Here is a 72,089-nt window from a genome sequence, read left to right as displayed (position 1 = left end):
AAATTTTGATTCCATTCGTGAAAATTTTTCTATATCCCGAACAGTCCACTCATTACTACTGCGGCCTACTGGGAACTAACCGAATTCACCATGTTACTCAGATTCGGCTCACCAAATTTTGATAAATCTTTAAAAGTACACATCGTACAAGAGCAGGCTACTGGGAACTAACTGAATTCACAGAGAAACAGTGTTTCAGTTCGTTAAAACGTTGCTCTATCTTGAATAACAAGCTTATTACATGCGAATCCTATTGGGAACCTACTGAATTCACCATGATACTTAGATTCCGTTCCACAAAATGTTGCTCTATATTGAAAAGCAGACTCATACAAGCATGTCCCATTGGGAACTCACTGAATTCGCCTAGAAATTTTGATTCCATTCGTGAAAATTTTTCTATATCCCGAACAGTCCACTCATTACTACTGCGGCCTACTGGGAACTAACCGAATTCACCATGTTACTCAGATTCGGCTCACCAAATTTTGATAAATCTTTAAAAGTACACATCGTACAAGAGCAGGCTACTGGGAACTAACTGAATTCACAGAGAAACAGTGTTTCAGTTCGTTAAAACGTTGCTCTATCTTGAATAACAAGCTTATTACATGCGAATCCTATTGGGAACCTACTGAATTCACCATGATACTTAGATTCCGTTCCACAAAATGTTGCTCTATATTGAAAAGCAGACTCATACAAGCATGTCCCATTGGGAACTCACTGAATTCGCCTAGAAATTTTGATTCCATTCGTGAAAATTTTTCTATATCCCGAACAGTCCACTCATTACTACTGCGGCCTACTGGGAACTAACCGAATTCACCATGTTACTCAGATTCGGCTCACCAAATTTTGATAAATCTTTAAAAGTACACATCGTACAAGAGCAGGCTACTGGGAACTAACTGAATTCACAGAGAAACAGTGTTTCAGTTCGTTAAAACGTTGCTCTATCTTGAATAACAAGCTTATTACATGCGAATCCTATTAGGATCCTACTGAATTCACCATGATACTTAGATTCCGTTCCACAAAATGTTGCTCTATATTGAAAAGCAGACTCATACAAGCATGTCCCATTGGGAACTCACTGAATTCGCCTATAAATTTTGATTCCATTCGTGAAAATTTTTCTATATCCCGAACAGTCCACTCATTACTACTGCGGCCTACTGGGAACTAACCGAATTCACCATGTTACTCAGATTCGGCTCACCAAATTTTGATAAATCTTTAAAAGTACACATCGTACAAGAGCAGGCTACTGGGAACTAACTGAATTCACAGAGAAACAGTGTTTCAGTTCGTTAAAACGTTGCTCTATCTTGAATAACAAGCTTATTACATGCGAATCCTATTGGGAACCTACTGAATTCACCATGATACTTAGATTCCGTTCCACAAAATGTTGCTCTATATTGAAAAGCAGACTCATACAAGCATGTCCCATTGGGAACTCACTGAATTCGCCTAGAAATTTTGATTCCATTCGTGAAAATTTTTCTATATCCCGAACAGTCCACTCATTACTACTGCGGCCTACTGGGAACTAACCGAATTCACCATGTTACTCAGATTCGGCTCACCAAATTTTGATAAATCTTTAAAAGTACACATCATACAAGAGCAGGCTACTGGGAACTAACTGAATTCACAGAGAAACAGTGTTTCAGTTCGTTAAAACGTTGCTCTATCTTGAATAACAAGCTTATTACATGCGAATCCTATTGGGAACCTACTGAATTCACCATGATACTTAGATTCCGTTCCACAAAATGTTGCTCTATATTGAAAAGCAGACTCATACAAGCATGTCCCATTGGGAACTCAGTGAATTCGCCTAGAAATTTTGATTCCATTCGTGAAAATTTTTCTATATCCCGAGCAGTCCACTCATCACTACTGCGGCCTACTGGGAAATAACCGAATTCACCATGTTACTCAGATTCGGCTCACCAAATTTTGATAAATCTTTAAAAGTACACATCGTACAAGAGCAGGCTACTGGGAACTAACTGAATTCACAGAGAAACAGTGTTTCAGTTCGTTAAAACGTTGCTCTATCTTGAATAACAAGCTTATTACATGCGAATCCTATTGGGAACCTACTGAATTCACCATGATACTTAGATTCCGTTCCACAAAATGTTGCTCTATATTGAAAAGCAGACTCATACAAGCATGTCCCATTGGGAACTCACTGAATTCGCCTAGAAATTTTGATTCCATTCGTGAAAATTTTTCTATATCCCGAACAGTCCACTCATTACTACTGCGGCCTACTGGGAACTAACCGAATTCACCATGTTACTCAGATTCGGCTCACCAAATTTTGATAAATCTTTAAAAGTACACATCGTACAAGAGCAGGCTACTGGGAACTAACTGAATTCACAGAGAAACAGTGTTTCAGTTCGTTAAAACGTTGCTCTATCTTGAATAACAAGCTTATTACATGCGAATCCTATTGGGAACCTACTGAATTCACCATGATACTTAGATTCCGTTCCACAAAATGTTGCTCTATATTGAAAAGCAGATTCATACAAGCATGTCCCATTGGGAACTCACTGAATTCGCCAAGAAATTTTGATTCCATTCGTGAAAATTTTTCTATATCCCGAACAGTCCACTCATTACTACTGCGGCCTACTGGGAACTAACCGAATTCACCATGTTACTCAGATTAGGCTCACCAAATTTTGATAAATCTTTAAAAGTACACATCGTACAAGAGCAGGCTACTGGGAACTAACTGAATTCACAGAGAAACAGTGTTTCAGTTCGTTAAAACGTTGCTCTATCTTGAATAACAAGCTTATTACATGCGAATCCTATTGGGAACCTACTGAATTCACCATGATACTTAGATTCCGTTCCACAAAATGTTGCTCTATATTGAAAAGCAGACTCATACAAGCATGTCCCATTGGGAACTCACTGAATTCGCCTAGAAATTTTGATTCCATTCGTGAAAATTTTTCTATATCCCGAACAGTCCACTCATTACTACTGCGGCCTACTGGGAACTAACCGAATTCACCATGTTACTCAGATTCGGCTCACCAAATTTTGATAAATCTTTAAAAGTACACATCGTACAAGAGCAGGCTACTGGGAACTAACTGAATTCACAGAGAAACAGTGTTTCAGTTCGTTAAAACGTTGCTCTATCTTGAATAACAAGCTTATTACATGCGAATCCTATTGGGAACCTACTGAATTCACCATGATACTTAGATTCCGATCCACAAAATGTTGCTCTATATTGAAAAGCAGACTCATACAAGCATGTCCCATTGGGAACTCACTGAATTCGCCTAGAAATTTTGATTCCATTCGTGAAAATTTTTCTATATCCCGAGCAGTCCACTCATTACTACTGCGGCCTACTGGGAACTAACCGAATTCACCATGTTACTCAGATTCGGCTCACCAAATTTTGATAAATCTTTAAAAGTACACATCGTACAAGAGCAGGCTACTGGGAACTAACTGAATTCACAGAGAAACAGTGTTTCAGTTCGTTAAAACGTTGCTCTATCTTGAATAACAAGCTTATTACATGGGAATCCTATTGGGAACCTACTGAATTCACCATGATACTTAGATTCCGTTCCACAAAATGTTGCTCTATATTGAAAAGCAGACTCATACAAGCATGTCCCATTGGGAACTCAGTGAATTCGCCTAGAAATTTTGATTCCATTCGTGAAAATTTTTCTATATCCCGAGCAGTCCACTCATTACTACTGCGGCCTACTGGGAACTAACCGAATTCACCATGTTACTCAGATTCGGCTCACCAAATTTTGATAAATCTTTAAAAGTACACATCGTACAAGAGCAGGCTACTGGGAACTAACTGAATTCACAGAGAAACAGTGTTTCAGTTCGTTAAAACGTTGCTCTATCTTGAATAACAAGCTTATTACATGCGAATCCTATTGGGAACCTACTGAATTCACCATGATACTTAGATTCCGTTCCACAAAATGTTGCTCTATATTGAAAAGCAGACTCATACAAGCATGTCCCATTGGGAACTCACTGAATTCGCCTAGAAATTTTGATTCCATTCGTGAAAATTTTTCTATATCCCGAGCAGTCCACTCATTACTACTGCGGCCTACTGGGAACTAACCGAATTCACCATGTTACTCAGATTCGGCTCACCAAATTTTGATAAATCTTTAAAAGTACACATCGTACAAGAGCAGGCTACTGGGAACTAACTGAATTCACAGAGACAGTGTTTCAGTTCGTTAAAACGTTGCTCTATCTTGAATAACAAGCTTATTACATGCGAATCCTATTGGGAACCTACTGAATTCACCATGATACTTAGATTCCGTTCCACAAAATGTTGCTCTATATTGAAAAGCAGACTCATACAAGCATGTCCCATTGGGAACTCACTGAATTCGCCTAGAAATTTTGATTCCATTCGTGAAAATTTTTCTATATCCCGAGCAGTCCACTCATTACTACTGCGGCCTACTGGGAACTAACCGAATTCACCATGTTACTCAGATTCGGCTCACCAAATTTTGATAAATCTTTAAAAGTACACATCGTACAAGAGCAGGCTACTGGGAACTAACTGAATTCACAGAGAAACAGTGTTTCAGTTCGTTAAAACGTTGCTCTATCTTGAATAACAAGCTTATTACATGCGAATCCTATTGGGAACCTACTGAATTCACCATGATACTTAGATTCCGTTCCACAAAATGTTGCTCTATATTGAAAAGCAGACTCATACAAGCATGTCCCATTGGGAACTCACTGAATTCGCCTAGAAATTTTGATTCCATTCGTGAAAATTTTTCTATATCCCGAACAGTCCACTCATTACTACTGCGGCCTACTGGGAACTAACCGAATTCACCATGTTACTCAGATTCGGCTCACCAAATTTTGATAAATCTTTAAAAGTACACATCGTACAAGAGCAGGCTACTGGGAACTAACTGAATTCACAGAGAAACAGTGTTTCAGTTCGTTAAAACGTTGCTCTATCTTGAATAACAAGCTTATTACATGCGAATCCTATTGGGAACCTACTGAATTCACCATGATACTTAGATTCCGTTCCACAAAATGTTGCTCTATATTGAAAAGCAGACTCATACAAGCATGTCCCATTGGGAACTCACTGAATTCGCCTAGAAATTTTGATTCCATTCGTGAAAATTTTTCTATATCCCGAACAGTCCACTCATTACTACTGCGGCCTACTGGGAACTAACCGAATTCACCATGTTACTCAGATTCGGCTCACCAAATTTTGATAAATCTTTAAAAGTACACATCGTACAAGAGCAGGCTACTGGGAACTAACTGAATTCACAGAGAAACAGTGTTTCAGTTCGTTAAAACGTTGCTCTATCTTGAATAACAAGCTTATTACATGCGAATCCTATTGGGAACCTACTGAATTCACCATGATACTTAGATTCCGTTCCACAAAATGTTGCTCTATATTGAAAAGCAGACTCATACAAGCATGTCCCATTGGGAACTCACTGAATTCGCCTAGAAATTTTGATTCCATTCGTGAAAATTTTTCTATATCCCGAGCAGTCCACTCATTACTACTGCGGCCTACTGGGAACTAACCGAATTCACCATGTTACTCAGATTCGGCTCACCAAATTTTGATAAATCTTTAAAAGTACACATCGTACAAGAGCAGGCTACTGGGAACTAACTGAATTCACAGAGAAACAGTGTTTCAGTTCGTTAAAACGTTGCTCTATCTTGAATAACAAGCTTATTACATGGGAATCCTATTGGGAACCTACTGAATTCACCATGATACTTAGATTCCGTTCCACAAAATGTTGCTCTATATTGAAAAGCAGACTCATACAAGCATGTCCCATTGGGAACTCAGTGAATTCGCCTAGAAATTTTGATTCCATTCGTGAAAATTTTTCTATATCCCGAGCAGTCCACTCATTACTACTGCGGCCTACTGGGAACTAACCGAATTCACCATGTTACTCAGATTCGGCTCACCAAATTTTGATAAATCTTTAAAAGTACACATCGTACAAGAGCAGGCTACTGGGAACTAACTGAATTCACAGAGAAACAGTGTTTCAGTTCGTTAAAACGTTGCTCTATCTTGAATAACAAGCTTATTACATGCGAATCCTATTGGGAACCTACTGAATTCACCATGATACTTAGATTCCGTTCCACAAAATGTTGCTCTATATTGAAAAGCAGACTCATACAAGCATGTCCCATTGGGAACTCACTGAATTCGCCTAGAAATTTTGATTCCATTCGTGAAAATTTTTCTATATCCCGAGCAGTCCACTCATTACTACTGCGGCCTACTGGGAACTAACCGAATTCACCATGTTACTCAGATTCGGCTCACCAAATTTTGATAAATCTTTAAAAGTACACATCGTACAAGAGCAGGCTACTGGGAACTAACTGAATTCATAGAGAAACAGTGTTTCAGTTCGTTAAAACGTTGCTCTATCTTGAATAACAAGCTTATTACATGCGAATCCTATTGGGAACCTACTGAATTCACCATGATACTTAGATTCCGTTCCACAAAATGTTGCTCTATATTGAAAAGCAGACTCATACAAGCATGTCCCATTGGGAACTCAGTGAATTCGCCTAGAAATTTTGATTCCATTCGTGAAAATTTTTCTATATCCCGAGCAGTCCACTCATTACTACTGCGGCCTACTGGGAACTAACCGAATTCACCATGTTACTCAGATTCGGCTCACCAAATTTTGATAAATCTTTAAAAGTACACATCGTACAAGAGCAGGCTACTGGGAACTAACTGAATTCACAGAGAAACAGTGTTTCAGTTCGTTAAAACGTTGCTCTATCTTGAATAACAAGCTTATTACATGCGAATCCTATTGGGAACCTACTGAATTCACCATGATACTTAGATTCCGTTCCACAAAATTTTGCTCTATATTGAAAAGCAGACTCATACAAGCATGTCCCATTGGGAACTCACTGAATTCGCCTAGAAATTTTGATTCCATTCGTGAAAATTTTTCTATATCCCGAACAGTCCACTCATTACTACTGCGGCCTACTGGGAACTAACCGAATTCACCATTTTACTCAGATTCGGCTCACCAAATTTTGATAAATCTTTAAAAGTACACATCGTACAAGAGCAGGCTACTGGGAACTAACTGAATTCACAGAGAAACAGTGTTTCAGTTCGTTAAAACGTTGCTCTATCTTGAATAACAAGCTTATTACATGCGAATCCTATTGGGAACCTACTGAATTCACCATGATACTTAGATTCCGTTCCACAAAATGTTGCTCTATATTGAAAAGCAGACTCATACAAGCATGTCCCATTGGGAACTCACTGAATTCGCCTAGAAATTTTGATTCCATTCGTGAAAATTTTTCTATATCCCGAGCAGTCCACTCATTACTACTGCGGCCTACTGGGAAATAACCGAATTCACCATGTTACTCAGATTCGGCTCACCAAATTTTGATAAATCTTTAAAAGTACACATCGTACAAGAGCAGGCTACTGGGAACTAACTGAATTCACAGAGAAACGGTGTTTCAGTTCGTTAAAACGTTGCTCTATCTTGAATAACAAGCTTATTACATGCGAATCCTATTGGGAACCTACTGAATTCACCATGATACTTAGATTCCGTTCCACAAAATGTTGCTCTATATTGAAAAGCAGACTCATACAAGCATGTCCCATTGGGAACTCACTGAATTCGCCTAGAAATTTTGATTCCATTCGTGAAAATTTTTCTATATCCCGAGCAGTCCACTCATTACTACTGCGGCCTACTGGGAACTAACCGAATTCACCATGTTACTCAGATTCGGCTCACCAAATTTTGATAAATCTTTAAAAGTACACATCGTACAAGAGCAGGCTACTGGGAACTAACTGAATTCACAGAGAAACAGTGTTTCAGTTCGTTAAAACGTTGCTCTATCTTGAATAACAAGCTTATTACATGGGAATCCTATTGGGAACCTACTGAATTCACCATGATACTTAGATTCCGTTCCACAAAATGTTGCTCTATATTGAAAAGCAGACTCATACAAGCATGTCCCATTGGGAACTCAGTGAATTCGCCTAGAAATTTTGATTCCATTCGTGAAAATTTTTCTATATCCCGAGCAGTCCACTCATTACTACTGCGGCCTACTGGGAACTAACCGAATTCACCATGTTACTCAGATTCGGCTCACCAAATTTTGATAAATCTTTAAAAGTACACATCGTACAAGAGCAGGCTACTGGGAACTAACTGAATTCACAGAGAAACAGTGTTTCAGTTCGTTAAAACGTTGCTCTATCTTGAATAACAAGCTTATTACATGCGAATCCTATTGGGAACCTACTGAATTCACCATGATACTTAGATTCCGTTCCACAAAATGTTGCTCTATATTGAAAAGCAGACTCATACAAGCATGTCCCATTGGGAACTCACTGAATTCGCCTAGAAATTTTGATTCCATTCGTGAAAATTTTTCTATATCCCGAGCAGTCCACTCATTACTACTGCGGCCTACTGGGAACTAACCGAATTCACCATGTTACTCAGATTCGGCTCACCAAATTTTGATAAATCTTTAAAAGTACACATCGTACAAGAGCAGGCTACTGGGAACTAACTGAATTCATAGAGAAACAGTGTTTCAGTTCGTTAAAACGTTGCTCTATCTTGAATAACAAGCTTATTACATGCGAATCCTATTGGGAACCTACTGAATTCACCATGATACTTAGATTCCGTTCCACAAAATGTTGCTCTATATTGAAAAGCAGACTCATACAAGCATGTCCCATTGGGAACTCAGTGAATTCGCCTAGAAATTTTGATTCCATTCGTGAAAATTTTTCTATATCCCGAGCAGTCCACTCATTACTACTGCGGCCTACTGGGAACTAACCGAATTCACCATGTTACTCAGATTCGGCTCACCAAATTTTGATAAATCTTTAAAAGTACACATCGTACAAGAGCAGGCTACTGGGAACTAACTGAATTCACAGAGAAACAGTGTTTCAGTTCGTTAAAACGTTGCTCTATCTTGAATAACAAGCTTATTACATGCGAATCCTATTGGGAACCTACTGAATTCACCATGATACTTAGATTCCGTTCCACAAAATTTTGCTCTATATTGAAAAGCAGACTCATACAAGCATGTCCCATTGGGAACTCACTGAATTCGCCTAGAAATTTTGATTCCATTCGTGAAAATTTTTCTATATCCCGAACAGTCCACTCATTACTACTGCGGCCTACTGGGAACTAACCGAATTCACCATTTTACTCAGATTCGGCTCACCAAATTTTGATAAATCTTTAAAAGTACACATCGTACAAGAGCAGGCTACTGGGAACTAACTGAATTCACAGAGAAACAGTGTTTCAGTTCGTTAAAACGTTGCTCTATCTTGAATAACAAGCTTATTACATGCGAATCCTATTGGGAACCTACTGAATTCACCATGATACTTAGATTCCGTTCCACAAAATGTTGCTCTATATTGAAAAGCAGACTCATACAAGCATGTCCCATTGGGAACTCACTGAATTCGCCTAGAAATTTTGATTCCATTCGTGAAAATTTTTCTATATCCCGAGCAGTCCACTCATTACTACTGCGGCCTACTGGGAAATAACCGAATTCACCATGTTACTCAGATTCGGCTCACCAAATTTTGATAAATCTTTAAAAGTACACATCGTACAAGAGCAGGCTACTGGGAACTAACTGAATTCACAGAGAAACGGTGTTTCAGTTCGTTAAAACGTTGCTCTATCTTGAATAACAAGCTTATTACATGCGAATCCTATTGGGAACCTACTGAATTCACCATGATACTTAGATTCCGTTCCACAAAATGTTGCTCTATATTGAAAAGCAGACTCATACAAGCATGTCCCATTGGGAACTCACTGAATTCGCCTAGAAATTTTGATTCCATTCGTGAAAATTTTTCTATATCCCGAGCAGTCCACTCATTACTACTGCGGCCTACTGGGAAATAACCGAATTCACCATGTTACTCAGATTCGGCTCACCAAATTTTGATAAATCTTTAAAAGTACACATCGTACAAGAGCAGGCTACTGGGAACTAACTGAATTCACAGAGAAATAGTGTTTCAGTTCGTTAAAACGTTGCTCTATCTTGAATAACAAGCTTATTACATGCGAATCCTATTGGGAACCTACTGAATTCACCATGATACTTAGATTCCGTTCCACAAAATGTTGCTCTATATTGAAAAGCAGACTCATACAAGCATGTCCCATTGGGAACTCACTGAATTCGCCTAGAAATTTTGATTCCATTCGTGAAAATTTTTCTATATCCCGAGCAGTCCACTCATTACTACTGCGGCCTACTGGGAACTAACCGAATTCACCATGTTACTCAGATTCGGCTCACCAAATTTTGATAAATCTTTAAAAGTACACATCGTACAAGAGCAGGCTACTGGGAACTAACTGAATTCACAGAGAAACAGTGTTTCAGTTCGTTAAAACGTTGCTCTATCTTGAATAACAAGCTTATTACATGCGAATCCTATTGGGAACCTACTGAATTCACCATGATACTTAGATTCCGTTCCACAAAATGTTGCTCTATATTGAAAAGCAGACTCATACAAGCATGTCCCATTGGGAACTCACTGAATTCGCCTAGAAATTTTGATTCCATTCGTGAAAATTTTTCTATATCCCGAACAGTCCACTCATTACTACTGCGGCCTACTGGGAAATAACCGAATTCACCATGTTACTCAGATTCGGCTCACCAAATTTTGATAAATCTTTAAAAGTACACATCGTACAAGAGCAGGCTACTGGGAGCTAACTGAATTCACAGAGAAACAGTGTTTCAGTTCGTTAAAACGTTGCTCTATCTTGAATAACAAGCTTATTACATGCGAATCCTATTGGGAACCTACTGAATTCACCATGATACTTAGATTCCGTTCCACAAAATGTTGCTCTATATTGAAAAGCAGACTCATACAAGCATGTCCCATTGGGAACTCACTGAATTCGCCTAGAAATTTTGATTCCATTCGTGAAAATTTTTCTATATCCCGAGCAGTCCACTCATTACTACTGCGGCCTACTGGGAACTAACCGAATTCACCATGTTACTCAGATTCGGCTCACCAAATTTTGATAAATCTTTAAAAGTACACATCGTACAAGAGCAGGCTACTGGGAACTAACTGAATTCACAGAGAAACAGTGTTTCAGTTCGTTAAAACGTTGCTCTATCTTGAATAACAAGCTTATTACATGCGAATCCTATTGGGAACCTACTGAATTCACCATGATACTTAGATTCCGATCCACAAAATGTTGCTCTATATTGAAAAGCAGACTCATACAAGCATGTCCCATTGGGAACTCACTGAATTCGCCTAGAAATTTTGATTCCATTCGTGAAAATTTTTCTATATCCCGAGCAGTCCACTCATTACTACTGCGGCCTACTGGGAACTAACCGAATTCACCATGTTACTCAGATTCGGCTCACCAAATTTTGATAAATCTTTAAAAGTACACATCGTACAAGAGCAGGCTACTGGGAACTAACTGAATTCACAGAGAAACAGTGTTTCAGTTCGTTAAAACGTTGCTCTATCTTGAATAACAAGCTTATTACATGGGAATCCTATTGGGAACCTACTGAATTCACCATGATACTTAGATTCCGTTCCACAAAATGTTGCTCTATATTGAAAAGCAGACTCATACAAGCATGTCCCATTGGGAACTCAGTGAATTCGCCTAGAAATTTTGATTCCATTCGTGAAAATTTTTCTATATCCCGAGCAGTCCACTCATTACTACTGCGGCCTACTGGGAACTAACCGAATTCACCATGTTACTCAGATTCGGCTCACCAAATTTTGATAAATCTTTAAAAGTACACATCGTACAAGAGCAGGCTACTGGGAACTAACTGAATTCACAGAGAAACAGTGTTTCAGTTCGTTAAAACGTTGCTCTATCTTGAATAACAAGCTTATTACATGCGAATCCTATTGGGAACCTACTGAATTCACCATGATACTTAGATTCCGTTCCACAAAATGTTGCTCTATATTGAAAAGCAGACTCATACAAGCATGTCCCATTGGGAACTCACTGAATTCGCCTAGAAATTTTGATTCCATTCGTGAAAATTTTTCTATATCCCGAGCAGTCCACTCATTACTACTGCGGCCTACTGGGAACTAACCGAATTCACCATGTTACTCAGATTCGGCTCACCAAATTTTGATAAATCTTTAAAAGTACACATCGTACAAGAGCAGGCTACTGGGAACTAACTGAATTCACAGAGAAACAGTGTTTCAGTTCGTTAAAACGTTGCTCTATCTTGAATAACAAGCTTATTACATGCGAATCCTATTGGGAACCTACTGAATTCACCATGATACTTAGATTCCGTTCCACAAAATTTTGCTCTATATTGAAAAGCAGACTCATACAAGCATGTCCCATTGGGAACTCACTGAATTCGCCTAGAAATTTTGATTCCATTCGTGAAAATTTTTCTATATCCCGAGCAGTCCACTCATTACTACTGCGGCCTACTGGGAACTAACCGAATTCACCATGTTACTCAGATTCGGCTCACCAAATTTTGATAAATCTTTAAAAGTACACATCGTACAAGAGCAGGCTACTGGGAACTAACTGAATTCACAGAGAAACAGTGTTTCAGTTCGTTAAAACGTTGCTCTATCTTGAATAACAAGCTTATTACATGCGAATCCTATTGGGAACCTACTGAATTCACCATGATACTTAGATTCCGTTCCACAAAATTTTGCTCTATATTGAAAAGCAGACTCATACAAGCATGTCCCATTGGGAACTCACTGAATTCGCCTAGAAATTTTGATTCCATTCGTGAAAATTTTTCTATATCCCGAACAGTCCACTCATTACTACTGCGGCCTACTGGGAACTAACCGAATTCACCATGTTACTCAGATTCGGCTCACCAAATTTTGATAAATCTTTAAAAGTACACATCGTACAAGAGCAGGCTACTGGGAACTAACTGAATTCACAGAGAAACAGTGTTTCAGTTCGTTAAAACGTTGCTCTATCTTGAATAACAAGCTTATTACATGCGAATCCTATTGGGAACCTACTGAATTCACCATGATACTTAGATTCCGTTCCACAAAATGTTGCTCTATATTGAAAAGCAGACTCATACAAGCATGTCCCATTGGGAACTCACTGAATTCGCCTAGAAATTTTGATTCCATTCGTGAAAATTTTTCTATATCCCGAACAGTCCACTCATTACTACTGCGGCCTACTGGGAACTAACCGAATTCACCATGTTACTCAGATTCGGCTCACCAAATTTTGATAAATCTTTAAAAGTACACATCGTACAAGAGCAGGCTACTGGGAACTAACTGAATTCACAGAGAAACAGTGTTTCAGTTCGTTAAAACGTTGCTCTATCTTGAATAACAAGCTTATTACATGCGAATCCTATTGGGAACCTACTGAATTCACCATGATACTTAGATTCCGTTCCACAAAATGTTGCTCTATATTGAAAAGCAGACTCATACAAGCATGTCCCATTGGGAACTCACTGAATTCGCCTAGAAATTTTGATTCCATTCGTGAAAATTTTTCTATATCCCGAGCAGTCCACTCATTACTACTGCGGCCTACTGGGAACTAACCGAATTCACCATGTTACTCAGATTCGGCTCACCAAATTTTGATAAATCTTTAAAAGTACACATCGTACAAGAGCAGGCTACTGGGAACTAACTGAATTCACAGAGAAACAGTGTTTCAGTTCGTTAAAATGTTGCTCTATCTTGAATAACAAGCTTATTACATGGGAATCCTATTGGGAACCTACTGAATTCACCATGATACTTAGATTCCGTTCCACAAAATGTTGCTCTATATTGAAAAGCAGACTCATACAAGCATGTCCCATTGGGAACTCAGTGAATTCGCCTAGAAATTTTGATTCCATTCGTGAAAATTTTTCTATATCCCGAGCAGTCCACTCATTACTACTGCGGCCTACTGGGAACTAACCGAATTCACCATGTTACTCAGATTCGGCTCACCAAATTTTGATAAATCTTTAAAAGTACACATCGTACAAGAGCAGGCTACTGGGAACTAACTGAATTCACAGAGAAACAGTGTTTCAGTTCGTTAAAACGTTGCTCTATCTTGAATAACAAGCTTATTACATGCGAATCCTATTGGGAACCTACTGAATTCACCATGATACTTAGATTCCGTTCCACAAAATGTTGCTCTATATTGAAAAGCAGACTCATACAAGCATGTCCCATTGGGAACTCACTGAATTCGCCTAGAAATTTTGATTCCATTCGTGAAAATTTTTCTATATCCCGAGCAGTCCACTCATTACTACTGCGGCCTACTGGGAACTAACCGAATTCACCATGTTACTCAGATTCGGCTCACCAAATTTTGATAAATCTTTAAAAGTACACATCGTACAAGAGCAGGCTACTGGGAACTAACTGAATTCACAGAGAAACAGTGTTTCAGTTCGTTAAAACGTTGCTCTATCTTGAATAACAAGCTTATTACATGCGAATCCTATTGGGAACCTACTGAATTCACCATGATACTTAGATTCCGTTCCACAAAATGTTGCTCTATATTGAAAAGCAGACTCATACAAGCATGTCCCATTGGGAACTCAGTGAATTCGCCTAGAAATTTTGATTCCATTCGTGAAAATTTTTCTATATCCCGAGCAGTCCACTCATTACTACTGCGGCCTACTGGGAACTAACCGAATTCACCATGTTACTCAGATTCGGCTCACCAAATTTTGATAAATCTTTAAAAGTACACATCGTACAAGAGCAGGCTACTGGGAACTAACTGAATTCACAGAGAAACAGTGTTTCAGTTCGTTAAAACGTTGCTCTATCTTGAATAACAAGCTTATTACATGCGAATCCTATTGGGAACCTACTGAATTCACCATGATACTTAGATTCCGTTCCACAAAATTTTGCTCTATATTGAAAAGCAGACTCATACAAGCATGTCCCATTGGGAACTCACTGAATTCGCCTAGAAATTTTGATTCCATTCGTGAAAATTTTTCTATATCCCGAACAGTCCACTCATTACTACTGCGGCCTACTGGGAACTAACCGAATTCACCATGTTACTCAGATTCGGCTCACCAAATTTTGATAAATCTTTAAAAGTACACATCGTACAAGAGCAGGCTACTGGGAACTAACTGAATTCACAGAGAAACAGTGTTTCAGTTCGTTAAAACGTTGCTCTATCTTGAATAACAAGCTTATTACATGCGAATCCTATTGGGAACCTACTGAATTCACCATGATACTTAGATTCCGTTCCACAAAATGTTGCTCTATATTGAAAAGCAGACTCATACAAGCATGTCCCATTGGGAACTCACTGAATTCGCCTAGAAATTTTGATTCCATTCGTGAAAATTTTTCTATATCCCGAGCAGTCCACTCATTACTACTGCGGCCTACTGGGAAATAACCGAATTCACCATGTTACTCAGATTCGGCTCACCAAATTTTGATAAATCTTTAAAAGTACACATCGTACAAGAGCAGGCTACTGGGAACTAACTGAATTCACAGAGAAACGGTGTTTCAGTTCGTTAAAACGTTGCTCTATCTTGAATAACAAGCTTATTACATGCGAATCCTATTGGGAACCTACTGAATTCACCATGATACTTAGATTCCGTTCCACAAAATGTTGCTCTATATTGAAAAGCAGACTCATACAAGCATGTCCCATTGGGAACTCACTGAATTCGCCTAGAAATTTTGATTCCATTCGTGAAAATTTTTCTATATCCCGAGCAGTCCACTCATTACTACTGCGGCCTACTGGGAAATAACCGAATTCACCATGTTACTCAGATTCGGCTCACCAAATTTTGATAAATCTTTAAAAGTACACATCGTACAAGAGCAGGCTACTGGGAACTAACTGAATTCACAGAGAAATAGTGTTTCAGTTCGTTAAAACGTTGCTCTATCTTGAATAACAAGCTTATTACATGCGAATCCTATTGGGAACCTACTGAATTCACCATGATACTTAGATTCCGTTCCACAAAATGTTGCTCTATATTGAAAAGCAGACTCATACAAGCATGTCCCATTGGGAACTCACTGAATTCGCCTAGAAATTTTGATTCCATTCGTGAAAATTTTTCTATATCCCGAGCAGTCCACTCATTACTACTGCGGCCTACTGGGAACTAACCGAATTCACCATGTTACTCAGATTCGGCTCACCAAATTTTGATAAATCTTTAAAAGTACACATCGTACAAGAGCAGGCTACTGGGAACTAACTGAATTCACAGAGAAACAGTGTTTCAGTTCGTTAAAACGTTGCTCTATCTTGAATAACAAGCTTATTACATGCGAATCCTATTGGGAACCTACTGAATTCACCATGATACTTAGATTCCGATCCACAAAATGTTGCTCTATATTGAAAAGCAGACTCATACAAGCATGTCCCATTGGGAACTCACTGAATTCGCCTAGAAATTTTGATTCCATTCGTGAAAATTTTTCTATATCCCGAACAGTCCACTCATTACTACTGCGGCCTACTGGGAACTAACCGAATTCACCATGTTACTCAGATTCGGCTCACCAAATTTTGATAAATCTTTAAAAGTACACATCGTACAAGAGCAGGCTACTGGGAGCTAACTGAATTCACAGAGAAACAGTGTTTCAGTTCGTTAAAACGTTGCTCTATCTTGAATAACAAGCTTATTACATGCGAATCCTATTGGGAACCTACTGAATTCACCATGATACTTAGATTCCGTTCCACAAAATGTTGCTCTATATTGAAAAGCAGACTCATACAAGCATGTCCCATTGGGAACTCACTGAATTCGCCTAGAAATTTTGATTCCATTCGTGAAAATTTTTCTATATCCCGAGCAGTCCACTCATTACTACTGCGGCCTACTGGGAACTAACCGAATTCACCATGTTACTCAGATTCGGCTCACCAAATTTTGATAAATCTTTAAAAGTACACATCGTACAAGAGCAGGCTACTGGGAACTAACTGAATTCACAGAGAAACAGTGTTTCAGTTCCTTAAAACGTTGCTCTATCTTGAATAACAAGCTTATTACATGCGAATCCTATTGGGAACCTACTGAATTCACCATGATACTTAGATTACGTTCCACAAAATGTTGCTCTATATTGAAAAGCAGACTCATACAAGCATGTCCCATTGGGAACTCACTGAATTCGCCTAGAAATTTTGATTCCATTCGTGAAAATTTTTCTATATCCCGAGCAGTCCACTCATTACTACTGCGGCCTACTGGGAACTAACCGAATTCACCATGTTACTCAGATTCGGCTCACCAAATTTTGATAAATCTTTAAAAGTACACATCGTACAAGAGCAGGCTACTGGGAACTAACTGAATTCACAGAGAAACAGTGTTTCAGTTCGTTAAAACGTTGCTCTATCTTGAATAACAAGCTTATTACATGCGAATCCTATTGGGAACCTACTGAATTCACCATGATACTTAGATTCCGTTCCACAAAATGTTGCTCTATATTGAAAAGCAGACTCATACAAGCATGTCCCATTGGGAACTCACTGAATTCGCCTAGAAATTTTGATTCCATTCGTGAAAATTTTTCTATATCCCGAACAGTCCACTCATTACTACTGCGGCCTACTGGGAACTAACCGAATTCACCATGTTACTCAGATTCGGCTCACCAAATTTTGATAAATCTTTAAAAGTACACATCGTACAAGAGCAGGCTACTGGGAACTAACTGAATTCACAGAGAAACAGTGTTTCAGTTCGTTAAAACGTTGCTCTATCTTGAATAACAAGCTTATTACATGGGAATCCTATTGGGAACCTACTGAATTCACCATGATACTTAGATTCCGTTCCACAAAATGTTGCTCTATATTGAAAAGCAGACTCATACAAGCATGTCCCATTGGGAACTCACTGAATTCGCCTAGAAATTTTGATTCCATTCGTGAAAATTTTTCTATATCCCGAACAGTCCACTCATTACTTCTGCGGCCTACTGGGAACTAACCGAATTCACCATGTTACTCAGATTCGGCTCACCAAATTTTGATAAATCTTTAAAAGTACACATCGTACAAGAGCAGGCTACTGGGAACTAACTGAATTCACAGAGAAACAGTGTTTCAGTTCGTTAAGACGTTGCTCTATCTTGAATAACAAGCTTATTACATGCGAATCCTATTGGGAACCTACTGAATTCACCATGATACTTAGATTCCGTTCCACACAATGTTGCTCTATATTGAAAAGCAGACTCATACAAGCATGTCCCATTGGGAACTCACTGAATTCGCCTAGAAATTTTGATTCCATTCGTGAAAATTTTTCTCTATCCCGAACAGTCCACTCATTACTACTGCGGCCTACTGGGAACTAACCGAATTCACCATGTTACTCAGATTCGGCTCACCAAATTTTGATAAATCTTTAAAAGTACACATCGTACAAGAGCAGGCTACTGGGAGCTAACTGAATTCACAGAGAAACAGTGTTTCAGTTCGTTAAAACGTTGCTCTATCTTGAATAACAAGCTTATTACATGCGAATCCTATTGGGAACCTACTGAATTCACCATGATACTTAGATTCCGTTCCACAAAATGTTGCTCTATATTGAAAAGCAGACTCATACAAGCATGTCCCATTGGGAACTCACTGAATTCGCCTAGAAATTTTGATTCCATTCGTGAAAATTTTTCTATATCCCGAACAGTCCACTCATTACTACTGCGGCCTACTGGGAACTAACCGAATTCACCATGTTACTCAGATTCGGCTCACCAAATTTTGATAAATCTTTAAAAGTACACATCGTACAAGAGCAGGCTACTGGGAGCTAACTGAATTCACAGAGAAACAGTGTTTCAGTTCGTTAAAACGTTGCTCTATCTTGAATAACAAGCTTATTACATGCGAATCCTATTGGGAACCTACTGAATTCACCATGATACTTAGATTCCGTTCCACAAAATGTTGCTCTATATTGAAAAGCAGACTCATACAAGCATGTCCCATTGGGAACTCACTGAATTCGCCTAGAAATTTTGATTCCATTCGTGAAAATTTTTCTATATCCCGAACAGTCCACTCATTACCACTGCGGCCTACTGGGAACAAACCGAATTCACCATGTTACTCAGATTCGGCTCACCAAATTTTGATAAATCTTTAAAAGTACACATCGTACAAGAGCAGGCTACTGGGAACTAACTGAATTCACAGAGAAACAATGTTTCAGTTCGTTAAAACGTTGCTCTATCTTGAATAACAAGCTTATTACATGCGAATCCTATTGGGAACCTACTGAATTCACCATGATACTTAGATTCCGTTCCACAAAATGTTGCTCTATATTGAAAAGCAGACTCATACAAGCATGTCCCATTGGGAACTCACTGAATTCGCCTAGAAATTTTGATTCCATTCGTGAAAATTTTTCTATATCCCGAACAGTCCACTCATTACTACTGCGGCCTACTGGGAACAAACCGAATTCACCATGTTACTCAGATTCGGCTCACCAAATTTTGATAAATCTTTAAAAGTACACATCGTACAAGAGCAGGCTACTTGGAACTAACTGAATACACAGAGAAACAGTGTTTCAGTTCGTTAAAAGGTTGCTCTATCTTGAATAACAAGCTTATTACATGCGAATCCTATTGGGAACCTACTGAATTCACCATGATACTTAGATTCCGTTCCACAAAATGTTGCTCTATATTGAAAAGCAGACTCATACAAGCATGTCCCATTGGGAACTCACTGAATTCGCCTAGAAATTTTGATTCCATTCGTGAAAATTTTTCTATATCCCGAACAGTCCACTCATTACTACTGCGGCCTACTGGGAACTAACCGAATTCACCATGTTACTCAGATTCGGCTCACCAAATTTTGATAAATCTTTAAAAGTACACATCGTACAAGAGCAGGCTACTGGGAACTAACTGAATTCACAGAGAAACAGTGTTTCAGTTCGTTAAAACGTTGCTCTATCTTGAATAACAAGCTTATTACATGCGAATCCTATTGGGAACCTACTGAATTCACCATGATACTTAGATTCCGTTCCACAAAATGTTGCTCTATATTGAAAAGCAGACTCATACAAGCATGTCCCATTGGGAACTCACTGAATTCGCCTAGAAATTTTGATTCCATTCGTGAAAATTTTTCTATATCCCGAACAGTCCACTCATTACTACTGCGGCCTACTGGGAACTAACCGAATTCACCATGTTACTCAGATTCGGCTCACCAAATTTTGATAAATCTTTAAAAGTACACATCGTACAAGAGCAGGCTACTGGGAACTAACTGAATTCACAGAGAAACAGTGTTTCAGTTCGTTAAGACGTTGCTCTATCTTGAATAACAAGCTTATTACATGCGAATCCTCTTGGGAACCTACTGAATTCACCATGATACTTAGATTCCGTTCCACAAAATGTTGCTCTATATTGAAAAGCAGACTCATACAAGCATGTCCCATTGGGAACTCACTGAATTCGCCTAGAAATTTTGATTCCATTCGTGAAAATTTTTCTATATCCCGAACAGTCCACTCATTACTACTGCGGCCTACTGGGAACTAACCGAATTCACCATGTTACTCAGATTCGGCTCACCAAATTTTGATAAATCTTTAAAAGTACACATCGTACAAGAGCAGGCTACTGGGAGCTAACTGAATTCACAGAGAAACAGTGTTTCAGTTCGTTAAAACGTTGCTCTATCTTGAATAACAAGCTTATTACATGCGAATCCTATTGGGAACCTACTGAATTCACCATGATACTTAGATTCCGTTCCACAAAATGTTGCTCTATATTGAAAAGCAGACTCATACAAGCATGTCCCATTGGGAACTCACTGAATTCACCTAGAAATTTTGATTTCATTCGTGAAAATTTTTCTATATCCCGAACAGTCCACTCATTACTACTGCGGCCTACTGGGAACTAACCGAATTCACCATGTTACTCAGATTCGGCTCACCAAATTTTGATAAATCTTTAAAAGTACACATCGTACAAGAGCAGGCTACTGGGAACTAACTGAATTCACAGAGAAACAGTGTTTCAGTTCGTTAAAACGTTGCTCTATCTTGAATAACAAGCTTATTACATGCGAATCCTATTGGGAACCTACTGAATTCACCATGATACTTAGATTCCGTTCCACAAAATGTTGCTCTATATTGAAAAGCAGACTCATACAAGCATGTCCCATTGGGAACTCATTGAATTCGCCTAGAAATTTTGATTCCATTCGTGAAAATTTTTCTATATCCCGAACAGTCCACTCATTACTACTGCGGCCTACTGGGAACTAACCGAATTCACCATGTTACTCAGATTCGGCTCACCAAATTTTGATAAATCTTTAAAAGTACACATCGTACAAGAGCAAGCTACTGGGAGCTAACTGAATTCACAGAGAAACAGTGTTTCAGTTCGTTAAAACGTTGCTCTATCTTGAATAACAAGCTTATTACATGCGAATCCTATTGGGAACCTACTGAATTCACCATGATACTTAGATTCCGTTCCACAAAATGTTGCTCTATATTGAAAAGCAGACTCATACAAGCATGTCCCATTGGGAACTCACTGAATTCGCCTAGAAATTTTGATTCCATTCGTGAAAATTTTTCTATATCCCGAACAGTCCACTCATTACTACTGCGGCCTACTGGGAACAAACCGAATTCACCATGTTACTCAGATTCGGCTCACCAAATTTTGATAAATCTTTAAAAGTACACATCGTACAAGAGCAGGCTACTTGGAACTAACTGAATTCACAGAGAAACAGTGTTTCAGTTCGTTAAAACGTTGCTCTATCTTGAATAACAAGCTTATTACATGCGAATCCTATTGGGAACCTACTGAATTCACCATGATACTTAGATTCCGTTCCACAAAATGTTGCTCTATATTGAAAAGCAGACTCATACAAGCATGTCCCATTGGGAACTCACTGAATTCGCCTAGAAATTTTGATTCCATTCGTGAAAATTTTTCTATATCCCGAACAGTCCACTCATTACTACTGCGGCCTACTGGGAACTAACCGAATTCACCATGTTACTCAGATTCGGCTCACCAAATTTTGATAAATCTTTAAAAGTACACATCGTACAAGAGCAGGCTACTGGGAACTAACTTAATTCACAGAGAAACAGTGTTTCAGTTCGTTAAAACGTTGCTCTATCTTGAATAATAAGCTTATTACATGCGAATCCTATTGGGAACCTACTGAATTCACCATGATACTTAGATTCCGTTCCACAAAATGTTGCTCTATATTGAAAAGCAGACTCATACAAGCATGTCCCATTGGGAACTCACTGAATTCGCCTAGAAATTTTGATTCCATTCGTGAAAATTTTTCTATATCCCGAACAGTCCACTCATTACTACTGCGGCCTACTGGGAACTAACCGAATTCACCATGTTACTCAGATTCGGCTCACCAAATTTTGATAAATCTTTAAAAGTACACATCGTACAAGAGCAAGCTACTGGGAGCTAACTGAATTCACAGAGAAACAGTGTTTCTGTTCGTTAAACGTTGCTCTATCTTGAATAACAAGCTTATTACATGCGAATCCTATTGGGAACCTACTGAATTCACCATGATACTTAGATTCCGTTCCACAAAATGTTGCTCTATATTGAAAAGCAGACTCATACAAGCATGTCCCATTGGGAACTCACTGAATTCGCCTAGAAATTTTGATTCCATTCGTGAAAATTTTTCTATATCCCGAACAGTCCACTCATTACTACTGCGGCCTACTGGGAACAAACCGAATTCACCATGTTACTCAGATTCGGCTCACCAAATTTTGATAAATCTTTAAAAGTACACATCGTACAAGAGCAGGCTACTTGGAACTAACTGAATTCACAGAGAAACAGTGTTTCAGTTCGTTAAAACGTTGCTCTATCTTGAATAACAAGCTTATTACATGCGAATCCTATTGGGAACCTACTGAATTCACCATGATACTTAGATTCCGTTCCACAAAATGTTGCTCTATATTGAAAAGCAGACTCATACAAGCATGTCCCATTGGGAACTCACTGAATTCGCCTAGAAATTTTGATTCCATTCGTGAAAATTTTTCTATATCCCGAACAGTCCACTCATTACTACTGCGGCCTACTGGGAACTAACCGAATTCACCATGTTACTCAGATTCGGCTCACCAAATTTTGATAAATCTTTAAAAGTACACATCGTACAAGAGCAGGCTACTGGGAACTAACTTAATTCACAGAGAAACAGTGTTTCAGTTCGTTAAAACGTTGCTCTATCTTGAATAATAAGCTTATTACATGCGAATCCTATTGTGAACCTACTGAATTCACCATGATACTTAGATTCCGTTCCACAAAATGTTGCTCTATATTGAAAAGCAGACTCATACAAGCATGTCCCATAGGGAACTCACTGAATTCGCCTAGAAATTTTGATTCCATTCGTGAAAATTTTTCTATATCCCGAACAGTCCACTCATTACTACTGCGGCCTACTGGGAACTAACCGAATTCACCATGTTACTCAGATTCGGCTCACCAAATTTTGATAAATCTTTAAAAGTACACATCGTACAAGAGCAAGCTACTGGGAGCTAACTGAATTCACAGAGAAACAGTGTTTCAGTTCGTTAAAACGTTGCTCTATCTTGAATAACAAGCTTATTACATGCGAATCCTATTGGGAACCTACTGAATTCACCATGATACTTAGATTCCGTTCCACAAAATGTTGCTCTATATTGAAAAGCAGACTCATACAAGCATGTCCCATTGGGAACTCACTGAATTCGCCTAGAAATTTTGATTCCATTCGTGAAAATTTTTCTATATCCCGAACAGTCCACTCATTACTACTGCGGCCTACTGGGAACAAACCGAATTCACCATGTTACTCAGATTCGGCTCACCAAATTTTGATAAATCTTTAAAAGTACACATCGTACAAGAGCAGGCTACTTGGAACTAACTGAATTCACAGAGAAACAGTGTTTCAGTTCGTTAAACCGTTGCTCTATCTTGAATAACAAGCTTATTACATTCGAATCCTATTGGGAACCTACTGAATTCACCATGATACTTAGATTCCGTTCCACATAATGTTGCTCTATATTGAAAAGCAGACTCATACAAGCATGTCCCATTGGGAACTCACTGAATTCGCCTAGAAATTTTGATTCCATTCGTGAAAATTTTTCTATATCCCGAACAGTCCACTCATTACTTCTGCGGCCTACTGGGAACTAACCGAATTCACCATGTTACTCAGATTCGGCTCACCAAATTTTGATAAATCTTTAAAAGTACACATCGTACAAGAGCAGGCTACTGGGAGCTAACTGAATTCACAGAGAAACAGTGTTTCAGTTCGTTAAAACGTTGCTCTATCTTGAATAACTGGCTTATTACATGCGAATCCTATTGGGAACCTACTGAATTCACCATGATACTTAGATTCCGTACCACAAAATGTTGCTCTATATTGAAAAGCAGACTCATACAAGCATGTCCCATTGGGAACTCACTGAATTCGCCTAGAAATTTTGATTCCATTCGTGAAAATTTTTCTATATCCCGAACAGTCCACTCATTACTACTGCGGCCTACTGGGAACAAACCGAATTCACCATGTTACTCAGATTCGGCTCACCAAATTTTGATAAATCTTTAAAAGTACACATCGTACAAGAGCAGGCTACTTGGAACTAACTGAATTCACAGAGAAACAGTGTTTCAGTTCGTTAAAACGTTGCTCTATCTTGAATAACAAGCTTATTACATCGAATCCTATTGGGAACCTACTGAATTCACCATGATACTTAGATTCCGTTCCACAAAATGTTGCTCTATATTGAAAAGCAGACTCATACAAGCATGTCCCATTGGGAACTCACTGAATTCGCCTAGAAATTTTGATTCCATTCGTGAAAATTTTTCTATATCCCGAACAGTCCACTCATTACTACTGCGGCCTACTGGGAACTAACCGAATTCACCATGTTACTCAGATTCGGCTCACCAAATTTTGATAAATCTTTAAAAGTACACATCGTACAAGAGCAGGCTACTGGGAACTAACTTAATTCACAGAGAAACAGTGTTTCAGTTCGTTAAAACGTTGCTCTATCTTGAATAACAAGCTTATTACATGCGAATCCTATTGTGAACCTACTGAATTCACCATGATACTTAGATTCCGTTCCACAAAATGTTGCTCTATATTGAATAGCAGACTCATACAAGCATGTCCCATTGGGAACTCACTGAATTCGCCTAGAAATTTTGATTCCATGCGTGAAAATTTTTCTATATCCCGAACAGTCCACTCATTACTTCTGCGGCCTACTGGGAACTAACCGAATTCACCATGTTACTCAGATTCGGCTCACCAAATTTTGATAAATCTTTAAAAGTACACATCGTACAAGAGCAGGCTACTGGGAGCTAACTGAATTCACAGAGAAACAGTGTTTCAGTTCGTTAAAACGTTGCTCTATCTTGAATAACAAGCTTATTACATGCGAATCCTATTGGGAACCTACTGAATTCACCATGATACTTAGATTCCGTTCCACAAAATGTTGCTCTATATTGAAAAGCAGACTCATACAAGCATGTCCCATTGGGAACTCACTGAATTCGCCTAGAAATTTTGATTCCATTCGTGAAAATTTTTCTATATCCCGAACAGTCCACTCATTACTACTGCGGCCTCCTGGGAACTAACCGAATTCACCATGTTACTCAGATTCGGCTCACCAAATTTTGATAAATCTTTAAAAGTACACATCGTACAAGAGCAGGCTACAGGGAGCTAACTGAATTCACAGAGAAACAGTGTTTCAGTTCGTTAAAACGTTGCTCTATCTTGAATAACAAGCTTATTACATGCGAATCCTATTGGGAACCTACTGAATTCACCATGATACTTAGAATCCGTTCCACAAAATGTTGCTCTATATTGAAAAGCAGACTCATACAAGCATGTCCCATTGGGAACTCACTGAATTCGCCTAGAAATTTTGATTCCATTCGTGAAAATTTTTCTATATCCCGAACAGTCCACTCATTACTACTGCGGCCTCCTGGGAACTAACCGAATTCACCATGTTACTCAGATTCGGCTCACCAAATTTTGATAAATCTTTAAAAGTACACATCGTACAAGAGCAGGCTACTGGGAGCTAACTGAATTCACAGAGAAACAGTGTTTCAGTTCGTTAAAACGTTGCTCTATCTTGAATAACAAGCTTATTACATGCGAATCCTATTGGGAACCTACTGAATTCACCATGATACTTAGATTCCGTTCCACAAAATGTTGCTCTATATTGAAAAGCAGACTCATACAAGCATGTCCCATTGGGAACTCACTGAATTCGCCTAGAAATTTTGATTCCATTCGTGAAAATTTTTCTATATCCCGAACAGTCCACTCATTACTACTGCGGCCTACTGGGAACTAACCGAATTCACCATGTTACTCAGATTAGGCTCACCAAATTTTGATAAATCGTTAAAAGTACACATCGTACAAGAGCAGGCTACTGGGAGCTAACTGAATTCACAGAGAAACAGTGTTTCAGTTCGTTAAAACGTTGCTCTATCTTGAATAACAAGCTTATTACATGCGAATCCTATTGGGAACCTACTGAATTCACCATGATACTTAGATTCCGTTCCACAAAATGTTGCTCCATATTGAAAAGCAGACTCATACAAGCATGTACCATTGGGAACTCACTGAATTCGCCTAGAAATTTTGATTCCATTCGTGAAAAATTTTCTATATCCCGAACAGTCCACTCATTACTTCTGCGGCCTACTGGGAACTAACCGAATTCACCTTGTTACTCAGATTAGGCTCACCAAATTTTGATAAATCTTTAAAAGTACACATCGTACAAGAGCAGGCTACTGGGAGCTAACTGAATTCACAGAGAAACAGTGTTTCAGTTCGTTAAAACGTTGCTCTATCTTGAATAACAAGCTTATTACATGCGAATCCTATTGGGAACCTACTGAATTCACCATGATACTTAGATTCCGTTCCACAAAATGTTGCTCTATATTGAAAAGCAGACTCATACAAGCATGTCCCATTGGGAACTCACTGAATTCGCCTAGAAATTTTGATTCCATTCGTGAAAATTTTTCTATATCCCGAACAGTCCACTCATTACTACTGCGGCCTACTGGGAACTAACCGAATTCACCATGTTACTCAGATTCGGCTCACCAAATTTTGATAAATCTTTAAAAGTACACATCGTACAAGAGCAGGCTACTGGGAACTAACTTAATTCACAGAGAAACAGTGTTTCAGTTCGTTAAAACGTTGCTCTATCTTGAATAACAAGCTTATTACATGCGAATCCTATTGGGAACCTACTGAATTCACCATGATACTTAGATTCCGTTCCACAAAATGTTGCTCTATGTTGAAAAGCAGACTCATACAAGCATGTCCCATTGGGAACTCACTGAATTCGCCTAGAAATTTTGATTCCATTCGTGAAAATTTTTCTATATCCCGAACAGTCCACTCATTACTACTGCGGCCTACTGGGAACTAACCGAATTCACCATGTTACTCAGATTCGGCTCACCAAATTTTGATAAATCTTTAAAAGTACACATCGTACAAGAGCAGGCTACTGGGAGCTAACTGAATTCACAGAGAAACAGTGTTTCAGTTCGTTAAAACGTTGCTCTATCTTGAATAACTGGCTTATTACATGCGAATCCTATTGGGAACCTACTGAATTCACCATGATACTTAGATTCCGTTCCACAAAATGTTGCTCTATATTGAAAAGCAGACTCATACAAGCATGTCCCATTGGGAACTCACTGAATTCGCCTAGAAATTTTGAATCCATTCGTGAAAATTTTTCTATATCCCGAACAGTCCACTCATTACTACTGCGGCCTACTGGGAACAAACCGAATTCACCATGTTACTCAGATTCGGCTCACCAAATTTTGATAAATCTTTAAAAGTACACATCGTACAAGAGCAGGCTACTTGGAACTAACTGAATTCACAGAGAAACAGTGTTTCAGTTCGTTAAAACGTTGCTCTATCTTGAATAACAAGCTTATTACATGCGAATCCTATTGGGAACCTACTGAATTCACCATGATACTTAGATTCCGTTCCACAAAATGTTGCTCTATATTGAAAAGCAGACTCATACAAGCATGTCCCATTGGGAAGTCACTGAATTCGCCTAGAAATTTTGATTCCATTCGTGAAAATTTTTCTATATCCCGAACAGTCCACTCATTACTACTGCGGCCTACTGGGAACTAACCGAATTCACCATGTTACTCAGATTCGGCTCACCAAATTTTGATAAATCTTTAAAAGTACACATCGTACAAGAGCAGGCTACTGGGAACTAACTTAATTCACAGAGAAACAGTGTTTCAGTTCGTTAAAACGTTGCTCTATCTTGAATAACAAGCTTATTACATGCGAATCCTATTGTGAACTTACTGAATTCACCATGATACTTAGATTCCGTTCCACAAAATGTTGCTCTATATTGAAAAGCAGACTCATACAAGCATGTCCCATTGGGAACTCACTGAATTCGCCTAGAAATTTTGATTCCATTCGTGAAAATTTTTCTATATCCCGAACAGTCCACTCATTACTTCTGCGGCCTACTGGGAACTAACCGAATTCACCATGTTACTCAGATTCGGCTCACCAAATTTTGATAAATCTTTAAAAGTACACATCGTACAAGAGCAGGCTACTGGGAGCTAACTGAATTCACAGAGAAACAGTGTTTCAGTTCGTTAAAACGTTGCTCTATCTTGAATAACAAGCTTATTACATGCGAATCCTATTGGGAACCTACTGAATTCACCATGATACTTAGATTCCGTTCCACAAAATGTTGCTCTATATTGAAAAGCAGACTCATACAAGCATGTCCCATTGGGAACTCACTGAATTCGCCTAGAAATTTTGATTCCATTCGTGAAAATTTTTCTATATCCCGAACAGTCCACTCATTACTACTGCGGCCTCCTGGGAACTAACCGAATTCACCATGTTACTCAGATTCGGCTCACCAAATTTTGATAAATCTTTAAAAGTACACATCGTACAAGAGCAGGCTACTGGGAGCTAACTGAATTCACAGAGAAACAGTGTTTCAGTTCGTTAAAACGTTGCTCTATCTTGAATAACAAGCTTATTACATGCGAATCCTATTGGGAACCTACTGAATTCACCATGATACTTAGATTCCGTTCCACAAAATGTTGCTCTATATTGAAATGCAGACTCATACAAGCATGTCCCATTGGGAACTCACTGAATTCGCCTAGAAATTTTGATTCCATTCGTGAAAATTTTTCTATATCCCGAACAGTCCACTCATTACTACTGCGGCCTACTGGGAACTAACCGAATTCACCATGTTACTCAGATTAGGCTCACCAAATTTTGATAAATCTTTAAAAGTACACATCGTACAAGAGCAGGCTACTGGGAACTAACTGAATTCACAGAGAAACAGTGTTTCAGTTCGTTAAGACGTTGCTCTATCTTGAATAACAAGCTTATTACATGCGAATCCTATTGGGAACCTACTGAATTCACCATGATACTTAGATTCCGTTCCACAAAATGTTGCTCTATATTGAAAAGCAGACTCATACAAGCATGTCCCATTGGGAACTCACTGAATTCGCCTAGAAATTTTGATTCCATTCGTGAAAATTTTTCTATATCCCGAACAGTCCACTCATTACTACTGCGGCCTACTGGGAACAAACCGAATTCACCATGTTACTCAGATTCGGCTCACCAAATTTTGATAAATCTTTAAAAGTACACATCGTACAAGAGCAGGCTACTGGGAGCTAACTGAATTCACAGAGAAACAGTGTTTCAGTTCGTTAAAACGTTGCTCTATCTTGAATAACAAGCTTATTACATGCGAATCCTATTGGGAACCTACTGAATTCACCATGATACTTAGATTCCGTTCCACAAAATGTTGCTCTATATTGAAAAGCAGACTCATACAAGCATGTCCCATTGGGAACTCACTGAATTCGCCTAGAAATTTTGATTCCATTCGTGAAAATTTTTCTATATCCCGAACAGTCCACTCATTACTACTGCGGCCTACTGGGAACTAACCGAATTCACCATGTTACTCAGATTCGGCTCACCAAATTTTGATAAATCTTTAAAAGTACACATCGTACAAGAGCAGGCTACTGGGAGCTAACTGAATTCACAGAGAAACAGTGTTTCAGTTCGTTAAAACGTTGCTCTATCTTGAATAACAAGCTTATTACATGCGAATCCTATTGGGAACCTACTGACTTCACCATGATACTTAGATTCCGTTCCACAAAATGTTGCTCTATATTGAAAAGCAGACTCATACAAGCATGTCCCATTGGGAACTCACTGAATTCGCCTAGAAATTTTGATTCCATTCGTGAAAATTTTTCTATATCCCGAACAGTCCACTCATTACTACTGCGGCCTACTGGGAACTAACCGAATTCACCATGTTACTCAGATTCGGCTCACCAAATTTTGATAAATCTTTAAAAGTACACATCGTACAAGAGCAGGCTACTGGGAGCTAACTGAATTCACAGAGAAACAGTGTTTCAGTTCGTTAAAACGTTGCTCTATCTTGAATAACAAGCTTATTACATGCGAATCCTATTGGGAACCTACTGAATTCACCATGATACTTAGATTCCGTTCCACAAAATGTTGCTCTATATTGAAAAGCAGACTCATACAAGCATGTCCCATTGGGAACTCACTGAATTCGCCTAGAAATTTTGATTCCATTCGTGAAAATTTTTCTATATCCCGAACAGTCCACTCATTACTACTGCGGCCTACTGGGAACTAACCGAATTCACCATGTTACTCAGATTCGGCTCACCAAATTTTGATAAATCTTTAAAAGTACACATCGTACAAGAGCAGGCTACTGGGAACTAACTGAATTCACAGAGAAACAGTGTTTCAGTTCGTTAAAACGTTGCTCTATCTTGAATAACAAGCTTATTACATGCGAATCCTATTGGGAACCTACTGAATTCACCATGATACTTAGATTCCGTTCCACAAAATGTTGCTCTATATTGAAAAGCAGACTCATACAAGCATGTCCCATTGGGAACTCACTGAATTCGCCTAGAAATTTTGATTCCATTCGTGAAAATTTTTCTATATCCCGAACAGTCCACTCATTACTACTGCGGCCTACTGGGAACTAACCGAATTCACCATGTTACTCAGATTCGGCTCACCAAATTTTGATAAATCTTTAAAAGTACACATCGTACAAGAGCAGGCTACTGGGAACTAACTGAATTCACAGAGAAACAGTGTTTCAGTTCGTTAAAACGTTGCTCTATCTTGAATAACAAGCTTATTACATGCGAATCCTATTGGGAACCTACTGAATTCACCATGATACTTAGATTCCGTTCCATAAAATGTTGCTGTATATTGAAAAGCAGACTCATACAAGCATGTCCCATTGGGAACTCACTGAATTCGCCTAGAAATTTTGATTCCATTCGTGAAAATTTTTCTATATCCCGAACAGTCCACTCATTACCACTGCGGCCTACTGGGAACTAACCGAATTCACAATGTTACTCAGATTCGGCTCACCAAATTTTGATAAATCTTTAAAAGTACACATCGTACAAGAGCAGGCTACTGGGAACTAACTGAATTCACAGAGAAACAGTGTTTCAGTTCGTTAAAACGTTGCTCTATCTAGAATAACAAGCTTATTACATGCGAATCCTATTGGGAACCTACTGAATTCACCATGATACTTAGATTCCGTTCCACAAAATGTTGCTCTATATTGAAAAGCAGACTCATACAAGCATGTCCCACTGGGAACTCACTGAATTCGCCTAGAAATTTTGATTCCATTCGTGAAAATTTTTCTATATCCCGAACAGTACACTCATTACTACTGCGGCCTACTGGGAACTAACCGAATTCACCATGTTACTCAGATTCGGCTCACCAAATATTGATAAATCTTTAAAAGTTCACATAGTACAAGAGCAGGATACAGGGAACTAACTGAATTCACAGAGAAACAGTGTTTCAGTTCGTTAAAACGTTGCTCTATCTTGAATAACAAGCTTATTACATGCGAATCCTATTGGGAACCTACTGAATTCACCATGATACTTAGATTCCGTTCCACAAAATGTTGTTCTATATTGAAAAGCAGACTCATACAAGCATGTCCCATTGGGAACTCACTGAATTCGCCTAGAAATTTTGATTCCATTCGTGAAAATTTTTCTATATCCCGAACAGTCCACTCATTACTACTGCGGCCTACTGGGAACTAACCGAATTCACCATGTTACTCAGATTCGGCTCAACAAATTTTGATAAATCTTTAAAAGTACACATCGTACAAGAGCAGGCTACTGGGAGCTAACTGAATTCACGGAGAAACAGTGTTTCAGTTCGTTAAAACGTTGCTCTATCTTGAATAACAAGCTTATTACATGCGAATCCTATTGGGAACCTACTGAATTCACCATGATACTTAGATTCCGTTCCACAAAATGTTGCTCTATATTGAAAAGCAGACTCATACAAACATGTCCCATTGGGAACTCACTGAATTCGCCTAGAAATTTTGATTCCATTCGTGAAAATTTTTCTATATCCCGAACAGTCCACTCATTACTACTGCGGCCTACTGGGAACAAACCGAATTCACCATGTTACTCAGATTCGGCTCACCAAATTTTGATAAATCTTTAAAAGTACACATCGTACAAGAGCAGGCTACTTGGAACTAACTGAATTCACAGAGAAACAGTGTTTCAGTTCGTTAAAACGTTGCTTTATCTTGAATAACAAGCTTATTACATGCGAATCCTATTGGGACCCTACTGAATTCACCATGATACTTAGATTCCGTTCCACAAAATGTTGCTCTATATTGAAAAGCAGACTCATACAAGCATGTCCCATTGGGAACTCACTGAATTCGCCTAGAAATTTTGATTCCATTCGTGAAAATTTTTCTATATCCCGAACAGTCCACTTATTACTACTGCGGCCTACTGGGAACTAACCGAATTCACCATGTTACTCAGATTCGGCTCACCAAATTTTGATAAATCTTTAAAAGTACACATCGTACAAGAGCACGCTACTGGGAACTAACTGAATTCACAGAGAAACAGTGTTTCAGTTCGTTAAAATGTTGCTCTATCTTGAATAACTGGCTTATTACATGCGAATCCTATTGGGAACCTACTGAATTCACCATGATACTTAGATTCCGTTCCACAAAATGTTGCTCTATATTGAAAAGCAGACTCATACAAGCATGTCCCATTGGGAACTCACTGAATTCGCCTAGAAATTTTGATTCCATTCGTGAAAATTTTTCTATATCCCGAACAGTCCACTCATTACTACTGCGGCCTACTGGGAACAAACCGAATTCACCATGTTACTCAGATTCGGCTCACCAAATTTTGATAAATCTTTAAAAGTACACATCGTACAAGAGCAGGCTACTTGGAACTAACTGAATTCACAGAGAAACAGTGTTTCAGTTCGTTAAAACGTTGCTCTATCTTGTATAACTGGCTTATTACATGCGAATCCTATTGGCAACCTACTGAATTCACCATGATACTTAGATTCCGTTCCACAAAATGTTGCTCTATATTGAAAAGCAGACTCATACAAGCGTGTCCCATTGGGAACTCACTGAATTCGCCTAGAAATTTTGATTCCATTCGTGAAAATTTTTCTATATCCCGAACAGTCCACTCATTACTACTGCGGCCTACTGGGAACTAACCGAATTCACCATGTTACTCAGATTCGGCTCACCAAATTTTGATAAATCTTTAAAAGTACACATCGTACAAGAGCAGGCTACTGGGAACTAACTGAATTCACAGAGAAACAGTGTTTCAGTTCGTTAAAACGTTGCTCTATCTTGAATAACAAGCTTATTACATGCGAATCCTATTGGGAACCTACTGAATTCACCATGATACTTAGATTCCGTTCCACAAAATGTTGCTCTATATTGAAAAGCAGACTCATACAAACATGTCCCATTGGGAACTCACTGAATTCGCCTAGAAATTTTGATTCCATTCGTGAAAATTTTTCTATATCCCGAACAGTCCACTCATTACTACTGCGGCCTACTGGGAACAAACCGAATTCACCATGTTACTCAGATTCGGCTCACCAAATTTTGATAAATCTTTAAAAGTACACATCGTACAAGAGCAGGCTACTTGGAACTAACTGAATTCACAGAGAAACAGTGTTTCAGTTCGTTAAAACGTTGCTTTATCTTGAATAACAAGCTTATTACATGCGAATCCTATTGGGACCCTACTGAATTCACCATGATACTTAGATTCCGTTCCACAAAATGTTGCTCTATATTGAAAAGCAGACTCATACAAGCATGTCCCATTGGGAACTCACTGAATTCGCCTAGAAATTTTGATTCCATTCGTGAAAATTTTTCTATATCCCGAACAGTCCACTTATTACTACTGCGGCCTACTGGGAACTAACCGAATTCACCATGTTACTCAGATTCGGCTCACCAAATTTTGATAAATCTTTAAAAGTACACATCGTACAAGAGCAGGCTACTTGGAACTAACTGAATTCACAGAGAAACAGTGTTTCAGTTCGTTAAAACGTTGCTCTATCTTGAATAACTGGCTTATTACATGCGAATCCTATTGGCAACCTACTGAATTCACCATGATACTTAGATTCCGTTCCACAAAATGTTGCTCTATATTGAAAAGCAGACTCATACAAGCGTGTCCCATTGGGAACTCACTGAATTCGCCTAGAAATTTTGATTCCATTCGTGAAAATTTTTCTATATCCCGAACAGTCCACTCATTACTACTGCGGCCTACTGGGAACTAACCGAATTCACCATGTTACTCAGATTCGGCTCACCAAATTTTGATAAATCTTTAAAAGTACACATCGTACAAGAGCAGGCTACTGGGAACTAACTGAATTCACAGAGAAACAGTGTTTCAGTTCGTTAAAACGTTGCTCTATCTTGAATAACAAGCTTATTACATGCGAATCCTATTGGGAACCTACTGAATTCACCATGATACTTAGATTCCGTTCCACAAAATGTTGCTCTATATTGAAAAGCAGACTCATACAAACATGTCCCATTGGGAACTCACTGAATTCGCCTAGAAATTTTGATTCCATTCGTGAAAATTTTTCTATATCCCGAACAGTCCACTCATTACTACTGCGGCCTACTGGGAACAAACCGAATTCACCATGTTACTCAGATTCGGCTCACCAAATTTTGATAAATCTTTAAAAGTACACATCGTACAAGAGCAGGCTACTTGGAACTAACTGAATTCACAGAGAAACAGTGTTTCAGTTCGTTAAAACGTTGCTTTATCTTGAATAACAAGCTTATTACATGCGAATCCTATTGGGACCCTACTGAATTCACCATGATACTTAGATTCCGTTCCACAAAATGTTGCTCTATATTGAAAAGCAGACTCATACAAGCATGTCCCATTGGGAACTCACTGAATTCGCCTAGAAATTTTGATTCCATTCGTGAAAATTTTTCTATATCCCGAACAGTCCACTTATTACTACTGCGGCCTACTGGGAACTAACCGAATTCACCATGTTACTCAGATTCGGCTCACCAAATTTTGATAAATCTTTAAAAGTACACATCGTACAAGAGCACGCTACTGGGAACTAACTGAATTCACAGAGAAACAGTGTTTCAGTTCGTTAAAATGTTGCTCTATCTTGAATAACTGGCTTATTACATGCGAATCCTATTGGGAACCTACTGAATTCACCATGATACTTAGATTCCGTTCCACAAAATGTTGCTCTATATTGAAAAGCAGACTCATACAAGCATGTCCCATTGGGAACTCACTGAATTCGCCTAGAAATTTTGATTCCATTCGTGAAAATTTTTCTATATCCCGAACAGTCCACTCATTACTACTGCGGCCTACTGGGAACAAACCGAATTCACCATGTTACTCAGATTCGGCTCACCAAATTTTGATAAATCTTTAAAAGTACACATCGTACAAGAGCAGGCTACTTGGAACTAACTGAATTCACAGAGAAACAGTGTTTCAGTTCGTTAAAACGTTGCTCTATCTTGAATAACTGGCTTATTACATGCGAATCCTATTGGCAACCTACTGAATTCACCATGATACTTAGATTCCGTTCCACAAAATGTTGCTCTATATTGAAAAGCAGACTCATACAAGCGTGTCCCATTGGGAACTCACTGAATTCGCCTAGAAATTTTGATTCCATTCGTGAAAATTTTTCTATATCCCGAACAGTCCACTCATTACTACTGCGGCCTACTGGGAACTAACCGAATTCACCATGTTACTCAGATTCGGCTCACCAAATTTTGATAAATCTTTAAAAGTACACATCGTACAAGAGCAGGCTACTGGGAACTAACTGAATTCACAGAGAAACAGTGTTTCAGTTCGTTAAAACGTTGCTCTATCTTGAATAACAAGCTTATTACATGCGAATCCTATTGGGAACCTACTGAATTCACCATGATACTTAGATTCCGTTCCACAAAATGTTGCTCTATATTGAAAAGCAGACTCATACAAGCATGTCCCATTGGGAACTCACTGAATTCGCCTAGAAATTTTGATTCCATTCGTGAAAATTTTTCTATATCCCGAACAGTCCACTCATTACTACTGCGGCCTACTGGGAACAAACCGAATTCACCATGTTACTCAGATTCGGCTCACCAAATTTTGATAAATCTTTAAAAGTACACATCGTACAAGAGCAGGCTACTTGGAACTAACTGAATTCACAGAGAAACAGTGTTTCAGTTCGTTAAAACGTTGCTCTATCTTGAATAACTGGCTTATTACATGCGAATCCTATTGGCAACCTACTGAATTCACCATGATACTTAGATTCCGTTCCACAAAATGTTGCTCTATATTGAAAAGCAGACTCATACAAGCGTGTCCCATTGGGAACTCACTGAATTCGCCTAGAAATTTTGATTCCATTCGTGAAAATTTTTCTATATCCCGAACAGTCCACTCATTACTACTGCGGCCTACTGGGAACTAACCGAATTCACCATGTTACTCAGATTCGGCTCACCAAATTTTGATAAATCTTTAAAAGTACACATCGTACAAGAGCAGGCTACTGGGAACTAACTGAATTCACAGAGAAACAGTGTTTCAGTTCGTTAAAACGTTGCTCTATCTTGAATAACAAGCTTATTACATGCGAATCCTATTGGGAACCTACTGAATTCACCATGATACTTAGATTCCGTTCCACAAAATGTTGCTCTATATTGAAAAGCAGACTCATACAAACATGTCCCATTGGGAACTCACTGAATTCGCCTAGAAATTTTGATTCCATTCGTGAAAATTTTTCTATATCCCGAACAGTCCACTCATTACTACTGCGGCCTACTGGGAACAAACCGAATTCACCATGTTACTCAGATTCGGCTCACCAAATTTTGATAAATCTTTAAAAGTACACATCGTACAAGAGCAGGCTACTTGGAACTAACTGAATTCACAGAGAAACAGTGTTTCAGTTCGTTAAAACGTTGCTTTATCTTGAATAACAAGCTTATTACATGCGAATCCTATTGGGACCCTACTGAATTCACCATGATACTTAGATTCCGTTCCACAAAATGTTGCTCTATATTGAAAAGCAGACTCATACAAGCATGTCCCATTGGGAACTCACTGAATTCGCCTAGAAATTTTGATTCCATTCGTGAAAATTTTTCTATATCCCGAACAGTCCACTTATTACTACTGCGGCCTACTGGGAACTAACCGAATTCACCATGTTACTCAGATTCGGCTCACCAAATTTTGATAAATCTTTAAAAGTACACATCGTACAAGAGCAGGCTACTTGGAACTAACTGAATTCACAGAGAAACAGTGTTTCAGTTCGTTAAAACGTTGCTCTATCTTGAATAACTGGCTTATTACATGCGAATCCTATTGGCAACCTACTGAATTCACCATGATACTTAGATTCCGTTCCACAAAATGTTGCTCTATATTGAAAAGCAGACTCATACAAGCGTGTCCCATTGGGAACTCACTGAATTCGCCTAGAAATTTTGATTCCATTCGTGAAAATTTTTCTATATCCCGAACAGTCCACTCATTACTACTGCGGCCTACTGGGAACTAACCGAATTCACCATGTTACTCAGATTCGGCTCACCAAATTTTGATAAATCTTTAAAAGTACACATCGTACAAGAGCAGGCTACTGGGAACTAACTGAATTCACAGAGAAACAGTGTTTCAGTTCGTTAAAACGTTGCTCTATCTTGAATAACAAGCTTATTACATGCGAATCCTATTGGGAACCTACTGAATTCACCATGATACTTAGATTCCGTTCCACAAAATGTTGCTCTATATTGAAAAGCAGACTCATACAAACATGTCCCATTGGGAACTCACTGAATTCGCCTAGAAATTTTGATTCCATTCGTGAAAATTTTTCTATATCCCGAACAGTCCACTCATTACTACTGCGGCCTACTGGGAACAAACCGAATTCACCATGTTACTCAGATTCGGCTCACCAAATTTTGATAAATCTTTAAAAGTACACATCGTACAAGAGCAGGCTACTTGGAACTAACTGAATTCACAGAGAAACAGTGTTTCAGTTCGTTAAAACGTTGCTTTATCTTGAATAACAAGCTTATTACATGCGAATCCTATTGGGACCCTACTGAATTCACCATGATACTTAGATTCCGTTCCACAAAATGTTGCTCTATATTGAAAAGCAGACTCATACAAGCATGTCCCATTGGGAACTCACTGAATTCGCCTAGAAATTTTGATTCCATTCGTGAAAATTTTTCTATATCCCGAACAGTCCACTTATTACTACTGCGGCCTACTGGGAACTAACCGAATTCACCATGTTACTCAGATTCGGCTCACCAAATTTTGATAAATCTTTAAAAGTACACATCGTACAAGAGCACGCTACTGGGAACTAACTGAATTCACAGAGAAACAGTGTTTCAGTTCGTTAAAATGTTGCTCTATCTTGAATAACTGGCTTATTACATGCGAATCCTATTGGGAACCTACTGAATTCACCATGATACTTAGATTCCGTTCCACAAAATGTTGCTCTATATTGAAAAGCAGACTCATACAAGCATGTCCCATTGGGAACTCACTGAATTCGCCTAGAAATTTTGATTCCATTCGTGAAAATTTTTCTATATCCCGAACAGTCCACTCATTACTACTGCGGCCTACTGGGAACAAACCGAATTCACCATGTTACTCAGATTCGGCTCACCAAATTTTGATAAATCTTTAAAAGTACACATCGTACAAGAGCAGGCTACTTGGAACTAACTGAATTCACAGAGAAACAGTGTTTCAGTTCGTTAAAACGTTGCTCTATCTTGAATAACTGGCTTATTACATGCGAATCCTATTGGCAACCTACTGAATTCACCATGATACTTAGATTCCGTTCCACAAAATGTTGCTCTATATTGAAAAGCAGACTCATACAAGCGTGTCCCATTGGGAACTCACTGAATTCGCCTAGAAATTTTGATTCCATTCGTGAAAATTTTTCTATATCCCGAACAGTCCACTCATTACTACTGCGGCCTACTGGGAACTAACCGAATTCACCATGTTACTCAGATTCGGCTCACCAAATTTTGATAAATCTTTAAAAGTACACATCGTACAAGAGCAGGCTACTGGGAACTAACTGAATTCACAGAGAAACAGTGTTTCAGTTCGTTAAAACGTTGCTCTATCTTGAATAACAAGCTTATTACATGCGAATCCTATTGGGAACCTACTGAATTCACCATGATACTTAGATTCCGTTCCACAAAATGTTGCTCTATATTGAAAAGCAGACTCATACAAGCATGTCCCATTGGGAACTCACTGAATTCGCCTAGAAATTTTGATTCCATTCGTGAAAATTTTTCTATATCCCGAACAGTCCACTCATTACTACTGCGGCCTACTGGGAACTAACCGAATTCACCATGTTACTCAGATTCGGCTCACCAAATTTTGATAAATCTTTAAAAGTACACATCGTACAAGAGCAGGCTACTGGGAGCTAACTGAATTCACAGAGAAACAGTGTTTCAGTTCGTTAAAACGTTGCTCTATCTTGAATAACAAGCTTATTACATGCGAATCCTATTGGGAACCTACAGAATTCACCATGATACTTAGATTCCGTTCCACAAAATGTTGCTCTATATTGAAAAGCAGACTCATACAAGCATGTCCTATGGGGAACTCACTGAATTCGCCTAGAAATTTTGATTCCATTCGTGAAAATTTTTCTATATCCCGAACAGTCCACTCATTACTACTGCGGCCTACTGGGAACAAACCGAATTCACCATGTTACTTAGATTCGGCTCACCAAATTTTGATAAATCTTTAAAAGTACACATTGTACAAGAGCAGGCTACTTGGAACTAACTGAATTCACAGAGAAACAGTGTTTCAGTTCGTTAAAACGTTGCTCTATCTTGAATAACTGGCTTATTACATGCGAATCCTATTGGGAACCTACTGAATTCACCATGATACTTAGATTCCGTTCCACAAAATGTTGCTCTATATTGAAAAGCAGACTCATACAAGCGTGTCCCATTGGGAACTCACTGAATTCGCCTAGAAATTTTGATTCCATTCGTGAAAATTTTTCTATATCCCGAACAGTCCACTCATTACTACTGCGGCCTACTGGGAACTAACCGAATTCACCATGTTACTCAGATTCGGCTCACCAAATTTTGATAAATCTTTAAAAGTACACATCGTACAAGAGCAGGCTACTGGGAACTAACTGAATTCACAGAGAAACAGTGTTTCAGTTCGTTAAAACGTTGCTCTATCTTGAATAACAAGCTTATTACATGCGAATCCTATTGGGACCCTATTGAATTCACCATGATACTTAGATTCCGTTCCACAAAATGTTGCTCTATATTGAAAAGCAGACTCATACAAGCATGTCCCATTGGGAACTCACTGAATTCGCCTAGAAATTTTGATTCCATTCGTGAAAATTTTTCTATATCCCGAACTGTCCACTCATTACTACTGCGGCCTACTGGGAACTAACCGAATTCACCATGTTACTCAGATTCGGCTCACCAAATTTTGATAAATCTTTAAAAGTACACATCGTACAAGAGCAGGCTACTGGGAACTAACTGAATTCACAGAGAAACAGTGTTTCAGTTCGTTAAGACGTTGCTCTATCTTGAATAACAAGCTTATTACATGCGAATCCTATTGGGAACCTACTGAATTAACCATGATACTTAGATTCCGTTCCACAAAATGTTGCTCTATATTGAAAAGCAGACTCATACAAGCATGTCCCATTGGGAACTCACTGAATTCGCCTAGAAATTTTGATTCCATTCGTGAAAATTTTTCTATATCCCGAACAGTCCACTCATTACTACTGCGGCCTACTGGGAACTAACCGAATTCACCATGTTACTCAGATTCGGCTCACCAAATTTTGATAAATCTTTAAAAGTACACATCGTACAAGAGCAGGCTACTGGGAACTAACTGAATTCACAGAGAAACAGTGTTTCAGTTCGTTAAAACGTTGCTCTATCTTGAATAACAAGCTTATTACATGCGAATCCTATTGGGAACCTACTGAATTCACCATGATACTTAGATTCCGTTCCACAAAATGTTGCTCTATATTGAAAAGCAGACTCATACAAACATGTCCCATTGGGAACTCACTGAATTCGCCTAGAAATTTTGATTCCATTCGTGAAAATTTTTCTATATCCCGAACAGTCCACTCATTACTACTGCGGCCTACTGGGAACAAACCGAATTCACCATGTTACTCAGATTCGGCTCACCAAATTTTGATAAATCTTTAAAAGTACACATCGTACAAGAGCAGGCTACTTGGAACTAACTGAATTCACAGAGAAACAGTGTTTCAGTTCGTTAAAACGTTGCTTTATCTTGAATAACAAGCTTATTACATGCGAATCCTATTGGGACCCTACTGAATTCACCATGATACTTAGATTCCGTTCCACAAAATGTTGCTCTATATTGAAAAGCAGACTCATACAAGCATGTCCCATTGGGAACTCACTGAATTCGCCTAGAAATTTTGATTCCATTCGTGAAAATTTTTCTATATCCCGAACAGTCCACTTATTACTACTGCGGCCTACTGGGAACTAACCGAATTCACCATGTTACTCAGATTCGGCTCACCAAATTTTGATAAATCTTTAAAAGTACACATCGTACAAGAGCACGCTACTGGGAACTAACTGAATTCACAGAGAAACAGTGTTTCAGTTCGTTAAAATGTTGCTCTATCTTGAATAACTGGCTTATTACATGCGAATCCTATTGGGAACCTACTGAATTCACCATGATACTTAGATTCCGTTCCACAAAATGTTGCTCTATATTGAAAAGCAGACTCATACAAGCATGTCCCATTGGGAACTCACTGAATTCGCCTAGAAATTTTGATTCCATTCGTGAAAATTTTTCTATATCCCGAACAGTCCACTCATTACTACTGCGGCCTACTGGGAACAAACCGAATTCACCATGTTACTCAGATTCGGCTCACCAAATTTTGATAAATCTTTAAAAGTACACATCGTACAAGAGCAGGCTACTTGGAACTAACTGAATTCACAGAGAAACAGTGTTTCAGTTCGTTAAAACGTTGCTCTATCTTGAATAACTGGCTTATTACATGCGAATCCTATTGGCAACCTACTGAATTCACCATGATACTTAGATTCCGTTCCACAAAATGTTGCTCTATATTGAAAAGCAGACTCATACAAGCGTGTCCCATTGGGAACTCACTGAATTCGCCTAGAAATTTTGATTCCATTCGTGAAAATTTTTCTATATCCCGAACAGTCCACTCATTACTACTGCGGCCTACTGGGAACTAACCGAATTCACCATGTTACTCAGATTCGGCTCACCAAATTTTGATAAATCTTTAAAAGTACACATCGTACAAGAGCAGGCTACTGGGAACTAACTGAATTCACAGAGAAACAGTGTTTCAGTTCGTTAAAACGTTGCTCTATCTTGAATAACAAGCTTATTACATGCGAATCCTATTGGGAACCTACTGAATTCACCATGATACTTAGATTCCGTTCCACAAAATGTTGCTCTATATTGAAAAGCAGACTCATACAAGCATGTCCCATTGGGAACTCACTGAATTCGCCTAGAAATTTTGATTCCATTCGTGAAAATTTTTCTATATCCCGAACAGTCCACTCATTACTACTGCGGCCTACTGGGAACTAACCGAATTCACCATGTTACTCAGATTCGGCTCACCAAATTTTGATAAATCTTTAAAAGTACACATCGTACAAGAGCAGGCTACTGGGAGCTAACTGAATTCACAGAGAAACAGTGTTTCAGTTCGTTAAAACGTTGCTCTATCTTGAATAACAAGCTTATTACATGCGAATCCTATTGGGAACCTACAGAATTCACCATGATACTTAGATTCCGTTCCACAAAATGTTGCTCTATATTGAAAAGCAGACTCATACAAGCATGTCCTATGGGGAACTCACTGAATTCGCCTAGAAATTTTGATTCCATTCGTGAAAATTTTTCTATATCCCGAACAGTCCACTCATTACTACTGCGGCCTACTGGGAACAAACCGAATTCACCATGTTACTTAGATTCGGCTCACCAAATTTTGATAAATCTTTAAAAGTACACATTGTACAAGAGCAGGCTACTTGGAACTAACTGAATTCACAGAGAAACAGTGTTTCAGTTCGTTAAAACGTTGCTCTATCTTGAATAACTGGCTTATTACATGCGAATCCTATTGGGAACCTACTGAATTCACCATGATACTTAGATTCCGTTCCACAAAATGTTGCTCTATATTGAAAAGCAGACTCATACAAGCGTGTCCCATTGGGAACTCACTGAATTCGCCTAGAAATTTTGATTCCATTCGTGAAAATTTTTCTATATCCCGAACAGTCCACTCATTACTACTGCGGCCTACTGGGAACTAACCGAATTCACCATGTTACTCAGATTCGGCTCACCAAATTTTGATAAATCTTTAAAAGTACACATCGTACAAGAGCAGGCTACTGGGAACTAACTGAATTCACAGAGAAACAGTGTTTCAGTTCGTTAAAACGTTGCTCTATCTTGAATAACAAGCTTATTACATGCGAATCCTATTGGGACCCTATTGAATTCACCATGATACTTAGATTCCGTTCCACAAAATGTTGCTCTATATTGAAAAGCAGACTCATACAAGCATGTCCCATTGGGAACTCACTGAATTCGCCTAGAAATTTTGATTCCATTCGTGAAAATTTTTCTATATCCCGAACTGTCCACTCATTACTACTGCGGCCTACTGGGAACTAACCGAATTCACCATGTTACTCAGATTCGGCTCACCAAATTTTGATAAATCTTTAAAAGTACACATCGTACAAGAGCAGGCTACTGGGAACTAACTGAATTCACAGAGAAACAGTGTTTCAGTTCGTTAAGACGTTGCTCTATCTTGAATAACAAGCTTATTACATGCGAATCCTATTGGGAACCTACTGAATTAACCATGATACTTAGATTCCGTTCCACAAAATGTTGCTCTATATTGAAAAGCAGACTCATACAAGCATGTCCCATTGGGAACTCACTGAATTCGCCTAGAAATTTTGATTCCATTCGTGAAAATTTTTCTATATCCCGAACAGTCCACTCATTACTACTGCGGCCTACTGGGAACTAACCGAATTCACCATGTTACTCAGATTCGGCTCACCAAATTTTGATAAATCTTTAAAAGTACACATCGTACAAGAGCAGGCTACTGGGAGCTAACTGAATTCACAGAGAAACAGTGTTTCAGTTCGTTAAAACGTTGCTCTATCTTGAATAACAAGCTTATTACATGCGAATCCTATTGGGAACCTACTGAATTCACCATGATACTTAGATTCCGTTCCACAAAATGTTGCTCTATATTGAAAAGCAGACTCATACAAGCATGTCCCATTGGGAACTCACTGAATTCGCCTAGAAATTTTGATTCCATTCGTGAAAATTTTTCTATATCCCGAACAGTCCACTCATTACTACTGCGGCCTACTGGGAACAAACCGAATTCACCATGTTACTCAGATTCGGCTCACCAAATTTTGATAAATCTTTAAAAGTATACATCGTACAAGAGCAGGCTACTGGGAGCTAACTGAATTCACAGAGAAACAGTGTTTCAGTTCGTTAAAACGTTGCTCTATCTTGAATAACAAGCTTATTACATGCGAATCCTATTGGGAACCTACTGAATTCACCATGATACTTAGATTCCGTTCCACAAAATGTTGCTCTATATTGAAAAGCAGACTCATACAAGCATGTCCCATTGGGAACTCACTGAATTCGCCTAGAAATTTTGATTCCATTCGTGAAAATTTTTCTATATCCCGAACAGTCCACTCATTACTACTGCGGCCTACTGGGAACTAACCGAATTCACCATGTTACTCAGATTCGGCTCACCAAATTTTGATAAATCTTTAAAAGTACACATCGTACAAGAGCAGGCTACTGGGAGCTAACTGAATTCACAGAGAAACAGTGTTTCAGTTCGTTAAAACGTTGCTCTATCTTGAATAACAAGCTTATTACATGCGAATCCTATTGGGAACCTACTGAATTCACCATGATACTTAGATTCCGTTCCACAAAATGTTGCTCTATATTGAAAAGCAGACTCATACAAGCATGTCCCATTGGGAACTCACTGAATTCGCCTAGAAATTTTGATTCCATTCGTGAAAATTTTTCTATATCCCGAACAGTCCACTCATTACTACTGCGGCCTACTGGGAACTAACCGAATTCACCATGTTACTCAGATTCGGCTCACCAAATTTTGATAAATCTTTAAAAGTACACATCGTACAAGAGCAGGCTACTGGGAGCTAACTGAATTCACAGAGAAACAGTGTTTCAGTTCGTTAAAACGTTGCTCTATCTTGAATAACAAGCTTATTACATGCGAATCCTATTGGGAACCTACTGAATTCACCATGATACTTAGATTCCGTTCCACAAAATGTTGCTCTATATTGAAAAGCAGACTCATACAAGCATGTCCCATTGGGAACTCACTGAATTCGCCTAGAAATTTTGATTCCATTCGTGAAAATTTTTCTATATCCCGAACAGTCCACTCATTACTACTGCGGCCTACTGGGAACTAACCGAATTCACCATGTTACTCAGATTCGGCTCACCAAATTTTGATAAATCTTTAAAAGTACACATCGTACAAGAGCAGGCTACTGGGAGCTAACTGAATTCACAGAGAAACAGTGTTTCAGTTCGTTAAAACGTTGCTCTATCTTGAATAACAAGCTTATTACATGCGAATCCTATTGGGAACCTACTGAATTCACCATGATACTTAGATTCCGTTCCACAAAATGTTGCTCTATATTGAAAAGCAGACTCATACAAACATGTCCCATTGGGAACTCACTGAATTCGCCTAGAAATTTTGATTCCATTCGTGAAAATTTTTCTATATCCCGAACAGTCCACTCATTACTACTGCGGCCTACTGGGAACAAACCGAATTCACCATGTTACTCAGATTCGGCTCACCAAATTTTGATAAATCTTTAAAAGAACACATCGTACAAGAGCAGGCTACTTGGAACTAACTGAATTCACAGAGAAACAGTGTTTCAGTTCGTTAAAACGTTGCTTTATCTTGAATAACAAGCTTATTACATGCGAATCCTATTGGGAACCTACTGAATTCACCATGATACTTAGATTCCGTTCCACAAAATGTTGCTCTATATTGAAAAGCAGACTCATACAAGCATGTCCCATTGGGAACTCACTGAATTCGCCTAGAAATTTTGATTCCATTCGTGAAAATTTTTCTATATCCCGAACAGTCCACTTATTACTACTGCGGCCTACTGGGAACTAACCGAATTCACCATGTTACTCAGATTCGGCTCACCAAATTTTGATAAATCTTTAAAAGTACACATCGTACAAGAGCAGGCTACTGGGAACTAACTGAATTCACAGAGAAACAGTGTTTCAGTTCGTTAAAATGTTGCTCTATCTTGAATAACTGGCTTATTACATGCGAATGCTATTGGGAACCTACTGAATTCACCATGATACTTAGATTCCGTTCCACAAAATGTTGCTCTATATTGAAAAGCAGACTCATACAAGCATGTCCCATTGGGAACTCACTGAATTCGCCTAGAAATTTTGATTCCATTCGTGAAAATTTTTCTATATCCCGAACAGTCCACTCATTACTACTGCGGCCTACTGGGAACAAACCGAATTCACCATGTTACTCAGATTCGGCTCAACAAATTTTGATAAATCTTTAAAAGTACACATCGTACAAGAGCAGGCTACTTGGAACTAACTGAATTCACAGAGAAACAGTGTTTCAGTTCGTTAAAACGTTGCTCTATCTTGAATAACTGGCTTATTACATGCGAATCCTATTGGGAACCTACTGAATTCACCATGATACTTAGATTCCGTTCCACAAAATGTTGCTCTATATTGAAAAGCAGACTCATACAAGCGTGTCCCATTGGGAACTCACTGAATTCGCCTAGAAATTTTGATTCCATTCGTGAAAATTTTTCTATATCCCGAACAGTCCACTCATTACTACTGCGGCCTACTGGGAACTAACCGAATTCACCATGTTACTCAGATTCGGCTCACCAAATTTTGATAAATCTTTAAAAGTACACATCGTACAAGAGCAGGCTACTGGGAACTAACTGAATTCACAGAGAAACAGTGTTTCAGTTCGTTAAAACGTTGCTCTATCTTGAATAACAAGCTTATTACATGCGAATCCTATTGGGAACCTACTGAATTCACCATGATACTTAGATTCCGTTCCACAAAATGTTGCTCTATATTGAAAAGCAGACTCATACAAGCATGTCCCATTGGGAACTCACTGAATTCGCCTAGAAATTTTGATTCCATTCGTGAAAATTTTTCTATATCCCGAACAGTCCACTCATTACTACTGCGGCCTACTGGGAACTAACCGAATTCACCATGTTACTCAGATTCGGCTCACCAAATTTTGATAAATCTTTAAAAGTACACATCGTACAAGAGCAGGCTACTGGGAGCTAACTGAATTCACAGAGAAACAGTGTTTCAGTTCGTTAAAACGTTGCTCTATCTTGAATAACAAGCTTATTACATGCGAATCCTATTGGGAACCTACAGAATTCACCATGATACTTAGATTCCGTTCCACAAAATGTTGCTCTATATTGAAAAGCAGACTCATACAAGCATGTCCCATGGGGAACTCACTGAATTCGCCTAGAAATTTTGATTCCATTCGTGAAAATTTTTCTATATCCCGAACAGTCCACTCATTACTACTGCGGCCTACTGGGAACAAACCGAATTCACCATGTTACTCAGATTCGGCTCACCAAATTTTGATAAATCTTTAAAAGTACACATTGTACAAGAGCAGGCTACTTGGAACTAACTGAATTCACAGAGAAACAGTGTTTCAGTTCGTTAAAACGTTGCTCTATCTTGAATAACTGGCTTATTACATGCGAATCCTATTGGGAACCTACTGAATTCACCATGATACTTAGATTCCGTTCCACAAAATGTTGCTCTATATTGAAAAGCAGACTCATACAAGCGTGTCCCATTGGGAACTCACTGAATTCGCCTAGAAATTTTGATTCCATTCGTGAAAATTTTTCTATATCCCGAACAGTCCACTCATTACTACTGCGGCCTACTGGGAACTAACCGAATTCACCATGTTACTCAGATTCGGCTCACCAAATTTTGATAAATCTTTAAAAGTACACATCGTACAAGAGCAGGCTACTGGGAACTAACTGAATTCACAGAGAAACAGTGTTTCAGTTCGTTAAAACGTTGCTCTATCTTGAATAACAAGCTTATTACATGCGAATCCTATTGGGACCCTATTGAATTCACCATGATACTTAGATTCCGTTCCACAAAATGTTGCTCTATATTGAAAAGCAGACTCATACAAGCATGTCCCATTGGGAACTCACTGAATTCGCCTAGAAATTTTGATTCCATTCGTGAAAATTTTTCTATATCCCGAACTGTCCACTCATTACTACTGCGGCCTACTGGGAACTAACCGAATTCACCATGTTACTCAGATTCGGCTCAACAAATTTTGATAAATCTTTAAAAGTACACATCGTACAAGAGCAGGCTACTGGGAACTAACTGAATTCACAGAGAAACAGTGTTTCAGTTCGTTAAAATGTTGCTCTATCTTGAATAACTGGCTTATTATATGCGAATCCTATTGGGAACCTACTGAATTCACCATGATACTTAGATTCCGTTCCACAAAATGTTGCTCTATATTGAAAAGCAGACTCATACAAGCATGTCCCATTGGGAACTCACTGAATTCGCCTAGAAATTTTGATTCCATTCGTGAAAATTTTTCTATATCCCGAACAGTCCACTCATTACTACTGCGGCCTACTGGGAACTAACCGAATTCACCATGTTACTCAGATTCGGCTCACCAAATTTTGATAAATCTTTAAAAGTACACATCGTACAAGAGCAGGCTACTTGGAGCTAACTGAATTCACAGAGAAACAGTGTTTCAGTTCGTTAAAACGTTGCTCTATCTTGAATAACTGGCTTATTACATGCGAATCCTATTGGGAACCTACTGAATTCACCATGATACTTAGATTCCGTTCCACAAAATGTTGCTCTATATTGAAAAGCAGACTCATACAAGCGTGTCCCATTGGGAACTCACTGAATTCGCCTAGAAATTTTGATTCCATTCGTGAAAATTTTTCTATATCCCGAACAGTCCACTCATTACTACTGCGGCCTACTGGGAACTAACCGAATTCACCATGTTACTCAGATTCGGCTCACCAAATTTTGATAAATCTTTAAAAGTACACATCGTACAAGAGCAGGCTACTGGGAACTAACTGAATTCACAGAGAAACAGTGTTTCAGTTCGTTAAAACGTTGCTCTATCTTGAATAACAAGCTTATTAATGCGAATCCTATTGGGAACCTACTGAATTCACCATGATACTTAGATTCCGTTCCACAAAATGTTGCTCTATATTGAAAAGCAGACTCATACAAGCATGTCCCATTGGGAACTCACTGAATTCGCCTAGAAATTTTGATTCCATTCGTGAAAATTTTTCTATATCCCGAACAGTCCACTCATTACTACTGCGGCCTACTGGGAACTAACCGAATTCACCATGTTACTCAGATTCGGCTCACCAAATTTTGATAAATCTTTAAAAGTACACATCGTACAAGAGCAGGCTACTGGGAGCTAACTGAATTCACAGAGAAACAGTGTTTCAGTTCGTTAAAACGTTGCTCTATCTTGAATAACAAGCTTATTACATGCGAATCCTATTGGGAACCTACAGAATTCACCATGATACTTAGATTCCGTTCCACAAAATGTTGCTCTATATTGAAAAGCAGACTCATACAAGCATGTCCCATGGGGAACTCACTGAATTCGCCTAGAAATTTTGATTCCATTCGTGAAAATTTTTCTATATCCCGAACAGTCCACTCATTACTACTGCGGCCTACTGGGAACAAACCGAATTCACCATGTTACTCAGATTCGGCTCACCAAATTTTGATAAATCTTTAAAAGTACACATTGTACAAGAGCAGGCTACTTGGAACTAACTGAATTCACAGAGAAACAGTGTTTCAGTTCGTTAAAACGTTGCTCTATCTTGAATAACTGGCTTATTACATGCGAATCCTATTGGGAACCTACTGAATTCACCATGATACTTAGATTCCGTTCCACAAAATGTTGCTCTATATTGAAAAGCAGACTCATACAAGCGTGTCCCATTGGGAACTCACTGAATTCGCCTAGAAATTTTGATTCCATTCGTGAAAATTTTTCTATATCCCGAACAGTCCACTCATTACTACTGCGGCCTACTGGGAACTAACCGAATTCACCATGTTACTCAGATTCGGCTCAGCAAATTTGGATAAATCTTTAAAAGTACACATCGTACAAGAGCAGGCTACTGGGAACTAACTGAATTCACAGAGAAACAGTGTTTCAGTTCGTTAAAACGTTGCTCTATCTTGAATAACAAGCTTATTACATGCGAATCCTATTGGGACCCTATTGAATTCACCATGATACTTAGATTCCGTTCCACAAAATGTTGCTCTATATTGAAAAGCAGACTCATACAAGCATGTCCCATTGGGAACTCACTGAATTCGCCTAGAAATTTTGATTCCATTCGTGAAAATTTTTCTATATCCCGAACTGTCCACTCATTACTACTGCGGCCTACTGGGAACTAACCGAATTCACCATGTTACTCAGATTCGGCTCACCAAATTTTGATAAATCTTTAAAAGTACACATCGTACAAGAGCAGGCTACTGGGAACTAACTGAATTCACAGAGAAACAGTGTTTCAGTTCGTTAAGACGTTGCTCTATCTTGAATAACAAGCTTATTACATGCGAATCCTATTGGGAACCTACTGAATTAACCATGATACTTAGATTCCGTTCCACAAAATGTTTCTCTATATTGAAAAGCAGACTCATACAAGCATGTCCCATTGGGAACTCACTGAAATCGCCTAGAAATTTTGATTCCATTCGTGAAAATTTTTCTATATCCCGAACAGTCCACTCATTACTACTGCGGCCTACTGGGAACTAACCGAATTCACCATGTTACTCAGATTCGGCTCACCAAATTTTGATAAATCTTTAAAAGTACACATCGTACAAGAGCAGGCTACTGGGAGCTAACTGAATTCACAGAGAAACAGTGTTTCAGTTCGTTAAAACGTTGCTCTATCTTGAATAACAAGCTTATTACATGCGAATCCTATTGGGAACCTACTGAATTCACCATGATACTTAGATTCCGTTCCACAAAATGTTGCTCTATATTGAAAAGCAGACTCATACAAGCATGTCCCATTGGGAACTCACTGAATTCGCCTAGAAATTTTGATTCCATTCGTGAAAATTTTTCTATATCCCGAACAGTCCACTCATTACTACTGCGGCCTAGTGGGAACAAACCGAATTCACCATGTTACTCAGATTCGGCTCACCAAATTTTGATAAATCTTTAAAAGTACACATCGTACAAGAGCAGGCTACTGGGAGCTAACTGAATTCACAGAGAAACAGTGTTTCAGTTCGTTAAAACGTTGCTCTATCTTGAATAACAAGCTTATTACATGCGAATCCTATTGGGAACCTACTGAATTCACCATGATACTTAGATTCCGTTCCACAAAATGTTGCTCTATATTGAAAAGCAGACTCATACAAGCATGTCCCATTGGGAACTCACTGAATTCGCCTAGAAATTTTGATTCCATTCGTGAAAATTTTTCTATATCCCGAACAGTCCACTCATTACTACTGCGGCCTACTGGGAACTAACCGAATTCACCATGTTACTCAGATTCGGCTCACCAAATTTTGATAAATCTTTAAAAGTACACATCGTACAAGAGCAGGCTACTGGGAGCTAACTGAATTCACAGAGAAACAGTGTTTCAGTTCGTTAAAACGTTGCTCTATCTTGAATAACAAGCTTATTACATGCGAATCCTATTGGGAACCTACTGAATTCACCATGATACTTAGATTCCGTTCCACAAAATGTTGCTCTATATTGAAAAGCAGACTCATACAAGCATGTCCCATTGGGAACTCACTGAATTCGCCTAGAAATTTTGATTCCATTCGTGAAAATTTTTCTATATCCCGAACAGTCCACTCATTACTACTGCGGCCTACTGGGAACTAACCGAATTCACCATGTTACTCAGATTCGGCTCACCAAATTTTGATAAATCTTTAAAAGTACACATCGTACAAGAGCAGGCTACTGGGAGCTAACTGAATTCACAGAGAAACAGTGTTTCAGTTCGTTAAAACGTTGCTCTATCTTGAATAACAAGCTTATTACATGCGAATCCTATTGGGAACCTACTGAATTCACCATGATACTTAGATTCCGTTCCACAAAATGTTGCTCTATATTGAAAAGCAGACTCATACAAGCATGTCCCATTGGGAACTCACTGAATTCGCCTAGAAATTTTGATTCCATTCGTGAAAATTTTTCTATATCCCGAACAGTCCACTCATTACTACTGCGGCCTACTGGGAACTAACCGAATTCACCATGTTACTCAGATTCGGCTCACCAAATTTTGATAAATCTTTAAAAGTACACATCGTACAAGAGCAGGCTACTGGGAACTAACTGAATTCACAGAGAAACAGTGTTTCAGTTCGTTAAAACGTTGCTCTATCTTGAATAACAAGCTTATTACATGCGAATCCTATTGGGAACCTACTGAATTCACCATGATACTTAGATTCCGTTCCACAAAATGTTGCTCTATATTGAAAAGCAGACTCATACAAGCATGTCCCATTGGGAACTCACTGAATTCGCCTAGAAATTTTGATTCCATTCGTGAAAATTTTTCTATATCCCGAACAGTCCACTCATTACTACTGCGGCCTACTGGGAACTAACCGAATTCACCATGTTACTCAGATTCGGCTCACCAAATTTTGATAAATCTTTAAAAGTACACATCGTACAAGAGCAGGCTACTGGGAACTAACTGAATTCACAGAGAAACAGTGTTTCAGTTCGTTAAAACGTTGCTCTATCTTGAATAACAAGCTTATTACATGCGAATCCTATTGGGAACCTACTGAATTCACCATGATACTTAGATTCCGTTCCACAAAATGTTGCTCTATATTGAAAAGCAGACTCATACAAGCATGTCCCATTGGGAACTCACTGAATTCGCCTAGAAATTTTGATTCCATTCGTGAAAATTTTTCTATATCCCGAACAGTCCACTCATTACTACTGCGGCCTACTGGGAACTAACCGAATTCACAATGTTACTCAGATTCGGCTCACCAAATTTTGATAAATCTTTAAAAGTACACATCGTACAAGAGCAGGCTACTGGGAACTAACTGAATTCACAGAGAAACAGTGTTTCAGTTCGTTAAAACGTTGCTCTATCTAGAATAACAAGCTTATTACATGCGAATCCTATTGGGAACCTACTGAATTCACCATGATACTTAGATTCCGTTCCACAAAATGTTGCTCTATATTGAAAAGCAGACTCATACAAGCATGTCCCATTGGGAACTCACTGAATTCGCCTAGAAATTTTGATTCCATTCGTGAAAATTTTTCTATATCCCGAACAGTACACTCATTACTACTGCGGCCTACTGGGAACTAACCGAATTCACCATGTTACTCAGATTCGGCTCACCAAATATTGATAAATCTTTAAAAGTTCACATAGTACAAGAGCAGGATACAGGGAACTAACTGAATTCACAGAGAAACAGTGTTTCAGTTCGTTAAAACGTTGCTCTATCTTGAATAACAAGCTTATTACATGCGAATCCTATTGGGAACCTACTGAATTCACCATGATACTTAGATTCCGTTCCACAAAATGTTGTTCTATATTGAAAAGCAGACTCATACAAGCATGTCCCATTGGGAACTCACTGAATTCGCCTAGAAATTTTGATTCCATTCGTGAAAATTTTTCTATATCCCGAACAGTCCACTCATTACTACTGCGGCCTACTGGGAACTAACCGAATTCACCATGTTACTCAGATTCGGCTCAACAAATTTTGATAAATCTTTAAAAGTACACATCGTACAAGAGCAGGCTACTGGGAGCTAACTGAATTCACGGAGAAACAGTGTTTCAGTTCGTTAAAACGTTGCTCTATCTTGAATAACAAGCTTATTACATGCGAATCCTATTGGGAACCTACTGAATTCACCATGATACTTAGATTCCGTTCCACAAAATGTTGCTCTATATTGAAAAGCAGACTCATACAAACATGTCCCATTGGGAACTCACTGAATTCGCCTAGAAATTTTGATTCCATTCGTGAAAATTTTTCTATATCCCGAACAGTCCACTCATTACTACTGCGGCCTACTGGGAACTAACCGAATTCACCATGTTACTCAGATTCGGCTCACCAAATTTTGATAAATCTTTAAAAGTACACATCGTACAAGAGCAGGCTACTGGGAGCTAACTGAATTCACAGAGAAACAGTGTTTCAGTTCGTTAAAACGTTGCTCTATCTTGAATAACAAGCTTATTACATGCGAATCCTATTGGGAACCTACAGAATTCACCATGATACTTAGATTCCGTTCCACAAAATGTTGCTCTATATTGAAAAGCAGACTCATACAAGCATGTCCCATGGGGAACTCACTGAATTCGCCTAGAAATTTTGATTCCATTCGTGAAAATTTTTCTATATCCCGAACAGTCCACTCATTACTACTGCGGCCTACTGGGAACAAACCGAATTCACCATGTTACTCAGATTCGGCTCACCAAATTTTGATAAATCTTTAAAAGTACACATTGTACAAGAGCAGGCTACTTGGAACTAACTGAATTCACAGAGAAACAGTGTTTCAGTTCGTTAAAACGTTGCTCTATCTTGAATAACTGGCTTATTACATGCGAATCCTATTGGGAACCTACTGAATTCACCATGATACTTAGATTCCGTTCCACAAAATGTTGCTCTATATTGAAAAGCAGACTCATACAAGCGTGTCCCATTGGGAACTCACTGAATTCGCCTAGAAATTTTGATTCCATTCGTGAAAATTTTTCTATATCCCGAACAGTCCACTCATTACTACTGCGGCCTACTGGGAACTAACCGAATTCACCATGTTACTCAGATTCGGCTCACCAAATTTTGATAAATCTTTAAAAGTACACATCGTACAAGAGCAGGCTACTGGGAACTAACTGAATTCACAGAGAAACAGTGTTTCAGTTCGTTAAAACGTTGCTCTATCTTGAATAACAAGCTTATTACATGCGAATCCTATTGGGACCCTATTGAATTCACCATGATACTTAGATTCCGTTCCACAAAATGTTGCTCTATATTGAAAAGCAGACTCATACAAGCATGTCCCATTGGGAACTCACTGAATTCGCCTAGAAATTTTGATTCCATTCGTGAAAATTTTTCTATATCCCGAACTGTCCACTCATTACTACTGCGGCCTACTGGGAACTAACCGAATTCACCATGTTACTCAGATTCGGCTCACCAAATTTTGATAAATCTTTAAAAGTACACATCGTACAAGAGCAGGCTACTGGGAACTAACTGAATTCACAGAGAAACAGTGTTTCAGTTCGTTAAGACGTTGCTCTATCTTGAATAACAAGCTTATTACATGCGAATCCTATTGGGAACCTACTGAATTAACCATGATACTTAGATTCCGTTCCACAAAATGTTGCTCTATATTGAAAAGCAGACTCATACAAGCATGTCCCATTGGGAACTCACTGAATTCGCCTAGAAATTTTGATTCCATTCGTGAAAATTTTTCTATATCCCGAACAGTCCACTCATTACTACTGCGGCCTACTGGGAACTAACCGAATTCACCATGTTACTCAGATTCGGCTCACCAAATTTTGATAAATCTTTAAAAGTACACATCGTACAAGAGCAGGCTACTGGGAGCTAACTGAATTCACAGAGAAACAGTGTTTCAGTTCGTTAAAACGTTGCTCTATCTTGAATAACAAGCTTATTACATGCGAATCCTATTGGGAACCTACTGAATTCACCATGATACTTAGATTCCGTTCCACAAAATGTTGCTCTATATTGAAAAGCAGACTCATACAAGCATGTCCCATTGGGAACTCACTGAATTCGCCTAGAAATTTTGATTCCATTCGTGAAAATTTTTCTATATCCCGAACAGTCCACTCATTACTACTGCGGCCTACTGGGAACAAACCGAATTCACCATGTTACTCAGATTCGGCTCACCAAATTTTGATAAATCTTTAAAAGTACACATCGTACAAGAGCAGGCTACTGGGAGCTAACTGAATTCACAGAGAAACAGTGTTTCAGTTCGTTAAAACGTTGCTCTATCTTGAATAACAAGCTTATTACATGCGAATCCTATTGGGAACCTACAGAATTCACCATGATACTTAGATTCCGTTCCACAAAATGTTGCTCTATATTGAAAAGCAGACTCATACAAGCATGTCCCATGGGGAACTCACTGAATTCGCCTAGAAATTTTGATTCCATTCGTGAAAATTTTTCTATATCCCGAACAGTCCACTCATTACTACTGCGGCCTACTGGGAACAAACCGAATTCACCATGTTACTCAGATTCGGCTCACCAAATTTTGATAAATCTTTAAAAGTACACATTGTACAAGAGCAGGCTACTTGGAACTAACTGAATTCACAGAGAAACAGTGTTTCAGTTCGTTAAAACGTTGCTCTATCTTGAATAACTGGCTTATTACATGCGAATCCTATTGGGAACCTACTGAATTCACCATGATACTTAGATTCCGTTCCACAAAATGTTGCTCTATATTGAAAAGCAGACTCATACAAGCGTGTCCCATTGGGAACTCACTGAATTCGCCTAGAAATTTTGATTCCATTCGTGAAAATTTTTCTATATCCCGAACAGTCCACTCATTACTACTGCGGCCTACTGGGAACTAACCGAATTCACCATGTTACTCAGATTCGGCTCACCAAATTTTGATAAATCTTTAAAAGTACACATCGTACAAGAGCAGGCTACTGGGAACTAACTGAATTCACAGAGAAACAGTGTTTCAGTTCGTTAAAACGTTGCTCTATCTTGAATAACAAGCTTATTACATGCGAATCCTATTGGGACCCTATTGAATTCACCATGATACTTAGATTCCGTTCCACAAAATGTTGCTCTATATTGAAAAGCAGACTCATACAAGCATGTCCCATTGGGAACTCACTGAATTCGCCTAGAAATTTTGATTCCATTCGTGAAAATTTTTCTATATCCCGAACTGTCCACTCATTACTACTGCGGCCTACTGGGAACTAACCGAATTCACCATGTTACTCAGATTCGGCTCACCAAATTTTGATAAATCTTTAAAAGTACACATCGTACAAGAGCAGGCTACTGGGAACTAACTGAATTCACAGAGAAACAGTGTTTCAGTTCGTTAAGACGTTGCTCTATCTTGAATAACAAGCTTATTACATGCGAATCCTATTGGGAACCTACTGAATTAACCATGATACTTAGATTCCGTTCCACAAAATGTTGCTCTATATTGAAAAGCAGACTCATACAAGCATGTCCCATTGGGAACTCACTGAATTCGCCTAGAAATTTTGATTCCATTCGTGAAAATTTTTCTATATCCCGAACAGTCCACTCATTACTATTGCGGCCTACTGGGAACTAACCGAATTCACCATGTTACTCAGATTCGGCTCACCAAATTTTGATAAATCTTTAAAAGTACACATCGTACAAGAGCAGGCTACTGGGAGCTAACTGAATTCACAGAGAAACAGTGTTTCAGTTCGTTAAAACGTTGCTCTATCTTGAATAACAAGCTTATTACATGCGAATCCTATTGGGAACCTACTGAATTCACCATGATACTTAGATTCCGTTCCACAAAATGTTGCTCTATATTGAAAAGCAGACTCATACAAGCATGTCCCATTGGGAACTCACTGAATTCGCCTAGAAATTTTGATTCCATTCGTGAAAATTTTTCTATATCCCGAACAGTCCACTCATTACTACTGCGGCCTACTGGGAACAAACCGAATTCACCATGTTACTCAGATTCGGCTCACCAAATTTTGATAAATCTTTAAAAGTACACATCGTACAAGAGCAGGCTACTGGGAGCTAACTGAATTCACAGAGAAACAGTGTTTCAGTTCGTTAAAACGTTGCTCTATCTTGAATAACAAGCTTATTACATGCGAATCCTATTGGGAACCTACTGAATTCACCATGATACTTAGATTCCGTTCCACAAAATGTTGCTCTATATTGAAAAGCAGACTCATACAAGCATGTCCCATTGGGAACTCACTGAATTCGCCTAGAAATTTTGATTCCATTCGTGAAAATTTTTCTATATCCCGAACAGTCCACTCATTACTACTGCGGCCTACTGGGAACTAACCGAATTCACCATGTTACTCAGATTCGGCTCACCAAATTTTGATAAATCTTTAAAAGTACACATCGTACAAGAGCAGGCTACTGGGAGCTAACTGAATTCACAGAGAAACAGTGTTTCAGTTCGTTAAAACGTTGCTCTATCTTGAATAACAAGCTTATTACATGCGAATCCTATTGGGAACCTACTGAATTCACCATGATACTTAGATTCCGTTCCACAAAATGTTGCTCTATATTGAAAAGCAGACTCATACAAGCATGTCCCATTGGGAACTCACTGAATTCGCCTAGAAATTTTGATTCCATTCGTGAAAATTTTTCTATATCCCGAACAGTCCACTCATTACTACTGCGGCCTACTGGGAACAAACCGAATTCACCATGTTACTCAGATTCGGCTCACCAAATTTTGATAAATCTTTAAAAGTACACATCGTACAAGAGCAGGCTACTGGGAGCTAACTGAATTCACAGAGAAACAGTGTTTCAGTTCGTTAAAACGTTGCTCTATCTTGAATAACAAGCTTATTACATGCGAATCCTATTGGGAACCTACTGAATTCACCATGATACTTAGATTCCGTTCCACAAAATGTTGCTCTATATTGAAAAGCAGACTCATACAAGCATGTCCCATTGGGAACTCACTGAATTCGCCTAGAAATTTTGATTCCATTCGTGAAAATTTTTCTATATCCCGAACAGTCCACTCATTACTACTGCGGCCTACTGGGAACTAACCGAATTCACCATGTTACTCAGATTCGGCTCACCAAATTTTGATAAATCTTTAAAAGTACACATCGTACAAGAGCAGGCTACTGGGAACTAACTGAATTCACAGAGAAACAGTGTTTCAGTTCGTTAAAACGTTGCTCTATCTTGAATAACAAGCTTATTACATGCGAATCCTATTGGGAACCTACTGAATTCACCATGATACTTAGATTCCGTTCCACAAAATGTTGCTCTATATTGAAAAGCAGACTCATACAAGCATGTCCCATTGGGAACTCACTGAATTCGCCTAGAAATTTTGATTCCATTCGTGAAAATTTTTCTATATCCCGAACAGTCCACTCATTACTACTGCGGCCTACTGGGAACTAACCGAATTCACCATGTTACTCAGATTCGGCTCACCAAATTTTGATAAATCTTTAAAAGTACACATCGTACAAGAGCAGGCTACTGGGAACTAACTGAATTCACAGAGAAACAGTGTTTCAGTTCGTTAAAACGTTGCTCTATCTTGAATAACAAGCTTATTACATGCGAATCCTATTGGGAACCTACTGAATTCACCATGATACTTAGATTCCGTTCCACAAAATGTTGCTCTATATTGAAAAGCAGACTCATACAAGCATGTCCCATTGGGAACTCACTGAATTCGCCTAGAAATTTTGATTCCATTCGTGAAAATTTTTCTATATCCCGAACAGTCCACTCATTACTACTGCGGCCTACTGGGAACTAACCGAATTCACAATGTTACTCAGATTCGGCTCACCAAATTTTGATAAATCTTTAAAAGTACACATCGTACAAGAGCAGGCTACTGGGAACTAACTGAATTCACAGAGAAACAGTGTTTCAGTTCGTTAAAACGTTGCTCTATCTAGAATAACAAGCTTATTACATGCGAATCCTATTGGGAACCTACTGAATTCACCATGATACTTAGATTCCGTTCCACAAAATGTTGCTCTATATTGAAAAGCAGACTCATACAAGCATGTCCCATTGGGAACTCACTGAATTCGCCTAGAAATTTTGATTCCATTCGTGAAAATTTTTCTATATCCCGAACAGTACACTCATTACTACTGCGGCCTACTGGGAACTAACCGAATTCACCATGTTACTCAGATTCGGCTCACCAAATATTGATAAATCTTTAAAAGTTCACATAGTACAAGAGCAGGATACAGGGAACTAACTGAATTCACAGAGAAACAGTGTTTCAGTTCGTTAAAACGTTGCTCTATCTTGAATAACAAGCTTATTACATGCGAATCCTATTGGGAACCTACTGAATTCACCATGATACTTAGATTCCGTTCCACAAAATGTTGTTCTATATTGAAAAGCAGACTCATACAAGCATGTCCCATTGGGAACTCACTGAATTCGCCTAGAAATTTTGATTCCATTCGTGAAAATTTTTCTATATCCCGAACAGTCCACTCATTACTACTGCGGCCTACTGGGAACTAACCGAATTCACCATGTTACTCAGATTCGGCTCAACAAATTTTGATAAATCTTTAAAAGTACACATCGTACAAGAGCAGGCTACTGGGAGCTAACTGAATTCACGGAGAAACAGTGTTTCAGTTCGTTAAAACGTTGCTCTATCTTGAATAACAAGCTTATTACATGCGAATCCTATTGGGAACCTACTGAATTCACCATGATACTTAGATTCCGTTCCACAAAATGTTGCTCTATATTGAAAAGCAGACTCATACAAACATGTCCCATTGGGAACTCACTGAATTCGCCTAGAAATTTTGATTCCATTCGTGAAAATTTTTCTATATCCCGAACAGTCCACTCATTACTACTGCGGCCTACTGGGAACAAACCGAATTCACCATGTTACTCAGATTCGGCTCACCAAATTTTGATAAATCTTTAAAAGTACACATCGTACAAGAGCAGGCTACTTGGAACTAACTGAATTCACAGAGAAACAGTGTTTCAGTTCGTTAAAACGTTGCTTTATCTTGAATAACAAGCTTATTACATGCGAATCCTATTGGGAACCTACTGAATTCACCATGATACTTAGATTCCGTTCCACAAAATGTTGCTCTATATTGAAAAGCAGACTCATACAAGCATGTCCCATTGGGAACTCACTGAATTCGCCTAGAAATTTTGATTCCATTCGTGAAAATTTTTCTATATCCCGAACAGTCCACTTATTACTACTGCGGCCTACTGGGAACTAACCGAATTCACCATGTTACTCAGATTCGGCTCACCAAATTTTGATAAATCTTTAAAAGTACACATCGTACAAGAGCAGGCTACTGGGAACTAACTGAATTCACAGAGAAACAGTGTTTCAGTTCGTTAAAATGTTGCTCTATCTTGAATAACTGGCTTATTACATGCGAATCCTATTGGGAACCTACTGAATTCACCATGATACTTAGATTCCGTTCCACAAAATGTTGCTCTATATTGAAAAGCAGACTCATACAAGCATGTCCCATTGGGAACTCACTGAATTCGCCTAGAAATTTTGATTCCATTCGTGAAAATTTTTCTATATCCCGAACAGTCCACTCATTACTACTGCGGCCTACTGGGAACTAACCGAATTCACCATGTTACTCAGATTCGGCTCACCAAATTTTGATAAATCTTTAAAAGTACACATCGTACAAGAGCAGGCTACTGGGAGCTAACTGAATTCACAGAGAAACAGTGTTTCAGTTCGTTAAAACGTTGCTCTATCTTGAATAACAAGCTTATTACATGCGAATCCTATGGGGAACCTACAGAATTCACCATGATACTTAGATTCCGTTCCACAAAATGTTGCTCTATATTGAAAAGCAGACTCATACAAGCATGTCCCATTGGGAACTCACTGAATTCGCCTAGAAATTTTGATTCCATTCGTGAAAATTTTTCTATATCCCGAACAGTCCACTCATTACTACTGCGGCCTACTGGGAACTAACCGAATTCACCATGTTACTCAGATTCGGCTCACCAAATTTTGATAAATTTTTAAAAGTACACATCGTACAAGAGCAGGCTACTGGGAGCTAACTGAATTCACAGAGAAACAGTGTTTCAGTTCGTTAAAACGTTGCTCTATCTTGAATAACAAGCTTATACATGCGAATCCTATTGGGAACCTACTGAATTCACCATGATACTTAGATTCCGTTCCACAAAATGTTGCTCTATATTGAAAAGCAGACTCATACAAGCGTGTCCCATTGGGAACTCACTGAATTCGCCTAGAAATTTTGATTCCATTCGTGAAAATTTTTCTATATCCCGTACAGTCCACTCATTACTACTGCGGCCTACTGGGAACTAACCGAATTCACCATGTTACTCAGATTCGGCTCACCAAATTTTGATAAATCTTTAAAAGTACACATCGTACAAGAGCAGGCTACTGGGAACTAACTGAATTCACAGAGAAACAGTGTTTCAGTTCGTTAAAACGTTGCTCTATCTTGAATAACAAGCTTATTACATGCGAATCCTATTGGGACCCTATTGAATTCACCATGATACTTAGATTCCGTTCCACAAAATGTTGCTCTATATTGAAAAGCAGACTCATACAAGCATTTCCCATTGGGAACTCACTGAATTCGCCTAGAAATTTTGATTCCATTCGTGAAAATTTTTCTATATCCCGAACAGTCCACTCATTACTACTGCGGCCTACTGGGAACTAACCGAATTCACCATGTTACTCAGATTCGGCTCACCAAATTTTGATAAATCTTTAAAAGTACACATCGTACAAGAGCAGGCTACTGGGAACTAACTGAATTCACAGAGAAACAGTGTTTCAGTTCGTTAAGACGTTGCTCTATCTTGAATAACAAGCTTATTACATGCGAATCCTATTGGGAACCTACTGAATTAACCATGATACTTAGATTCCGTTCCACAAAATGTTGCTCTATATTGAAAAGCAGACTCATACAAGCATGTCCCATTGGGAACTCACTGAATTCGCCTAGAAATTTTGATTCCATTCGTGAAAATTTTTCTATATCCCGAACAGTCCACTCATTACTACTGCGGCCTACTGGGAACTAACCGAATTCACCATGTTACTCAGATTCGGCTCACCAAATTTTGATAAATCTTTAAAAGTACACATCGTACAAGAGCAGGCTACTGGGAACTAACTGAATTCACAGAGAAACAGTGTTTCAGTTCGTTAAGACGTTGCTCTATCTTGAATAACAAGCTTATTACATGCGAATCCTATTGGGAACCTACTGAATTAACCATGATACTTAGATTCCGTTCCACAAAATGTTGCTCTATATTGAAAAGCAGACTCATACAAGCATGTCCCATTGGGAACTCACTGAATTCGCCTAGAAATTTTGATTCCATTCGTGAAAATTTTTCTATATCCCGAACAGTCCACTCATTACTACTGCGGCCTACTGGGAACTAACCGAATTCACCATGCTACTCAGATTCGGCTCACCAAATTTTGATAAATCTTTAAAAGTACACATCGTACAAGAGCAGGCTACTGGGAGCTAACTGAATTCACAGAGAAACAGTGTTTCAGTTCGTTAAAACGTTGCTCTATCTTGAATAACAAGCTTATTACATGCGAATCCTATTGGGAACCTACTGAATTCACCATGATACTTAGATTCCGTTCCACAAAATGTTGCTCTATATTGAAAAGCAGACTCATACAAGCATGTCCCATTGGGAACTCACTGAATTCGCCTAGAAATTTTGATTCCATTCGTGAAAATTTTTCTATATCCCGAACAGTCCACTCATTACTACTGCGGCCTACTGGGAACAAACCGAATTCACCATGTTACTCAGATTCGGCTCACCAAATTTTGATAAATCTTTAAAAGTACACATCGTACAAGAGCAGGCTACTGGGAGCTAACTGAATTCACAGAGAAACAGTGTTTCAGTTCGTTAAAACGTTGCTCTATCTTGAATAACAAGCTTATTACATGCGAATCCTATTGGGAACCTACTGAATTCACCATGATACTTAGATTCCGTTCCACAAAATGTTGCTCTATATTGAAAAGCAGACTCATACAAGCATGTCCCATTGGGAACTCACTGAATTCGCCTAGAAATTTTGATTCCATTCGTGAAAATTTTTCTATATCCCGAACAGTCCACTCATTACTTCTGCGGCCTACTGGGAACTAACCGAATTCACCATGTTACTCAGATTCGGCTCACCAAATTTTGATAAATCTTTAAAAGTACACATCGTACAAGAGCAGGCTACTGGGAGCTAACTGAATTCACAGAGAAACAGTGTTTCAGTTCGTTAAAACGTTGCTCTATCTTGAATAACAAGCTTATTACATGCGAATCCTATTGGGAACCTACTGAATTCACCATGATACTTAGATTCCGTTCCACAAAATGTTGCTCTATATTGAAAAGCAGACTCATACAAGCATGTCCCATTGGGAACTCACTGAATTCGCCTAGAAATTTTGATTCCATTCGTGAAAATTTTTCTATATCCCGAACAGTCCACTCATTACTACTGCGGCCTACTGGGAACAAACCGAATTCACCATGTTACTCAGATTCGGCTCACCAAATTTTGATAAATCTTTAAAAGTACACATCGTACAAGAGCAGGCTACTGGGAGCTAACTGAATTCACAGAGAAACAGTGTTTCAGTTCGTTAAAACGTTGCTCTATCTTGAATAACAAGCTTATTACATGCGAATCCTATTGGGAACCTACTGAATTCACCATGATACTTAGATTCCGTTCCACAAAATGTTGCTCTATATTGAAAAGCAGACTCATACAAGCATGTCCCATTGGGAACTCACTGAATTCGCCTAGAAATTTTGATTCCATTCGTGAAAATTTTTCTATATCCCGAACAGTCCACTCATTACTACTGCGGCCTACTGGGAACTAACCGAATTCACCATGTTACTCAGATTCGGCTCACCAAATTTTGATAAATCTTTAAAAGTACACATCGTACAAGAGCAGGCTACTGGGAACTAACTGAATTCACAGAGAAACAGTGTTTCAGTTCGTTAAAACGTTGCTCTATCTTGAATAACAAGCTTATTACATGCGAATCCTATTGGGAACCTACTGAATTCACCATGATACTTAGATTCCGTTCCACAAAATGTTGCTCTATATTGAAAAGCAGACTCATACAAGCATGTCCCATTGGGAACTCACTGAATTCGCCTAGAAATTTTGATTCCATTCGTGAAAATTTTTCTATATCCCGAACAGTCCACTCATTACTACTGCGGCCTAAGGGAACTAACCGAATTCACCATGTTACTCAGATTCGGCTCACCAAATTTTGATAAATCTTTAAAAGTACACATCGTACAAGAGCAGGCTACTGGGAACTAACTGAATTCACAGAGAAACAGTGTTTCAGTTCGTTAAAACGTTGCTCTATCTTGAATAACAAGCTTATTACATGCGAATCCTATTGGGAACCTACTGAATTCACCATGATACTTAGATTCCGTTCCACAAAATGTTGCTCTATATTGAAAAGCAGACTCATACAAGCATGTCCCATTGGGAACTCACTGAATTCGCCTAGAAATTTTGATTCCATTCGTGAAAATTTTTCTATATCCCGAACAGTCCACTCATTACTACTGCGGCCTACTGGGAACTAACCGAATTCACAATGTTACTCAGATTCGGCTCACCAAATTTTGATAAATCTTTAAAAGTACACATCGTACAAGAGCAGGCTACTGGGAACTAACTGAATTCACAGAGAAACAGTGTTTCAGTTCGTTAAAACGTTGCTCTATCTAGAATAACAAGCTTATTACATGCGAATCCTATTGGGAACCTACTGAATTCACCATGATACTTAGATTCCGTTCCACAAAATGTTGCTCTATATTGAAAAGCAGACTCATACAAGCATGTCCCATTGGGAACTCACTGAATTCGCCTAGAAATTTTGATTCCATTCGTGAAAATTTTTCTATATCCCGAACAGTACACTCATTACTACTGCGGCCTACTGGGAACTAACCGAATTCACCATGTTACTCAGATTCGGCTCACCAAATATTGATAAATCTTTAAAAGTTCACATAGTACAAGAGCAGGATACAGGGAACTAACTGAATTCACAGAGAAACAGTGTTTCAGTTCGTTAAAACGTTGCTCTATCTTGAATAACAAGCTTATTACATGCGAATCCTATTGGGAACCTACTGAATTCACCATGATACTTAGATTCCGTTCCACAAAATGTTGTTCTATATTGAAAAGCAGACTCATACAAGCATGTCCCATTGGGAACTCACTGAATTCGCCTAGAAATTTTGATTCCATTCGTGAAAATTTTTCTATATCCCGAACAGTCCACTCATTACTACTGCGGCCTACTGGGAACTAACCGAATTCACCATGTTACTCAGATTCGGCTCAACAAATTTTGATAAATCTTTAAAAGTACACATCGTACAAGAGCAGGCTACTGGGAGCTAACTGAATTCACGGAGAAACAGTGTTTCAGTTCGTTAAAACGTTGCTCTATCTTGAATAACAAGCTTATTACATGCGAATCCTATTGGGAACCTACTGAATTCACCATGATACTTAGATTCCGTTCCACAAAATGTTGCTCTATATTGAAAAGCAGACTCATACAAACATGTCCCATTGGGAACTCACTGAATTCGCCTAGAAATTTTGATTCCATTCGTGAAAATTTTTCTATATCCCGAACAGTCCACTCATTACTACTGCGGCCTACTGGGAACAAACCGAATTCACCATGTTACTCAGATTCGGCTCACCAAATTTTGATAAATCTTTAAAAGTACACATCGTACAAGAGCAGGCTACTTGGAACTAACTGAATTCACAGAGAAACAGTGTTTCAGTTCGTTAAAACGTTGCTTTATCTTGAATAACAAGCTTATTACATGCGAATCCTATTGGGAACCTACTGAATTCACCATGATACTTAGATTCCGTTCCACAAAATGTTGCTCTATATTGAAAAGCAGACTCATACAAGCATGTCCCATTGGGAACTCACTGAATTCGCCTAGAAATTTTGATTCCATTCGTGAAAATTTTTCTATATCCCGAACAGTCCACTTATTACTACTGCGGCCTACTGGGAACTAACCGAATTCACCATGTTACTCAGATTCGGCTCACCAAATTTTGATAAATCTTTAAAAGTACACATCGTACAAGAGCAGGCTACTGGGAACTAACTGAATTCACAGAGAAACAGTGTTTCAGTTCGTTAAAATGTTGCTCTATCTTGAATAACTGGCTTATTACATGCGAATCCTATTGGGAACCTACTGAATTCACCATGATACTTAGATTCCGTTCCACAAAATGTTGCTCTATATTGAAAAGCAGACTCATACAAGCATGTCCCATTGGGAACTCACTGAATTCGCCTAGAAATTTTGATTCCATTCGTGAAAATTTTTCTATATCCCGAACAGTCCACTCATTACTACTGCGGCCTACTGGGAACTAACCGAATTCACCATGTTACTCAGATTCGGCTCACCAAATTTTGATAAATCTTTAAAAGTACACATCGTACAAGAGCAGGCTACTGGGAGCTAACTGAATTCACAGAGAAACAGTGTTTCAGTTCGTTAAAACGTTGCTCTATCTTGAATAACAAGCTTATTACATGCGAATCCTATGGGGAACCTACAGAATTCACCATGATACTTAGATTCCGTTCCACAAAATGTTGCTCTATATTGAAAAGCAGACTCATACAAGCATGTCCCATTGGGAACTCACTGAATTCGCCTAGAAATTTTGATTCCATTCGTGAAAATTTTTCTATATCCCGAACAGTCCACTCATTACTACTGCGGCCTACTGGGAACTAACCGAATTCACCATGTTACTCAGATTCGGCTCACCAAATTTTGATAAATTTTTAAAAGTACACATCGTACAAGAGCAGGCTACTGGGAGCTAACTGAATTCACAGAGAAACAGTGTTTCAGTTCGTTAAAACGTTGCTCTATCTTGAATAACAAGCTTATACATGCGAATCCTATTGGGAACCTACTGAATTCACCATGATACTTAGATTCCGTTCCACAAAATGTTGCTCTATATTGAAAAGCAGACTCATACAAGCGTGTCCCATTGGGAACTCACTGAATTCGCCTAGAAATTTTGATTCCATTCGTGAAAATTTTTCTATATCCCGTACAGTCCACTCATTACTACTGCGGCCTACTGGGAACTAACCGAATTCACCATGTTACTCAGATTCGGCTCACCAAATTTTGATAAATCTTTAAAAGTACACATCGTACAAGAGCAGGCTACTGGGAACTAACTGAATTCACAGAGAAACAGTGTTTCAGTTCGTTAAAACGTTGCTCTATCTTGAATAACAAGCTTATTACATGCGAATCCTATTGGGACCCTATTGAATTCACCATGATACTTAGATTCCGTTCCACAAAATGTTGCTCTATATTGAAAAGCAGACTCATACAAGCATTTCCCATTGGGAACTCACTGAATTCGCCTAGAAATTTTGATTCCATTCGTGAAAATTTTTCTATATCCCGAACAGTCCACTCATTACTACTGCGGCCTACTGGGAACTAACCGAATTCACCATGTTACTCAGATTCGGCTCACCAAATTTTGATAAATCTTTAAAAGTACACATCGTACAAGAGCAGGCTACTGGGAACTAACTGAATTCACAGAGAAACAGTGTTTCAGTTCGTTAAGACGTTGCTCTATCTTGAATAACAAGCTTATTACATGCGAATCCTATTGGGAACCTACTGAATTAACCATGATACTTAGATTCCGTTCCACAAAATGTTGCTCTATATTGAAAAGCAGACTCATACAAGCATGTCCCATTGGGAACTCACTGAATTCGCCTAGAAATTTTGATTCCATTCGTGAAAATTTTTCTATATCCCGAACAGTCCACTCATTACTACTGCGGCCTACTGGGAACTAACCGAATTCACCATGTTACTCAGATTCGGCTCACCAAATTTTGATAAATCTTTAAAAGTACACATCGTACAAGAGCAGGCTACTGGGAACTAACTGAATTCACAGAGAAACAGTGTTTCAGTTCGTTAAGACGTTGCTCTATCTTGAATAACAAGCTTATTACATGCGAATCCTATTGGGAACCTACTGAATTAACCATGATACTTAGATTCCGTTCCACAAAATGTTGCTCTATATTGAAAAGCAGACTCATACAAGCATGTCCCATTGGGAACTCACTGAATTCGCCTAGAAATTTTGATTCCATTCGTGAAAATTTTTCTATATCCCGAACAGTCCACTCATTACTACTGCGGCCTACTGGGAACTAACCGAATTCACCATGTTACTCAGATTCGGCTCACCAAATTTTGATAAATCTTTAAAAGTACACATCGTACAAGAGCAGGCTACTGGGAGCTAACTGAATTCACAGAGAAACAGTGTTTCAGTTCGTTAAAACGTTGCTCTATCTTGAATAACAAGCTTATTACATGCGAATCCTATTGGGAACCTACTGAATTCACCATGATACTTAGATTCCGTTCCACAAAATGTTGCTCTATATTGAAAAGCAGACTCATACAAGCATGTCCCATTGGGAACTCACTGAATTCGCCTAGAAATTTTGATTCCATTCGTGAAAATTTTTCTATATCCCGAACAGTCCACTCATTACTACTGCGGCCTACTGGGAACAAACCGAATTCACCATGTTACTCAGATTCGGCTCACCAAATTTTGATAAATCTTTAAAAGTACACATCGTACAAGAGCAGGCTACTGGGAGCTAACTGAATTCACAGAGAAACAGTGTTTCAGTTCGTTAAAACGTTGCTCTATCTTGAATAACAAGCTTATTACATGCGAATCCTATTGGGAACCTACTGAATTCACCATGATACTTAGATTCCGTTCCACAAAATGTTGCTCTATATTGAAAAGCAGACTCATACAAGCATGTCCCATTGGGAACTCACTGAATTCGCCTAGAAATTTTGATTCCATTCGTGAAAATTTTTCTATATCCCGAACAGTCCACTCATTACTACTGCGGCCTACTGGGAACTAACCGAATTCACCATGTTACTCAGATTCGGCTCACCAAATTTTGATAAATCTTTAAAAGTACACATCGTACAAGAGCAGGCTACTGGGAGCTAACTGAATTCACAGAGAAACAGTGTTTCAGTTCGTTAAAACGTTGCTCTATCTTGAATAACAAGCTTATTACATGCGAATCCTATTGGGAACCTACTGAATTCACCATGATACTTAGATTCCGTTCCACAAAATGTTGCTCTATATTGAAAAGCAGACTCATACAAGCATGTCCCATTGGGAACTCACTGAATTCGCCTAGAAATTTTGATTCCATTCGTGAAAATTTTTCTATATCCCGAACAGTCCACTCATTACTACTGCGGCCTACTGGGAACTAACCGAATTCACCATGTTACTCAGATTCGGCTCACCAAATTTTGATAAATCTTTAAAAGTACACATCGTACAAGAGCAGGCTACTGGGAGCTAACTGAATTCACAGAGAAACAGTGTTTCAGTTCGTTAAAACGTTGCTCTATCTTGAATAACAAGCTTATTACATGCGAATCCTATTGGGAACCTACTGAATTCACCATGATACTTAGATTCCGTTCCACAAAATGTTGCTCTATATTG

Source organism: Rattus norvegicus, chromosome 8 (assembly GCF_021556685.1).
Source record: "Rattus norvegicus strain SHRSP/BbbUtx chromosome 8, alternate assembly SHRSP_T2T, whole genome shotgun sequence".
Classification (NCBI taxonomy): Eukaryota; Metazoa; Chordata; class Mammalia; order Rodentia; family Muridae; genus Rattus; species Rattus norvegicus.
Note: the sequence above shows the minus strand (reverse complement) of the source record.